This window comes from Amia ocellicauda, chromosome 17 (genome assembly GCF_036373705.1).
Source record: "Amia ocellicauda isolate fAmiCal2 chromosome 17, fAmiCal2.hap1, whole genome shotgun sequence".
Lineage (NCBI taxonomy): Eukaryota > Metazoa > Chordata > Actinopteri > Amiiformes > Amiidae > Amia > Amia ocellicauda.
The window spans coordinates 23977429-24038376 of NC_089866.1; the positions used below are offsets into that span (position 1 = coordinate 23977429).

General features: G+C 39.7%; 1 protein-coding gene and 1 long non-coding RNA gene across 2 annotated transcripts; both read right to left on the bottom strand.

The window, feature by feature from the left end:
• Positions 1 to 13849: 13849 nt before the first annotated feature.
• LOC136713132 (uncharacterized) lies at positions 13850 to 16931 on the bottom strand. The gene is made up of 3 exons (XR_010804909.1): positions 16866 to 16931; positions 16521 to 16561; positions 13850 to 13900 (listed from the first exon to the last, which is right to left on the bottom strand). It is a non-coding gene; the product is annotated as an uncharacterized LOC136713132 (long non-coding RNA).
• A 10209-nt stretch (positions 16932 to 27140) lies between these two features.
• Positions 27141 to 59870, bottom strand: mn1a (meningioma 1a). The gene is made up of 2 exons (XM_066690370.1): positions 55136 to 59870; positions 27141 to 29996 (listed from the first exon to the last, which is right to left on the bottom strand). The coding sequence occupies exons 1-2, from the start codon at positions 58653 to 58655 to the stop codon at positions 29812 to 29814; spliced, it is 3705 nt and encodes a 1234-aa protein (XP_066546467.1). The 5' UTR covers positions 58656 to 59870; the 3' UTR covers positions 27141 to 29811.
• Positions 59871 to 60948: the final 1078 nt, after the last annotated feature.

Sequence of the window (60948 nt, forward strand, 5' to 3'; positions counted from 1 at the left end):
ATTCTGCAAAAACTTTGTAGTATATAAGGCTGGACAACGGGAGGCTAAGTTCTGTATTTCTAGTACATACTGTATCAAAAATGTTAAATTTGACAAACCAATTATGTCTGTGGTATAAACTATGATAATGGTCTAATCAAGCAGTCAAATATCTCTGGAACGTAAAGTGAAACCCTAGACGTTGCTTGGATACGGGGGGAAAACACACACACAAACACATTAAGGTGAGGTAGGGAGCAAGGTTTAACAGAACACACACTTTACAAATAGAAAATGCTCCAATCAGTCAGGTAGTCATGAGGAAGCACAAAATAACTATGATTTAGGCCCACTGATATTCCAGGATAAAATGTAAAGAGAGAACGCAGCTAATGTACAATTCAATGGATTTTAAGTGCTTTGATGGCTGCCCAAAAATGGTCTGAAATTAATACCTGCATGTAACTTTCCAACACAAAGGTGGTGAAAAGAAACTTCCCCTTAGGGTTCAACAGGAAAAGCAAGTGTATGTGTCACGGCTGCATCACACATCCTTTCACAAGACAATCTCAACGGAAGAAAAACAGCAATAAACAAAAAATATTCTCATATTTCCAATTGCTTTTATGTAAACAAATTTGTCACTGTAACACAAGGTACTGACTGGCTCTCATGACTTGCAGCAGAATAACTTTTTGTAAGGCTTACAAATCACTGGGCTGTCACCCTACACAATATCCCTACTGAAATGTTTCTTTCAAGATTCACTTACATTATAACCGTACATATTACCTTTTCCTTATTTGTATTAACGCAAAAGAAACACCATTCATCCTAAATATTTAACCTGTTTGTATAGCAAAACTGCCAGTATCGGTTTGCTTTGATTGTGAAGAAGTATATTTGTTGAGAACATTGCACAAGATTTTCCTAAGTCATGTCTGAAAAGTGCTGGATTGAATACCTATTGAGTTTGGCACACAGTTGCTTGAACAGAGGAAGTTTGTGGAAAAAAAAACGTAACTTGTGTCACCAGCTTACACCGATACAACCCGGGCTGGTGTGTCTGTTCCAGTTGTTGATGGCAGTGGAGACTAACAAACTTAATTCAAAACATTATTACTCTGCAATGAAAATGCTAATGTAATAGAAGTCTATTTAAAAAAAATCACAAATTGCGGAACTCTGCTGTACTCATGCTGTTCTTTTAGTGACAGATCGTTCTACAAATTCCTCAATAGTAAATTCCCTGAAAATATTTTTTGAAAAAGACACCAACTACCCTTAAAAAAAAAAGGATTGAGTTGAGGGAGCCCCTACTCATTAGAAAACCCCATTCTGTTTCTATTTGCTGATTTACATTTGTACAGGGCTGCTATCAAAGTGGCCATTGTGTAGGGTGACCTATGAAATTTTCAAAGGCCATTGGAGGCCTCCCCTCTCTGACATTTCCAAAAAAACTGTCTTCTTAGGGTCTAAGGAGAGGGGAGGGCCGGCTGCATTAGTGAGACTCAGGCATTTGCACACCAATTGCCTTTCTTTTCCAAAACCAGGGGGACAGAAAGCCACCCCCTTTCTCAAAGAAAACGGAATAAAGAGCCCGTTTTGGTATGCGTGGTCTGAATGTCATACACAAGCCTTGCAACCTGGAAGCATATATACTGTGCATTAACATATAAATAGACCACTCTCTCACATTCCAGTTTTCATCCTCTTTGGTACAGAAGGTAAAATTAAATGCACCAGAGCTGTAAACGTCATTTAGCCTTTAAATTCTTATAATAAGGAAATTGTTCTTGGGGTGGGGGGAGGGGATTTTCATCACTCTTTGATAAAGAGAAGCGTTCAATTCAAAGCTTCATTTCTGGGAGTGCAGGGAGACGAGATTTGGCTGCATTTTAAAATGTTTCGTCCATACGTTTAAATAAGGTTGGTCCTGTCAGTTCTGATTGAAGTTGAAGGGAAGAGTAATGAAACAATCAGGCTTGAGACTTCGACTAATTTTAATATACTTCGGCTTTTAACTTTCTGTTGCACAATGTATTTGTGTGTCCAAATATATATTTTTATGTTAATATAACTGACATCAACAAAATAATAAAATATGCAAGAGTCCTACCTAAACCCATGATCACCCAAAATAGTCATGACAGTGCTTATAATCTAATAATGATTCAGGGAGCTTGATTCTTTTATGAGGTGAAAAAAAGTTTAAATCTCAGTCAATTAAAAAAAATCTTAACATTAATATAAACTTATTTTAATGTTGAATAGCTTCTATAACAATTATATATTTCCTGCTACACTAATCAAAAAAACATACATCAGTGGACTATGTAGTGTTACTTCTCCTTGATTGATGCGATTCTCAGAAGTACTTATAAGAGAACTGGTGCCAATAGGGAGTACAACAGGATACACTGGATAAAAAGGTCAGATACAGTAACAAACTTGATATACAATGATGGTTAAAATATATTTTCAGGTGGTTTTGAGGTGTGTCAAAAATGTGGAATGTGTAGGTGTCCCTACATTATGAGGACAAGAAGTATCACTAATCCAGCCAGAGCTTTCTCTGCATATTGAGTATTGTGTGATCAAGTTTGAAAAACTTTCTGAGAATGTAAACAATGATGGTAGGAAGAGGATCTGAGTTTTAGGGAGGGGGGGTGGGGTGCACGGAGGGGTGCACAGAAAATCTGAACAAAATGAAATTAGTCCCACAATGGTAATAAAAACATTACTTCCACCGGAATAAAAATAGGAACTCTGTGATTTCCAAATATGAAAACCATTGAGCTGTAGTTAAGCAAATTGGAAAAACAAGTGCAAAAATGTCAAGAGGCAGCCAAGGAAAATGTTCCTTCACCCTGACTGAGCTGGGACCTTTTTTAGACTGCTTTTCCTGTTAAACTTTCCCACTCTGAGACAGTGCGTCACGTTCAACAGTCTGTGTGGACTGGAACATTAACTCTTCAATGTTGGCTAGGTTAAAGTAGCAATATGATTTCACTTGTTTCAAAGTCAAGTTCACCTTACTTACTGTAATGATCTGACTACTCTTAGTTTCACCATAAAGGCCTTGTGAAGCAGATGGCCCAATTAGATAAGGATGAAGTAAAAGGAAATCCTATTTCATTATAACTACGTTAATTAGAATTTTACTTTATACTTTTTTTATTTTTACTTTATATATATAATTAAATCAATCTAGTGACAGTCAGGTAATGTTGTAGTTTGGATTGTAGTTTGCCACTAACAAGTTGGTCAAATTTCTCAATATCATCCATCCCCAAATAAAAATGTGGAACCAGTCACCAAGGGAACAAACCAAAGCTAGTGCTTGATGTCCAGTTTCCAGAGAACAGCTCACAGGAAGCAAACATCCAGTGTCATGATCCAATCTGGGTCTTTGACTGAATCTCTACCACAGACAAAAGACTAAAAGTACATCATATGTTTATTGTTTTGAAAGGAAACCAATCCCGTTTAAAAATAAAACATTCTGGTGAAAACAGAAACCTGGACAAGTGAGCAGACAGGAACTGGAGTTGACGTATTGATCCAGAGACAGATGTCTACTACACAACCTGCACTGGACCATCTAGTCACAAAGACGCTACAAGTTCTAGGTTTTTAGTTTAATAAATCACAAACCATTATATACAATAAAGCTTATAATTTCTAAGAATACATACATTGAAAGAATTTTAACTGTTTTATAGAAGCTGTCAAATCTCTGGCATTTCAGTTATTTTTATGATTTTCTTAACCACTTTATATAACCATTGAAAATTATTTTAAAACCAAGAAAGAAGGAACAACTCAGTTTCCTGTATTTTAAGGACAGTGTACCAAGAAATATAAATTACCTGGGAGCAAGTAAGATTAATATTGATCGAGATTGTATTTATATGGCAAGTGATATATTGTGGTTTATCAAATTATCACAGCCATTCTTTTTCCACAGTACATCAGAACAAAGCATAAATCGGGAAAGGAGGAATAATGAAACCTTGCAGTTTGCATGGATTTTAAGATGATCCGCACATTCAGCCAGCCGGCAATCACATGTTCCGTAAAAGTCTCGGGCAGCCATTATAAATCACAGCCAGTGAGCTGGCGTCAAACAGCCAATAACCCTTAATTAGAGCCCTCCAATGGCCTCAGTCACATCATTAGCTAATTGAGTTTGTTTATGTGTGTCAGGGGAGGGGGGCTGGCCCACAATTTGAATGAGAAGGGAGGAAGTCAGAGAGGGGGAAGAGCCCTGCATTTCACTGTACGTCAGAGAGCTTCTAGTATTCAAAAAATAAAATAAGAAATACATATCCTAAGAGCATTTCTGAATTTAACGGCTTTATCGCTGTATGATAATTTATTATGAAATATGCCATCCTGAGTGATATTTATAGTATTTTAGTTTTTATTTTAATGTTTAGTTTGCAAAGTGTAGTACCCTATGTGAATTTTTTTTAAGGTATCTCGCTTCATTGCGTCTCACTGGACACCTCCCTCCAGGACTGACAATACTAGTTTTACACTCCCCGATGATCAATCACGACAAGTAAAGCAGGACCGCCACCACACCAGCTAATGACGTCTTCGATACCTGACTGTATTTACCTGCTACAAGATGGTCAAACACAACATTCACTTGGAGGATTCAGTACCATTAATGATTTCAAAGGAAAGAAAGTAATGTAAATCGTAGCCCAAGTTTCAATGCAAATAACGTTTTTACCCCCCTCTCCGCCTCTCAGGGGAAAACAAAAGAGCTGCTATGGACATTAGAAAAAAAGCTTTTGGAAATTCCACCTCTTATATATAAAAAAAGAAAAGCAAACATATTAAATGACTCCTCTCTGAGATCTAACTGCTTTAATAGCTAATCATTTTTTAATTTCCATTTAACAAAGCTCCAGCGCACAGGCAACTTCTCACCTGGTTTGGGAGGACTTAGTTAAGCCGTCTGACAAGTATGCAAACACAGCCCAGCAGCTGATGAATGGAAATTCTCCTGGGCTGTGGAAAAAACGAAGCAGAAACTTTTTTTTCCTTTCCCCTCCTCGCTTGCCTACATCGGCCGTCAGGATTTTTCAGATGAGGTATTCAAAACAGTCTCGCTTGGAACCGAGGAGCTGCAGTCTTGACGCTTGTTCAAATCGTTTGGTGTGGTGGCCTGTGGTCGTGGCTGTTGAAAAGCCTGACCACCAGATGATGAATTATTTCGCTGGTGAATGCGAACTTGTGAATTCTAAACATTGTGCTGAGGAGAGCTGCTGCTGCCCTTTGATTTCAGCTGTAGAACTGCCATCCAGATGCCAGCACTTAATTATGTTTATAATTACAAGCAGAGTGCATATATATATATGGAGCACTTCATATCCTGGGCCAAAGCGCTCGACCCTTTGCGGTGTAGAAATACAAGAAGTCGAAAAGGGATGGAAAGAAGAAAAAAAAAAAAAGGTTCTTGACGGACAATGCTGTTCTTGAAAAACTATTTCTGACCTGGGCATATTTTCACCTGGGTTCAGTTAGGATTCCTGGCATATTTTCATAGACTAACCATTTGCTCGATGGCACAAACAAATCTGATTTTACCTCGGTCAGCCCCAAACCAGAGGAAAAAGCTATCCATCCTACACTGGAGCTAAACTAAGCTTAGATCTAGGGATCAAACTGTACCATTTCTGAGCCCGCAAACTTACAATGTAGCTAGCTGCTCTTGTTTTACGGGAGAAAAAAGTGGATCTTACAGGGCATGTAAACTAACATAAGTTGTGACCTAAAAACTTCAATCGCACATCCAGATCACTGGCACACTAAAACAACAGGATGACTTCAATCAGCACTGTTGGGAACAAATGCGGGAAACTGATTCACCTGGCAATAAACCCTAACACCCCAGTCACATGAAAAATGAACCCTCTCCCCTTTGGCCAGGTGAATCAACTTTCTCCTCACTGTGCCTTTTACAGCCGTTCAGTCAGGGTCACTCTCTACCCCTCACAAATAAACACCATATGAATAGTCAGACAACCAGTGTTGTGCAACACTCACCTGAAGCCAATGAAAGGATATTAAAACTGGCCCTGTAAAGATGCATTTCTTTTATTATTTTTTACATAGCCCAGTATCCAAAATTCAAGGAGAATTTCATAAAAAGCAAACCAAGCAGAAGACATATACAAGCCATTAAATATAGAACCCTGTAAAGATGACTCCTTATTACAGGAGCAGATTGACAATGAAAACCTTCCCCAAAAAATAAAAAAAACAGAGCTGACCAGCCTGAACTCAGAATAGAAGCTGCACCACTTCCCGTCTATATGAACAGAAATGCTGTAGATACATGACAGATTCAAGACAACCAAACAGAGGTACTGGAGACAGCAGAAGACTTCAGTTTTCGGCTCAAACTTGTATCTGCAGCTATGGGGGGGGATTAAGCATAAGTACTAGGGGGGGTGATGACTCCTGTTGACTTTTCATAGACACTGCTTTCTATTTTCTCTCCTTCGCAAGCATCAGAAAACTGTCACTTCTGCAAGAATGTACTCCACAGTCAGGCCGCTAATTGAGGCATTTCCCTTTAGCACCTCTGCTTTGACTAGGCCTCGTGTCAGGGAACTGATTGGAGCCTGAGCTCAAGCACACTAATGTAGCATGCCTAATCACCCCTGTCCTGGATGCCCACAAGCTGCCCCAGGTATGGTTCATTGGTGTTACAATAAGACATTAAAGCTGTGGTGCTTAATGCAGCGACACAAATCTGTTCTGAGTCATTACTGAGGGAAGCCTCACTGAGCTAAGTCTATGAGGAGAGTCAGTCTGCCCGATTACCGCCTTCCGCTGCACTTGACACTTCCGATGCCTATGGATCAGACCAGCTCATGAATAAATGTGTCACAGTGAGGACTCAGAGCTCCCATGATGCAACTCATTTAGCTGGGAGGAAAAGTGAGAACGCTGAGGGGTTTCGCCACTTGCTTTTTAGGAGACTGTGCCAGAGTACCTTTTGATTATGTGAGGGTTTCTCTCAACTACCCAGATCCTCAGGTATGTCAAAGAGGCTCATTGTGACCATTAGTATCTATGAATTTGTTTTCTAAGTTTTTGCCAAGCAGTGCTTTTTTATTTGGAAGTGCTTTACCAAACTTTCAATGTACCCTGACCCACTTTTAGGACTTTATATGTGATAAAGACATTTATTCCCCTCACACTATAAGCCTAGCCTGTCTTCCTGTTCCACTTGCACCTAACAAGATCTTCCACTAAATGTCCATTAGTGAATGCATTACAAATATGAGAAAGCTTAAAAACTTAATAAGGAAATCCATAACAAAAGATGCAATGAACAATGTATATGCATAGACATTACACTATTATATGCAGAATATGTTTGCAGTACAAAACTGTGCATTTCACATCATTACTATTATTATTAGAACTGATCACACAAGCAGGGCTAGAAGAACAAGCGTAATAGTATTACAATATTACACTGCGTTAAAGGAAATGTTTTTTGCATTAGCCTTCATACAACACTGATGAAGGCAGACATGAAAGCATTTGCTACTCAGATTATTTCTGTGGAATCTCTACCAAGGCACTTAAGATGACTGAAAACAGCATCAATTAAAGGCTACAACAAGTAAGAGCAGATAAAAATGATCTTGTTGCGTCTAAAGGAAATTGAGTCTGTCCCAAGTCATTCTGCCCTCAATGCTGAAATGTGTTTATAACAATGCAGGAGAGGTATCTGCTGAAAATCTCCATGTTTCATCATACTAAGGGACAGAGAAGACATCCATTTATGTCAATAGCATTATGTGGCTGTATTTTTTTTAAAGGCTGTGTTGTTAGACTTGACTTCATTACACATCATCAGAAGAAAAAAATACTTACTGCACTTAACACAGTTATTACATTTCAACGTTTAATTCTCTCACTGAAAGTACTGAATTTGGTTGACATTCCTAAACGAAAATAAAAAGTCCACAAATGGTGAGGAATTGAATATATACACTCACCTAAAGGATTATTAGGAACACCTGTTCAATTTCTCATTAATGCAATTATCTAACCAACCAATCACATGGCAGTTGCTTCAATGCATTTAGGGGTGTGGTCCTGGTCAAGACAATCTCCTGAACTCCAAACTGAATGTCTGAATGGGAAAGAAAGGTGATTTAAGCAATTTTGAGCGTGGCATGGTTGTTGGTGCCAGACGGGCCGGTCTGAGTATTTCACAATCTGCTCAGTTACTGGGACTTTCACGCACAACCATTTCTAGGGTTTACAAAGAATGGTGTGAAAAGGGAAAAACATCCAGTATGCGGCAGTCCTGTGGGCGACAATGCCTTGTTGATGCTAGAGGTCAGAGGAGAATGGGCCAACTGATTCAAGCTGATAGAAAAGCAACTTTGACTGAAATAACCACTCGTTACAACCGAGGTATGCAGCAAAGCATTTGTGAAGCCACAACACGTACAACCTTGAGGCGGATGGGCTACAACAGCAGAAGACCCCACCGGGTACCACTCATCTCCACTACAAATAGGAAAAAGAGGCTACAATTTGCACAAGCTCACCAAAATTGGACAGTTGAAGACTGGAGAAATGTTGCCTGGTCTGATGAGTCTCGATTTCTGTTGAGACATTCAGATGGTAGAGTCAGAATTTGGCGTAAACAGAATGAGAACATGGATCCATCATGCCTTGTTACCACTGTGCAGGCTGGTGGTGGTGGTGTACTGGTGTGGGGGATGTTTTCTTGGCACACTTTAGGCCCCTTAGTGCCAATTGGGCATCGTTTAAATGCCACGGCCTACCTGAGCATTGTTTCTGACCATGTCTATCCCTTTATGACCACCATGTACCCATCCTCTGATGGCTACTTCCAGCAGGATAATGCACCATGTCACAAAGGTCGAATCATTTCAAATTGGTTTCTTGAACATGACAATGAGTTCACTGTACTAAACTGGCCCCCACAGTCACCAGATCTCAACCCAATAGAGCATCTTTGGGATGTGGTGGAACGGGAGCTTCGTGCCCTGGATGTGCATCCCACAAATCTCCATCAACTGCAAGATGCTATCCTATCAATATGGGCCAACATTTCTAAAGAATGCTTTCAGCACCTTGTTGAATCAATGCCACGTAGAATTAAGGCAGTTCTGAAGGCGAAAGGGGGTCAAACACAGTATTAGTATGGTGTTCCTAATAATCCTTTAGGTGAGTGTATATATATATATATATATATATATATATATCCAGCCTTTTTATAATTGTGTATTCTCATGAAGAGCAGTATCCCAAATCACTGTACCCAGACACTCTACAGTAGGGAACTATCAAATACAGTTTACAATCAAGACACCGGTAAAAAGCTACATGGAACTAACAGCTATAGGTTCAGAACTCAATTGAAAGTAATGGACATCCAATTCTACAGCTCTTAGTTGTGCCAAGACTCGAGAAAACTTTATCCCATTATCCCCGCCTTGTCTCTTTACCACAGCTGTAGTACCAACTGGCGCAAGACATGGCACTCTTTTCCATGTGCTTTTGCTTAAGAACTTGGCTTCTTCATTTTTCTGTGCCAGTAACCGCATTTTGGTGTTTTATGTGCCTCCTTATGGTGCCTGCTGTTTGCATTTTGTACCATTTTAAAGAGCATTTAACAGGAAAATTAATGCTGAGAAAAGAGAGAAAAAAATAATAACTCCACTTGAGTTTGTTAGTAACACTGTACTCTTGAGTAAACTTAGAGCAGTCCCACAATAATTTAAGCATTACAGCTAATTGCTAATAGACCGCTAGGGACCTTTCGGCAACACAGCTATAGTAGAGTTAGTCAAAATAGATTTTTCCTGCGTCGCTGCAGGGGAACAAGATTATATTTTAAGCAGATTTATTTTTTTATATATTTATTTATTTTGAAACTTGTCTACAAAGACTGCATCAAGAAACCGTACACAGGTATGCCTGTCACTTAGAATTTGAGTGAAAGCCATCCTCAGATTTAATAATACTGAATTCCAAATCCCCATGGCAAATACTGTGCTTAGCAAAGTAAATCCTGGGGACTGTGTGCACCTAATGGCTTATCACTGCTGGCTTTTTTTTTTTTTTTTTCGAAGTACGCCTAAATATAGAATCTTAATAATCTTAATAAGAAAATATTACAGATACGCCAGCATGATTCTAATTGCAACAAAGCATGCACAAATTATGACATTTCATAAAGTGCACTATAATAACATAATAGTACAGGCAAAGCCATTTTTAGAGATTTTTGCTGCAGATTTTCTGATTTTCGGAATGTTCTGGTTCAAAATCTAGCAGTAATTTTTTTTTTTTTTTTTAAATGCCACACTAAATATGTAATTTAAGTTGGGTTTTCAGTGGAAAACAAATTTTGTGGTGGAACAGATCTTTGAATATTAATGTTCTGTTCATATGCAACAACTTAACAATACAGACATGTACCAAGTCTTTTTTTTATTTAGTTTTTCTCCATAAGCTGTACATTTTATAAAAACCTTCTCAATTAAATGAATGGAGTGGATAGTGGACATTACTCCACCTCGAAGAAGCACTACTAGGTCACATTCTCAGGCAGTTTCAAGATTAGATTTAGGAGACTGAGGGTCAGACACAAAAAGTTCTTCACTGAACTTGTCAACGTGGAAACTTCTCCAGGGCAGCACATTGGCAGAGAACTGCCAGACAGTAAACACCTCTGATACTTGTGCTGAACGTGGATATACACAGTGTTTTGGCTTTCCCAATCCACCTGTATAACATCATTCTTGACAAGTAAGCTACACCTTACAATAAAAGGGAGTTTGCTTTACAGGAGGGAAAAAATTAAAGTTACTGGAAAAAAAAAAAAGCATTGGGGGATGCCTGAACTGATGAGTTTATGTAATACATTTTAAACTGCTTCAGAAATTGTGCCGTTATCCACTGGGCAACTCCAAATGCAGCTCAAATCCAATGTACCTAGGGCCCATAAAAGTGTTTGTTGTTGGTATTACCAGCTAAATGGCTTAGTGGTTAGCAGACGTGCCGCTGGAATGGAAGGCTAAGGCTTTGATTCCCTGCCAGGGCGGCTTGAGCCAAGAAACACATTTGAAATAAGCAATCTGCTGTGGGCTGCACACTTGTAGGGAGGGTAGGAAAATCTTACTTGCTCCTGAAAAGAAGTGCAATGGTGACTGGGAAAAGCAGCCACAGGCACGTTCCATTGGCACTGCTGCTTGTAAAACTCCTTAAAGTTGTCTATGTCTCACAATCTGTCTTCCTCAGCAGAAACCTGACATTATACAGTCATGTCTGGAAGATCGTAATGGTGACATGTATAAGAAATGGTTATTTCAGACTTGTATTAATGCACCAGTGTGACCCTGATTATCGGAGCAGGATGCTATGAATGCTTCCAGTATCTCATTTTGTTGTTGTAAGCAGTGAAGGCTCTCGCATTTATTTATTTATTTTGGTTCCAAAAGTTTTGAAAATCAACCCAACGTCAGTTTTGAATGTTTTCCAAAGACTACTTCAACAAATGTCTGGTCTAAAAGATTTATTTAAACTTCTCTTTCCTTTTGAGAGTCACCCTTCAGCCATCTTTTCTTACAGTCAGGATCTCAAAACACTTAACAAGAAGGCCCATGCAGAACCCACTGTCCATCTCTGAAGGGCAAGCACCTTTCAAGGTGGGATTCTGGGTCCGGAAGCTAACAAGTAGTGGTAATCTGGAAACTATTTTTAATCTGACTATTTCCCTAGAGTTATTTAAGTGACACACTTATTTACTTATTTAACACTGACTTAAAATTGTAATGCGCTGTGTTCAAGAAAACCATTATACCAAAGAGCTTAACATGACTTTCAGAAACTTCCATGTTCCCTTTCAAAAAAGCCCCTACTGTAGCAAATTCTGAGTTGTTTCACACTTGACTTCCAGACAACCAGTAACCTGGTATAATATTTGGGGTTGACTTTGACAATACCTTCAGAGTTTTGACAATCTCTTAAATGCTAAATGTAAAAAGGCTAATTTCCTTTAAATTGGGCCATATATTGCCTATATTTAAGTCCCAGAAATTGTATGTTTTCAACATGGCAGCAACTCAATTAGACTGGAGTGATTAGTATAACTTTATTGTATGATTTTCCTTGAAATATTGTTCATTAATACTCCACGTTGCCTTGCAGAAAACAGCTGCAAATGTGTGCCATGGATCTCTGGACTGTACATGTACATGGGTATATACATTTATATGAAACTGCTCCAAATCTTCGAACTTTGGCCTTCACCTTGGCTAAATGGACATATTCATTAAGTATTTTCTTCATTTAAAGTTAGATTTTTTTTTTCTCCCAAAAACGGAAATACAAGCTACTTATATTACAAAATCTAAAATAAATATATACACTGTCTGTAGAAACTTACATTAGCACAGTGAAAGATTTACATTGCAATCCACAACTTGTTTTACTTTGCATGGGGGTAAACATTTTTGAACAGCGCTTCGAAGTTCAAAGATGAAAAAGCTTTTCTAAGCATCTTATATGTCAAATGAATTATACAATGATTATGTCTGCTTAAAATCCAACATCTAACAATTACATACTACAGCTTTCTGTGTTATATTGACTTTCTTCCGGTGGGATTTTTCCCACCCCCCATGAGTACACAAATGTAAGCAGAGCTAACAATGAAAACTGCGGCTATTGCAGCTTATAAAATGTTGCTATAACTTAGTTGTTTTTTCTACATTTTAAAAACTAAAAGTCAAGCCATTCATACAAATTTTATGAATTAAAGTAAAATGGGAGATAATGAAGCTCATAACTGGAGACAATTGGGAGGTTCAGAAACCATATTTCTCATCATTAGTTTTAATGGCAGTGTGTAAAGGGTACTGTCAATGTTAGGTTGTGTACAACACGTCTCTCAACCAATTATGTCGCTAAGGCTGCATTAGACACCTTCCCATAATACGTTCACAAATTATGAAATTGCCAACTAAGAGCAATGAGCAATTGGCAAACTTCCTAAAAAGCTACATGAGCATTGTTTTCTTGTTTAAGTACAGAGCATAGGTTATACATGTCATTAACAGTATATCGCTTCATGTTGCTAATAGCCAATGATAATTTTAATAATGCATAGAGACAGACATTCAAATGCAGGTCAGAATGGCGAATTCATCTCCCAAATTATGTGGAGGATGCACGTAGAATCCTACCATTATTTATTCATGTCTCCACCGCTGAGCACGAAAACAGACACTGCGCACATCAAATGCTGAAGTAACTTACTATAACGCTTTCATTGGTCTCGTTGATTTGTGTATATGGGCTCTTTAACAATGAACCAGACATTGCAGCGCTGCACGGAGCCGACTAACAATTCAATTTCCTAGTCAGACATCTGAGAATCTATATGGGATTTTGTTCCCATTGCAGGGTCACTAAACTGGTCACTCCAATTACAAACAAAAACAAACAAATCAGGAATGTGAAAGTTAGCATCTCCCACTACGATTGGCAGTTCAAGCTTACATTTGCAAAAGGCCTACGAACACCAGGCAGAGCTGCAGCGAAATAAATCAAGATAAACTGAGGTGTGCGTTTTGAAGCAATGAAGTGCAATTACACTAAGTTCATTACATTGCATTATTAAAAGAGCACTATACATTCTTATAGGTATCTTCTTACAAACCGCAAAAGAAAGCTTAAAATAAAACACATTTCACTCCTTCTCATATGATAATTGCAGGGAACAGCAAACCTATGTTCTAATCTTAGACATTTCTCCTTGTAATTACATATTGGAAATCAAATCCTTACCTGTAGCATCTGCTTCTCAGTTTTCATCCAAGTGAAATTCAGCATAAATCTACAAAACAAAATAGCGTAAGTGTTTGTAAAACATTTAGACATTCATGTGTTGGTATAAGCAAACTAGTTTCAGTAAACAGTCTGAAATGCCCTCTCTTATTAGCAAATTAATAGTTTATTTCATCCGATGCATTATGATTCTTTTTTTACACTTTAGTTCACTGTTTAAATCATGCTAATAAACCTTGTCTTGCTTGCCCTAATCTTATAGTTTTTACCATTATGTTGTATGGGGGGAAAATAATTGTATTTCTTTCAGTGCTCTAAAAGTTCTAATGAGTGCATTGATGAAATTCCCCTTCAAAGGGTGTTAACAGGTCGGAAGGTGAAAGTTAAAAAAAATGGCCATTCTCTTTAATTTATGGACAGAGCTCTACTATTTGGGAGCTGCCTTCCTCTTCCATTTTACCCCCAGAAAGCAAACGAGAAATTCCAGCTCCTTTGCTCCAGTAAAAGAAACAAAATGCTGCCTTATCTCAGAAACACCAGTCACAGGTCAATGGTTAACTTCCATGAGTAACAATACTTTTGTCTTTCTTATCAGAACGTCAGTGCTTTCTTTGTTCTGGTTTGGAAACTATGGGAATTTTTGGTGAATGGGGAAAAAAAAAAAAATCCATTACATCCTAAAATGATTCTGCACCTCCAAGTTTCTTTTTTTTTGGGGTGGGTTAGAAAAACAAATAGCCTATTTAAAAAAAAAAAAAAAAGTTTTTACTCCAAAAACAGTTTTGAGTCTAGTGCTATTATTATTGCAAAAAAGTGCATTTGTTTCTTTTTAGTGTCCACCTGGTATTTCACCAGTTTCACCCATTCTTTGACAGTTCTGCCACAAGTGTATAGTAGTCTCTTTATAACACCACAATAACTCCAGAACTATTTACTGACAGTCTCAATTCACATCCCAGACTTGGTGGTATAACCAGGAAGGACTAGTGTTTATGCTCCAGTATCATTACTCCTTTTGCAAAATAAGATTGTGAAGACCTTGCACAAATCTCCTTTGCCTCTATCTAACTGCTTTTCTACCCAGTTTGGCTGCTGACTCACATTTTGCTTCAGGACACCGTCATCATTCTGTTTCGACTTAAGAAAAGGCAAATGTATTTGAACCCTAATGTATATTGTATTAGCATTATGATTCTAGTCAACCTTAATAATTGTATAAGGTATTTGTATCCCTGGTTTTATTTATTTCCTCTATGTTAACAAACCATGTACGTAATATTTACAACAAAAACTCAAACAAGCCAGTGGGAAGTGTGAAGGTGGGGCAGAGTAGCAGGTCATAAAGTGAAATGATGCATTACGGTACATGGCCAGTTTAAAAATAACAATTTCCCCTTCTCTACTGTCAGCTCAGAGAAGTTGGAATTGTTGGAATCTTAAACCAGCAAGGTGTTTTGTTTCTGTCAAAGAATCACACCTAGAACTGGAAACACAACAAGACATAGTGAACAGCGGGGGGGGGGGGGGAACGAAATTCAGGTGTTAACAATGAACGCCTTAAAAAGTAAAAGCACAGACATTTTTTCTGAATACCCGTGTTTTGCTCAGGAGGTAAAAAGAGTTTATCTTGGATCCAATGGCATCTTTTCTTTTACAGGCCTGGGGGGGATGACATGTTGAGAACACTGGTCTACATTGTTCATTAAAAACTCCCTCCTCCCCACCCCCTCCTCCTCTCCTCTCCGCTTAAGATTGAGTTAACTTTTGCCTGCAGCTACACCACCTTGGAACCTGATTCTTGTCAAGTCTCAGGAGTTAAACCAGGGACAGCCTCCATAATTGTGTTATTTGGGAAGGTGGGAGGGACTCTTCCAATGAAATCAATTGAATGTTATTACAGAGCAAGAGGTCCTTCTCAGCTAATCAAATCACCAGGTTTATGATGGCTCTTGAGCGAGATGTTTTCTTGGCGAAATCTCTCTACACCTTTGTGTAGGAAGAACTAATGGCTGACAGAATATCTCCTGATGTTGGTTCGACTCTCCTCTTCTGTTGCTCTCCTACATCTTTTCCATTACTTTTCACTCCATAGCAAGCAGATATGGCTGCTATTTAAAGCAACCCCCTTTTCATAATGACATGCAGTTTATTTTCTGTCTGCATCAAATGCATACAATAGAAAACATAACATTTTCATGAGAGCTGTTAACTGAATTAAACTTAACTGATCACTACATGCAGATCCATACAGTATACAGTACTGTATCCATACAAGATTTAGGGAATCATACTGAATACAAGGAAATACAAACCAAGGTAACCACAGCTTGGATTGATGCATGTTAAAACAAACAGGGGCGACTGGAGAAACGTCTGTGAACGATGCCATCAAGACAAACACCAAGGTAGGCCATTTCAAATACACACTTTGATAGTGCTGCCTGCTTGTGACAACATTACACTCTTCACATGAGCAATGAACGAGACTGACGGACAAGATATCGCCTCAACAAGCGTTTCCACAAACAGCTTTCCAGCCAGATCACACAAATCGCGCTCTTGTAGATCTGCAGAATCCCCTCGATCCCATTGGTGGAGCCGCTCAGATCGGCGCAGAACTGCGGGAATCTGCGCCACACGAATGCGCACCTGACGCAGCTACACCTCACCTCGGCCAGCTTTGTAGACAGCGTCGTGCTGTTGAGTAGTGCTGTAATTACAAAATGAAAATTGGTCCTTGTTCTTTGAGGAAAAAATGTGTGCAGAAGAAACATAATTACATGATATGAGTTACATGCTATAATTTAAATCGTTACAGTGTGCGCGGGAGAACGGGGATTAAGTCCCCAACCATGGCCCGGATACACCTGAAGTGTTTTATATATATATATATATATATATATATATATATATATATACACACACAGAAGCATTTTAATTAATACATCCTAACTGTTAATAAAACATAATATAAACACATTTTATATATATTTAGTAGGAGTAAGTCATCCAACCTGCAATCCCGCTGCTGTGGTCACTGTTTGATGACGTGTGTGAGAGAGAGACCGTTTAAGTTTTGCTTGTTTATATAACTAGTAATAATCAATAACCTAATAATATGGCCATTGCAAGCCAAGAAATAAAATTTGAGATATTTCTCAGTTCGGGATATAAATTAAACCCAATTTCAAGATATCTCAAATTGAGGTCGTGTTTTATTTAAGATATAGTGACATAGACAGGAAGTTCATACAACACATACAGCATTTTCACAGGAAGTCATTATGAAATATTTTATGTGTTTGATTTAATATAAAAGAATATTGTTATTTTTAGTTCGTGGTAACAGTAATACTAGTTGTTAATATTTACTGACCATTCTTGTAATGTTGTATTTGTTGTTGTGTCTTTTCTCTGTATGTATGTTCTGCTTTCGTAATTCATTGTTGAACTTATTTATATTACTGGGAAATGTTTGTGTATCAAGTTAGGTATCATATCAATGTCTTGTTCAATGTGTTATCATTGTTGGGTGTTTGTTTCCAAAAGAAATATTATTATGACCTTAGGAAACTCATCATTCAGTGAAATATTTGCAGGGGAAGGGAATCAGTTTCAGTGCAGCCCTCTTATTGCACACACATTTCTACCCCTTCTCTTTTTATGATTGTACATGCATGAATGCATGTGTGTACAGATACCGCATATTCTTTCATTCTTGTCTTTGTTTTCCAAAGGAGAAACAAAAAATGAATCGCAATGCTTTGGAGATCAACTTTCTCTTCTGAAGTCGGATCAGATTGCCATCAAAGGTGGATGTTCTGTCTCTGTGCAAATTAGCAATCCCGAAGACTGGACAAGCTGGATTGCATTTTCCACGCATTAGCCAGTCAAAGCAAAATAGACACGTGAAAATAGCCATGTGCTCATAAGCCATTTGAGGGTGTAACAATATTTTTGTTTTTTATGGGGGGTTGTTTTTTTCTGTTCACTATAGATCCATCTGGTAGGATACTGGTGGCTTTGGGATAGGCTCCTGGGCCTCATGGCTGAGGTCATAAATCACAAAAGAGGATACTTCTTAACAGCTCAAATTAAGATAAAATGCCTTAATTATCACCTAAACAGCTACTAGTCCCTTCCCCAGGCTATATTTCACTCCTTAAGAAGACTGGGGTGTACGGGCTGTGGGTAATGTGTTTTATTGCTCTGTGACAGTGTGGTAGGCACACAAGAGACTGACTTTTGTTTGAGTTGTGCATGTGTTGTAAAAAAAAAAGGGGGGGGGGGGATTCACAAAAGAGAATGTGACTTCCATTGGGCTGTCAGTCAGAGGGGGAAGCCATTGCCGTCAGGCTGCAAATCAAAATTGAGTACTTCTCCTCCCTAACCCCCCTCCCTCCCTGAGCACCCCCTGATTACGCCAATTATCAGCCCTTAATGACTTTTCAATACCCTGCACCCTTCAAAGGAAATCAACAGGCAGAGAAGGGAGACGGGACCAGAAAGCCACCAGAGGCCTTCCCTCCCTCAGTTTGTGTCCCATTAAAGCCTCCCTAACCCCCTGCACCCCTCTCGCTCCCCAAGCTTAAAACCTTGGCATACACTGTTAAGCCGAGTGTTGACAAGATGGAAAAAGTTAGGTTTAGCGACTGCGGCAGGCAGGGGGGGATGGGGTTGTGTCCTTTGTGCCGGGCATTTGGCACTTGTTTCAGGCTGTAGTTTTGGCAGGCTGAATGTTCTTTTTACCCTCTTTCTAGAAGACTATTGATTATATATTTGGCCTGGCCAGCTGGGTTGCTTTCTTTTCCTGTTTTACAAAAGCACAGAGAGAGAGAGAGGGGGAGAGAGAGAAAGGGAGAAATATCCCCTGGGCTTAATCCCAGAACTTTGTGCTTGTGAATGTCAATAGGCCTTTGGGCTAGTCCCCTGCTGCCAGCCCTGACCTCAGCACCTGGGACACTGTCCCGCCAGTACAGGCTAGGCCTCAGGGGTCTTTTCACAGGGGCAAAAGGACCCCCTCCCCTCAACCCCCATACCCCCCTCCACACACACACACACTCCCACCCCATCCCCCTTCTAAAGAGAGTCACACAGACTGAATGGGAAACAAACAGACTCTTAAGGACCAGGGAGAAAAAGGCATTTCCTACAGGAAACAAAAGGTATCTGTGTGAATGGAGGGGCAAACAAAATATTCACTGGGACACCTGCTTTACAGTTGGGGGAAGGGAGGGAGGTGAAACTCACACATACCAGTTTATAATTTATTGTGTTAGTTTAGTAAATGTCTCTTCATGTTTTGCATTGTTTGGCACTGTTTTTCTGATTTAGTCCTTCGCCCCTCCATCCCCCTGCCTCCGTTAGTCATGCTTATAGTTCAGATTGTCCATTTTAAACAATACACACAGGAGTGAAGAGGACTGGGGGCAGAACTTTCAATCCTGCTGCCTACCTAGATCTTCTTACTCAGCAGAAGTACTCAGGAGAAGAGCTCTCGAATGTTAGAGATGCTGAGCTCCACCCAAGCAATCTCCACAGGGCATCACCTAAATTATTCAGATAGGTTGTGCTTGTGGCAAAATAAAAAATAAAAATTAAAAAATGTGACTTTTTCCCCTTCAAACTGCAGAAAAGCATTTCCGGTGCAGTAAAGATAAATACATTGAAGAGAGAAAGAAAGTGAGGTATTTTTCAGCAGTGAATAAAAGATAGAGGATGTTCAATTAATTGATTAATTATAGGGGTTGTGCTTCCTAGTTGTTGACTATATTGACACACATGCTGCAGAAAATAAAGGGCCAGGTTATAACTCACAGGACCCCTTTCACAAACACTGTCCTTGCTGGGATCATGCTTTTGAACCCTTTAAAATCCTACATATAAAATGACTACATATTACAATGAAGAATACACACAAGCCTCCATTATGGAGGAAAGCCACATTGACTCTAATCAGGATGATGCTCACCTTCCCATGCCTTTCTGCCTCCATTCTTGTACACTTCTGACCCTTCAGTTGCCAGTCAGTCAGTTGCCTCAATACGATACCACTGCACTGAAAAAGATAGCATCAAGGAGGAGGTGGGGGGGGCAAGGTTAAGCAAACAAATCATTAGATCTTTTGAAAAGGCTTTGACTCACCTCCTAAACAAATGAAGTTGCAACAGCACAATTTGGGCTCCTGGGAGAGAAAGAATCCTTATAGCTCACAACAGTAGAAATGTTACACTCCTTTTTTTGGCAGGAAGGACGTGACCACGTGGCTCCTTTCAGAAGCAGAATATGAAGTGTGAGGCAGCTTGCGTGACCACAAAGTGAAATTAGTCCCCAGGCGAGGATGATGCACAGTAGGTTTGCATTTCTTAACAGGGTCTGCAATGCTGTAGGTTTTATCTGGGCAAACCACAAGAAAAATGAACCGAGCATATCGACAGATCGAAGCCTGATTTGAATAGACTAATTCATCTAAGTGGTCTTGATGACCAGGTTTGACCGGAGAAGATCAAATCCCATAACAGCATGACTGACTTCCATATTGGTGAATTTATATCAGATCAATCTTAATTGATTTATATACATTTCTAGAAACGTTGACTGATTTATATACCTGTTAATAGTCTTGCCTGGAATAGTGACATTTGTACTATATATTTTGTTACTTTTTGTGGGCTTCTTAAGTAACATAAAAAGCAAAGACACCACAGCAAATGCAATAAAATATTGGACTATGTGTGTCATGTGCCAATGTACATTTGCAGATGAATTCTATGCAGCTGGAAAGTGACAGCTGTATTTTAGCAGCCTCTATTTGTGTTTGTTTGTTGGGGGTATATTCCCAGAAAGTTGCTGCAGGAAATGTTTTGTTTGCACAAAGGACATGAAAGTTCAAATTTCACATTTAAAGTATAATTTAAAATAAAAATGTATCATGAAAATTTGACTTGTTTTGGCGTTTGTGGTGATATTTTATTTTGCCTGGTAGGTTAATCCCACAATTAAAAAACATCTTCGGATGCCGCAGTTCCAAAACAGAAACATACAAAACAGATAATTAAACAATTTGTATTGTCGGGCCTGTATCCAGCATGTAAAGTGGTTGAATTTACGTATTTTTCGGGTATTGTTGGTATTGTTTTATTAAACAGTTCTTATATTGCTAAATTGTAATACAAAACGTTTGATGAACTGCTCTCGTATTAGGTAAACACAATCAACCACAAAGTCTTAAAAGTCAACAAAAGAGAATTTATAAGTAATTCTTAAAAAAACAAAACAGTAATTTCAGATACTTGTGTGTAACATCGAAACCTTCGCAATCTTACCCTCACATAAGTTATGTGACTGAAGGTCTTAAACACTGCTGTCTGGCAGTCTTTGTTTTGCCATTGCTGATGACAGATGTCTCGAAGCAGGCTCTTGACATGATTGCCATGGATCCGTGCCATCTGCTCGATGACTATCACACCTCTTGCTCATGCTAGTGCGTCCTCGCCCGGCCCCATACCTGATAAATGCTGGGAATCAATGTGTTTCTGTGGCCACGTCACCTTATGGAGTTTTGCATATGGGATTTAGAGTTGTGTATCTACGAGCAATTGCCAATTCAACAGTGCAGAAAAATCCCTTAGTGGTTTCTTTTAAAATGATGTTTTGAACACCAAAGTGTCTTCCACTAGTAAAACCCTGTGACAGAAAAGCAAAGGTACCTTTAGATTCAGCTAGCAGGCTTTCTACATGGTGTTGGGTTGAATTCATGGAAATTAAGGATCAGAAATTAAGGATTTGCTAGATGTCTCATACAAAGTTACAGATGTATTACTGTAGAAACAAAGGGAAGACAAAACATTAGCACATTCAAATTTGCGGTTGTTATTTTTGGTGAATTATAGCAAAGTAATGACTTATCTATGTATTAGTACAGTTTAACCACACAGGATTGATGGGTGGCATTTCATTTGAAGTGTCCCCAGAACCTTGCTACTTGTCTGTGATGGGCTGGTGCTATAAAGCTCAGAGAGGCACAGTCTTGGGCAGGTGCACAGCCAAGGTGTGTGTGTGTGCATGGGGGGGGTGGCACTATTTTTCTTTGTTTTTTCTCACCTTTAGCAGCTCACTCAGTAAATCACACCACTCCCATTAAGAGAGATTTTTTTCCTCTTTCAGGCTGTTATTGCAATTTGTCATTGAGAGGAGCCACAAGCATCTTAGCGCCTTCTATCCTTTTGTGGGTCCACAGTAACCTTGGGCCTCAGTCTATTTTTGGTTGATATGTCCCTCTGGAGAAGGAAGGGGGTTTTCAAAATAAGCAAGAAAAACAATAAAAGAAAATTGATCCTGATAAAAAAAACAGGAAATATTTTCAAGAGTGTGGTCCCTCGATTAAATCCCTGAGTTCTTGCACAGATTCAGCCCATGACTCCCCAGGGCAGAGAAACAGCATTTCTTCCTAAATGCATTTCATAACAACTCACAGAAAGTGAACACATATAGGCTACATAATATTGGAAGACAGATTACGGTTTGGGTTTTTAAACAAAATCACTTAAAGCAGAGCTTATTTGTATTGAATTAGCATTGTTTAAAGTGTAAATTGCTCAAACCTGCTAGCTTCACTTTTTAAATTACATACCTGTGATTACAAACCCATCAATAAGCATAAAACCTCGCTAGTTAGTTTATAACACTCTAGTTTATTTATTATTTTAGTTTATGCTGATGTATACCATGTAAATATCTAGTCAATTCAATAGGGTCTACTCTCAGAGATACAAATGAATTCATGCAGATGAATAAATGCTTTCATAAAAATCTCTAATCTGACAGTAATTAAGGAATTCTTTTTTGTTTAAAGCAGAGGTGAGCTTTCATTTAAATTGCTAATTATCATCAAAGTATTCCTGATTCGCTGCCATGGTGGATTGTATGAGATCCCCCTAATATATTGGAGATCCATTTGTAAGTACATGGTAGGTATACAATAACAAAGTTTGCCTGGCCAATAGCAGTATCAATAATCAAATTAAATGCAATAATTAAAATGTGAACATGCATCCTATTATGCAAAGCAGAACTGAAAACTGTAGAAAATGTTGCTGTTTGCTGCTGTTATCCAGTCCAAGCATTCAAAACACAACCAAAACAAAAGTTTCCTTTTCTTCCTCTCTCTTTCCTTCAGGAGGTGCATCACAGTAGGAGACAGGAGGAGGGGAGGTGGCTACTCTTCCATTTCCCACAGGAGAACTAACAAAACACCAGTGTGTGTGTGTGTGAGTGTGTTTTGTGAGGCGAGAGGGGGGCTAATGAAAAGACCAACCACAGAGGAACTTCCACTTTATCTGAGAATCATGAATTTACTGAATAATCTGCTAATGTACTCCCATCCAAATTCGTTGAGGTCAAAGCCTTTTCGAATTCTTTCTCTCAACACCCCCCCATCATCCCAATCCACTAACCACTATTGCAACCCCCCATTGCAAACGCACAATGCTGTTCAAACAATAGCTCTCTGCACAAAGAGCACATTTACACAGTAAAGTTTTCTTGAAAGCAAAAGGCACCGTTTGGAAGAATTCCAACTCTCTCCCCCCCCCATCCCTCTCTCCTTTTGCCCCCTACCCCCGAACCCCATACTCTGTTTTTTTTTCTGTATAGAAAGACACTGTGACATGGCTTGAAAATGGAGATTTAAGAATGAAATCCCCCACCTCCCTTTCTTAAAAAAAGAAAAAAAACTATATAGTTTATATATATATATATATATATATAAACTATTTCAGTTTAACAGTGGAATCCATTGTGTCTAAGGAAGAGCACGTTCAGAGGTCTTCCCTCCATGTGCAGACATATAGAAAGAGACCTTGTGCAGAGTGAACATTTATACACTATTTGTCCGAGGTGCCGCTCATTTCAGAGGGAGAAAATGTTTTTACTGTTGTTAAATAAACCAAAAGTTTGGAATTTTCCCGGAGATGCATATCGCCTTTAAACTAACATGTGGGATATATTTATAGGAGAACACTGTCTGAGGGGGCTGATATGAATGTACACGGCATGAGTGGAATTATTCCCAGACTATTTTAGATGCCTCGTCCTGAGTTCCTGAAGTTGCCTGCGGCTCTCAGAGTATTTTTCCCAATAACCCTAAAAAGATTTATAATTACAAAGAACATAGGGCAGATGTTGTCAGTTCCAAAAAGAAGTTAAAATTATATTACCCCATAAAGAAACTTGAATTCTCAACATTCGCTGTATAACATAGTTCTATATATCCCATAACCCTTTGCTTCCTGTCCTGAATTTAGTAGAAAATAATTCTTAGGTACATTCTGTGGTAAATATATATAAATTCTAGTGCGGATTTCCTCTGAAGTCAAATAAAAAGGACAGTTTTACCTTTAAGAGTTGTCTCCTTGCAAGGAGGACAAGGGTGAGTATTGTATTGTTGAATGCATTGTTACATCTGGGCCCATATCTCCAGAAGAGTCAGGGCACAAGGAGGAAAAGAGAATTTGAATTACTCTGTGGGAGATATCTCAGACCCACACCATATCTATTACAGATCAACCTATTAACTGCCCGCCAAAATCATGTATCAGTCCCAAAGAGTGCTCTGGCATTAGATTGCTGTACATGTCGTGTTAAGACGCCACTTTGGCTAACGCGTCTCCAAGGTGTGAATATAAGACAAGATTACATCATTAGAACTTATGCACACATTTGTAGTGCTTCCTGTGATGAGACATGGTATTCCTCTCTTATTAGAAAACACGATCGTCTGTGTCAATGAGTGCCAACAACCGCCGTTGCTAAGGAGTCCGTTCTGAAATAGTCCGGAGCAAAGTGCGAAAGGGTCATGCTGGTACAGGAATGCAGGGGGCATGAGTTAGGGCTACCGAATCACATGCATCCTCCACAATTACATTACCTCAGTCTAGAGAACTTCAAAAAGAAAGAAAACGAAAAAAATAGCATACCTTTTCAGAGAACATTTCAAAAGATCTTTTTTTTTTACCTTTTTGTTTTAAAACATGATCTGTCACTCCTGTATCAGGGTTTTAAAACTTTCAACTGGAATTGCTTTGAACACATTCGAGGATGAAGAAAACAAAATCAATCAAACAAAACTCCTGTCTCAGGCTACAGATGGGCACCTCAAAATGTCTGAAACGGCAGAGAGAAACTGTATCTTTCATGTTGGGGAAAAAATCTGAGAAACTGTTGGCTTTCACATTATCAGCACTCCTTTGCTGCACACTTTTCATGAACAATGAACTATAAAAAAGTAAAAAAAAAAATCAACTGGCTGTCTCTGATATGTGGAACAACATTGATAACAAGCCTGATCAGTTTCCTGTTTTAAACGATCGATTTTCACACCGGTAGCTGGTGTGGGGTGAGGTATTGATTACCAATAGATGTGTGTGCAGACTTCCAGTGCCAAGCAGCTGTATTCACAAGAGAGAGAGAGAGTCTGTTTCTGTAAGCCACCAGGAAGAATAAATTTAACTCTTTCAGCACAGGGACGACTCTTCGACAGACATGGGATAGCAAAAAAAATGTCAACTTCCAAAAGCCAGAGCAGCAAGATTTGTGATGCTAAGGGCACAACTTTACAGGAAACAATACATGAGTCTTACATCTATATGTTGCAAAATGCCAAGTCTCTTTCCAATTACTGAGGTTGTGTGCTATCTGTCCACTTTATCCTGTATGCCCTCTTGGCTTTCTCAAAACATAACAGATTGTGTTGTTTTTTACCACATGCATGCAGTTCTGGCAGCACAATATTCCAATGGGAGAAGGACGTTTGCAAACAGTCTTATGGGAAAAGGCACAGATCTAACTGCTTGCCTAGGAGACATGACAGAATGCCCTACTAGACAGAGTGTATCAGCAATGGCAACATACAGCTTTGCTTATTTGAGACAAATTAAATAGCATATTAGTCATTGCCAGCAGTACTAGACGTCTGCAGAATAACAGCACCATACAGATGTTACAGGCTGTCAGACATCTTGCATTCTCCTTGGTGGGACTGTGTGAGAAATTGCTGGATTGAACTGCTCAACTGTTTTATAAAACCACGGCTTTTGTTTAATCAGATTTCTCTTTTATTCCCTTCAATGTTGTCCTTTTCGGTTCCTCGATACCTATTGCTGCTATTGTTTCAACATTCACCCAACTGGATATACGATACAGGTCTCACTTCAGGGTCAGAGCAGAGCATATTGCGCTGATTAGCAAAAGACAGTCAGTTTAATACTTGCAGACCAAACTCTCAGATTAAATGTTAAATTGGATTGTATTAGTAACCTGATTGTGTCTTTTCTACTGTAATATAAAATTACACATATCTCAGGTTTTAAACCCTGTTGTCAATGTTGAACTTAAGGTTAAATACAATACTCACCTGTAAAGGAACTAAATGCAGCCTCATCCAATGCGTCTTTAAAGATGGCATCTTAAACAAGACCTGGAATTCACAGAGCCGAGCGTGTGGGGAACAATTATAATTTCTAGCCTGGATCTGCCTCCTGCAAACCTGCTAATCCTTGCACTGCGGATGTGTCCCAGGTGAGGCTTAGACAGACATCATCAAGTCCCTTGGTGATTCCTGTTTAAGTCTTTACAATAAAACTCCTTTAAGTCCAGCTTTCGTAGGTCGCATGTGGTAGGGTTTTATCAAACTGCCAGTCACAGGACTTCTTACTCCTTCCTGCTTGTACTTTACTTTAGATCTCTCTCTTCATGGACAAACAGTCCTCCCGTTAGCTTTATTCATTTAACTAGGACAGGGATTGTGCTCTTGGGATAGAGCAAGATGGCATTGCCCTGTAACAGACAGCCATTGTTTGGCTGACACAATGGCCAACCACAGGTGATGCACCACACAGGCCTCAGTGAGGGACACTGCGCAACACCTAAATAACACAGTTGTATATCTGAGATTCCTGAGAAAACGGGATAGTGACTGCGAAGATTACACTCTGGGCATGGAGTCCACATGCTGGCATTTTGGGATTCTCACAATGGAAGCTTGCCAGTGTCAGCTTGTAAGGCTTGCCATCTGCAGTGTATTGGTACAACACCAGTGACACCAGTGGAAAAGTGTGCTGTTCACTGATAAAAAATATAAAAAATAAAAACTGGAGACTGCTGCAAAGAAGGTTGCTTTGGTGTATAGAACTCTTGCGGTGGAATTTTTGGTGGATATAGTGAGGAAATGCTGAAACAAGGCCCAGGCATGCATTTCACACGACTACAACAAAAAGGAGATATACAATAGCCACCATTAACATCATATTTATTGTTATTTAGTTGCTCAATAAAACATATACAGTTATATACAATATGCATGAAAACAGAAGACTGCACTTTACATATTATTTAAAAAAAGAAAAGAAAAAAAACAACTCATTTTGTTTGTGAGTTATCGTCACAGTCTTCCATCCATTGTTTTTCCGATTCAAATTCAACAAAAAGATTTAAAGATTACAAGATTGCCTAACACACAGCAAAGTTTCTCTCTTATTTTACATGTGCAATACCAATACTTTTTTAATTTCCTTAAAAAGATTTTTTTTTTCTAGGCAGTATTGTATACCAGTGTTTGAGCAATTTTCTAAGACAAAATCCCCCCTCTTTTTATTTTTTTTCCTTTTAATTTTTTTTGTATTTTTTAAAATTTTATTTTTAAAGAACTACGCAAAGACACAATTATAGAGCATGATAATACTTGAGAAAACACCACGGAAATCTTCAACCATCGACTGGAACTTTTTTAATCAGCTAGAAGCCAGTATACTATTTGCACAGCGAATGGTGAGCAAAGCCATTTAACAGAGTTTAGAAGATCTGCGAATATGGTGTGAACTTTGGGTCAACCCAATCAAGTTACATTACTCGCTCACTGAGGGACTATTGTAGCACCGTAGCTGAAAAGCAGCAGTGGGAAATCTCTCCTGTTAACTCCCCTTTGTCATTGTACCTTCCCCGTTCCCCTTTTATGCATGGATCTACATTGCGGTTGAAACTCAACTTGAAGATGTGATTGCCTGTGACCAGAACTGTGAAGGCAGTTTCTACTTTGCAGGCACCTGGTTAGGCTAGGTGGCTTACTTGGGTAGATCTCAGTTCTCATGAATTTCACACTGATTTTGTCTTGCATTTGAAAAGAAGATCTAACCAAAAAGTGAAATTGAATGTCCTCTTTGTGCCTAACTTCACCAACAGGTTATTTCCAAACAATTCCCATTAATACTGAAAATAAACCCTGGCATAATTCAAGAATGTTGTTCAATGCCTTCTCTCAGTTTAATACGCTTTCAAAATAAGGAAGTTGGGGATATCAGAGTACGATGAAAACCATATTAATGGAAAAGGAATCGATTTAAATTATTACCTGTTGCTAAAGTCATTAAGTCTGATGCTGTTTTGTGTCCTGAGCTGTCTATGGTGGGGTCTCATTTGCAAACTTTCAGGGCTTTCAATTAAGAGATGCATTTATACAAACTCATGTCACAGTGTGTCTCATTGAAAAACAAGCCACTGAAATGCCCACTCACTCCTATAGCTAATGAAAAACACTGCCAGCTTATTTTTACTGCTACAGATATGTCTTATTTGACTGTAAAAATATAACGTTTTAAACAAACAAGTATATATATTAGGCAGCCTACAGGGGCTAAAGGCACAATTATTTTCTGAAAACCAATCCAAATCAGTACACCTTTAGTTTTGGCACAACTGTTTGTTTGTTTGTCTCCTCGGTTCGAGCTTTCGAAAGATGCTCATTAGAATCATAGCCTTCTGAAGTGCGTTCACACTCGATTGCAAATGAAAGCCTGCTTGTCAATGGAAGTTATTTTAAAGGCCAATCCAAACTGCCTTCAGTTTGTTTAGTTTAGAACAAGGGGTTTTCAATTATGAACTCAAAAGGACATCTCCACTTCCAGTTCACATTAATGAAGCAGACATAAAAAGGAGACTGAACAACAGTATTCGTTTAAATTGGAAATGTGGTTGGTGGGAGGATTTCAAAGCGCTGGGGGGCAACAAAGAGGGCCAGGTTATGTTGTCCCAGTAAAGCATAACGCGGTTCACTTTCAAAAACCAATTAAACCCCTTGCTTTAATAATTTGAGACTGTGGTATCTTAAAACCATATCTTGTTCAACTTTTAGTAGGAGTACAAAAATAACCTGGTGAAGTGAGATTGAGACCTTCATATCTAAGGGGTAGAGAGAGTGACAGAAGACAGATCCAGCAGCATGTTAATGAGAGACACGATCAAAGCCAGCAAAACCATCTCTCAAAGCAGTTGAGCATCGAGGTGACCCCATTGCCAAAGAGCCTGCTTCATTAAAGAGGGCTTTGCCACGTTTGTGGGTAGTCAAATTCAGTGTTGAATTTCCAGGTTTGAATAACTGACAATGTTTAGTTTTTAGCAGAAAATATGAGAATTTCTTCAAATTGATTGCCCAAATGTCCTTGTTAGACCAGGTCCACACTGGTATTTCTTGTGCTCACTCACAAGTTGACTCCTTTCAACCTACCAACTAATCTGGTCCCCCCAATTTGGGGTTCAAAGCATGTCGGAATTAGCCGTTATCAGGAAATAATAATAATAATAATAATAATAATAATAATAATAATATAACAACAATAATAAAAATAATAATAATAACAATGATAAAAAAATAAAATAACTGCACTGTAGAAAACTCAACACTGGTATCATACTGTGGTAGACGTTTTTTCGCTTTTTTTTTTTTTTGTTTTGTTTTTGTTTTCTTAAAAAAAAAAAAAATGTTGAGGTTTACAGGTCCGAATGCCACTCTGCAGGTACCAACCACATAGAAAAGGCCCACCTGACTGTAGTGGCCCCCCTATTATTATTTTGTAAAAAAAGAAAAAAAAAAAAAAAAAAAAAAAGAAAGAAAAAAAAAAGTCATTTTAGTCAGGTGAGGGCGGCCACAAAGGTGCCAAAGCGGTTGGAGATGTCGGAGTGCAGGGATCGCCAGGAGGGCACCGGAGTCCGACCCTTGGCCTCTCCGATGTCGTCTGTGCAGTGGACCGACAGGCACTGCAGATGGCTGCCGTTCTGCCCGGCGGTCGAGCTCTTATTCTGGGGGAGGTCTGGGGCTGCAAGACACGAGGGAACAAAGAAGACACGGTTAGTCTATCGTGGCGGCACAAAAACTGGGCAAAATCTGACAAAAGCCAACATAAAAGGGAGTATTATGTCAGAGCTAGTTCGCCATGCTTTGGGGTTATTAAAAAAATAATAATACCAAATCGATTTCTTTTACCTTTTATTTCAGAAAGGGTCCTTTCACAGGGAGCCCCGTCTCAAATAAATTAACATAGTCAAAATAGAGTTACACAAAATCATGTGGAATGTACAATCAAATAAAATATTATTATTATGATGATGATGATGATGATGATGAACAAAGCACATTTACTGGGCTTTAACACCCACCCAAAACCTATTACATGCAAAAGAAAAGCAATAATAACAACAAAGGCATTTTATTCCATTTTACAATATTTTTAAAATGGGTGCTAGGAGCATTTTGCAGCACAGGGTTTGGGTGAATTCTGCCCTCGCTGCTTTGTTACCCTGTCAAGCTGGCTGGCTGTGAAGTGCTTATGCAAACTTAATGACCCAGCTGGGCATTCAAGATAAAGCCTACTGCGAGATCATTACCACAGTAATTGGCTAACTCCCTGAGTCTGCCTGGGACTAAAGAGAGAGCCATTGATCACAGCTGGGGTTAAACAATGTTTCAGCCCCCAGAAGGTGCCAGTGCCTTTAATGACAGCAGCTTATTCGACCTCCCTTTAAAATGCAAATGCTGGGGAATCTTTAAATAAATAACATTTTTTTTTTTTTAAATTGCACCCCTAAAGTATCATTTTGAAAAGGGCATGGTCAAGTTGCTGGCACTGATCCACATGATCATGCACAGCTTCATCGCCTGCAAAGGGCTTTCCAAAAAACTAAACAAATACACAAACAAAGCGCAAACAACGACAGATACAAACCCCAGGCACATTGATAAAAATAGAATCCATTCTCAATAAGTGAAGAGTTAGCGCGGGCTGACCGGCAGCTACGCAACAGGCTGTCGTGTGTGTCAATGCCGTACTCAGAATGGCAGGGCCGTGGTGAAAATGACGGAGCTTCATTCAATTAAACAAAAGACGGATGGAAATGTTTAAAACCCTGACCATCCTTGTTTGTATTAAAAACCCACAAAACAACACAACAAAACTGGTTATAATCCACCTCCATTCCCACATGAACATTTTTTCACAGAGGCCAAAGCACCAACAATTCCAGAATCTGGGCCATCGGGCTCTGTGGACAAAGCTGGAGGCCAAATCACGGGGAAGCCCTAGGAGCTCTCAGACCTGGGCACAGAGGTCATCAGTCCTTGTCACCTCAATGCACAGCAGATGACAGATGTCATTGAACACTTGTCATCGCCTGATCTCCACGACCGGAAAGCTAACCCGATGTCAGAGATCACTTTCAGCATTGGAGCCGTAAAAGAAATTCCAAAAGGATTCCTCTCGGATTCTTTTGATATTCGAAACGCATTCCCCAAGCTTCTACAGAAATCTAAGGGGGGAAATTGGGAACCATTATTTCATCTAAAAGTGAAAGATTCACTAGTGTTTAAAATACACAAATAAATACACATCTCTCCCCCTACATACAGCAGTTTTGCGGATTCCCTTCCACACATGATTTATTATAAAAAATGTAAATAGGCTGTTACCGCCATTCTTTTTCAAACACTTATACAGCAACAAAAATTAGGAGTTTTTAAAGCCAGGCAGGAATATCCATTGTACTTCTTTTTCTGACCCTGTAGGGCAAAAACTGAAATCCTTAGGTGTCAAAATTCATATTATGGTCTGTGTCGGAAGTGCCAAGGAAATATGTGTTTAAGGTAACCAAAAAAAAAGGAAAAAAAATGCCAGCATAGTGCCAGAGGGTAATGGAGATTGATTTGATTAACATCCTGTGTCTTTTACTAAAATTGCTGTTACTAGGTGAAAATGAATATGTGCACCATCTTCTCTGAAACCAGTAAAAGATTGATGAGCATAAATTGCTAACCTAAACTTTATGTAAAAATACACTTTATCATGTCCTCTTGTACAGGATGTAAGTTGTATAGGCAGTGCCAAGGAAGCAAGACCTGGTTCCAGTTCTGTACTTCAAAGCCCTCTGTAAGTAATCATCTGCAAAGGGTTTATCAAGGGATGAATACAAAGTTCCTGTGATTAACTGTATGGACACACTGCAGATCACTGTGGAAATTTGCATTATATATCACACATCAGTGTTATTAGACTAGGACTGATCTCAATATTGCTTTTGTAATCCATTTCAGCTTTCTAATATTATACACACGGAGTCATGTCTATTTCTCCAGTAGTCTGTAATTCAAACGAGCACCAAATAATAAATAATAAATGGGTTTGTAAGTAAATCTAGAATTACAAGGATGCTTTCAGCACACACTGGGTAACTGTGAGAAATATTCCCCAAGTGTTTGTACAAAAAAAACAAAAACATAAATGAAGTCATTGAAATAATAAGAATACTACAAATCAATAAAGAAATATGAAACTCTTTGAAATAATCTTTTTAATCACATTACGCTGGTTATGAAATATAAGAAATGGTAAAATAAACACATGGCAATATACTATCTTTAAAATATATACTGTAGGTCCCTCTTTATGCCATTTCCCTAAAAATAAACCAACAAACTATACAGAACATATCTGTTGAATTCTCTCTCTCACAGAAACACACTGACTGAGACTTAAGGGGGCCGAACTAGCCTTGAGAGACTGGATTTGGCAGCCCTGCCCTCGGCCTGGCTCTCCGCTTCACAGATACAGGCTGCGCAGTGCGCCACCCTCTTCCTCTCAGAGTGGTACCGAGAGGTCGGGGGGGAAACACTGAAGGTGTCTGCTCCTACAGAGACAAATGCTGATACTAATGATAATAAACCTTGCTGAAAACAGTATTATCGTGTAAGCCCATTACTGGCTCCGATTAAAAAGTACCCGTAGTGTGCCAAGTGGCAGAGCCATTTTAATTGCTGCAGAGGATCAGGAATGATTTAACTGTTCTGCTGTAAAAATCAATTTCATCCACGCACATAAATATCAATATAATTTATATGAGCGCATGCGCATGTGTGTGTGTGTGTGTGAGTGTGTGTGTGAGTATACAGACTTATTTAATCCCTGTTTAGATACCAGAGAAATGAAAAACACGGATGCGGCTTAAGCCAAATTATTTGTTCGCCTATAATTTGATAAGCTGTTGTTTACATGGTGTTGTGTGTCATTTTTCGGTTTAATCGGAGTAAAATCAACACCTTCAGCTTGAAGGTTTCTCATCACCGCAGGCAGTCGTGACACTGAATCCAAAACCGGCACAAGTGAACTAAAAGGCCAGACACGTGCCCCACCGAATCTGAACCTGACAGGACTCTGTCAATGGGGGGCGCGCTCAGCTCAGAACATATAGGAATCAACTCTTTAACTCTAATTTACTTCATACTATAGCACAGTCCCCCCCCCTCCCCCAAAGTTGTGACACTTTGGCTTCAGAGCTGACTCCACCCAAGTAACTGTCACAGGGGAGACCCAAACAGTGAACAGAGAGCCACAGCGCCTGCCCCCCCACCCTTCAAAAAACCCAGATGTGTATATTTTAAACACAACAGAAAAATATATATGTATGTATTGTTTTTTTTTCTTGCTGGTTCAGACAGGGATTCTACGCTGGCGTTTTCCAAGGCAGTCTGTTTCTATTTCAAGGGAAATATCGGACATAATTCAGGGAGAGCTTGGGTGCCATTTGGTTTGTTTTGGTTTGTTTGCTGATCTTATCACAAAACTCTTGCTCTGGAACAGGGAATTAAGGAAGTTGAACATGGAAAATGGCAATAAATGGCGCTATAGGACTGGACGGGCTATAAGAGGGAATAACTAAACACTGATATAATGAAAGCAGCTACAGCCAATAGGATTAATACTACAACTACTACAACTACTACTACTACTACTACTACTACTAATAATAATAATGTGGCAATACTATGCTTTAATGGTGGATTGAAAAAAAATCATAATAATAATAGACTTTGGCTGCTTTTAATAACAGGCTGCTATAGGCAATCTGAGCGTCACCACCTGGTATTGCAGAATGAACAGTCTTCTTCCACATCCGCCGACCGAGACGCATTCGACTTCAGCTTTTTACGAGCTTGGTCTCTACCCCCCGCCTCCCCTTGACCCTTTCTTCCCTGCCAACTGCCACCTATTGTAAGAGAGCAGCAGTAATCCGGTGTTAACAATGCAGCCAGGAGCGGCAGTCGGCAGCGCTGGCCCCGAGGTTGTCTGTGCGGCCACTCGTACAATAAGCCGATCTGGTAAAGGTCAGCCTGTGGACTGCTTTCCCCTGCCGCAAGCCCTGAGCCGGCACGCCGAGATTGGGAGTGAAGGGAGGGAGAGAGGCGGCAGCGGTGTGGGGGTGGGTGGTGTAGCCAGGGGGTTCATCTCTTACACCTCTCCAGCTCCCTGACACCACGCCAGTCCCCCGCCTCCCCTCACCCTATGCCATACTACTGTGCGCTGCGTGGGCACAGCAGGCACTGACCCGCCCCTGATAACTAGCCAAGCGTTCACCAGCCCCAAAGACAGGGCTCAGCCGGGGCCTGACAACCAACAACAACAACAGCCTGGCCTCCCCTCTCCTCCGAATGTGAGCTAGACCAACTACTGACGCCCACCCCAAAACCCTCGGACTCACACACTCTCTCAAACCACTGGAACACCATATGTGCAGAGTAACTCTGCAAAAATAGAAGACCTTGCTTGGGAAATAGCTCCTTTTGAAATATATGTTTCTGCAATATAAAATACAAACAAAGGACCACCTGTCACAATTTAACCGTCTCATCTCCAGGCCAATTATTTTCCACAATTACAATCTCTCTTTTCGTTTTAGTTTTATCGCTTTGAAATCTGAAAACTAAACCGGTTTGTTTGTGTGTTTTCTTTCACATTTCAGTTAATTCTGTAAAAGCAAAGGGCAATTTCCTCAGATGTGTTTATTTTACAGTTCAGACTGTTTCTTTCCGTGCACTTTGTTTGAACTTCTTCATCACCACAAAAAAGCCTGATTTGTGCAGCTTCTCAGCTTCTGTTTCCATTTTAATGAGGGGAACCTGTACTGAGCACACAACACAAACACTTCGGGTAACTAGCGCTTTAAACTGAAAGGAAAACAACCTATATTCAAACTGCATAATTATAAAACTTTCACCAGGTTACTTAATTCATTGTTTACTAATTAAAACACAGACACATAAAACAAAACATACAATTCTTCATTCTTTTTAAGAATAAATCGTTTCTACAAAACCATTTTGCAGAACACAGAAAAAAAAACATATCCCTATCACACAATGCATTATAGGAACGGTGATGCCTGTGCAAATTTGTAATCAAATTCACAAATGCATGAGATCATCCTTCAAATGCAGCCCCTGATTTGACATCATAGATTAAAGTCTTGTGTAATGAATGACAAAATTGGTCTGCCCATTATTTATTAGTGTGAAGCATTTCGAAAACATGCACACAACAAAATGGCATGTTTTTGACATTGACAACAACCAGTTGCTCTATTGGTAGAGCACAAATGTAAATACTTAAAACCCTTATTAGATTTGCTCATGTATTAAACACAAATTTCCCCAATAACAGTACTGAGTGCATACTTTCCAGCCAATGTAAAAAGATGTCAAATCATCCTACAAGTTACATATCCTACATGCACAGGAAATACAAGCCAATGTGCAATTATATTATAAAAAACACATAAGAACAATATTTGACTTGTTTAGTCCAAATTACTGACCCACACTTTCCATGTGAGTTTTCACTTGTCTTTTTTTCAGTTCAGTGTTTTGTTGATATCTTTTTGCTTATTAAATATTATCTGACAGTATCTTTAGTTCGCACCAATTATTAATATATAAGCAGACTCTCTCTACCTTTTACTCTGTTTTGACACCTTAAAGACCCTATCAGCACGAGTCTGATGCGTACATCTGAAGTGTCACGTTTGGTGCACGATCGTTAATTATTTTACACTCAATCCGGGCCGGCAGTCAAGGACTCCCGATCAATCATCTGTATCGTCAAAAGCTTAATCAGAAAAAGACATGCACTGCGACAACTTATAACGCCAAAGAAGACGGATATCGAAACATCTACTAGCTGGGGTTTCTTTTTGTATTCTACAGCTCCTCTCGTGATGGCGGTTAATAGGATGCCAAACGGGAGATTTCGGGGCCGTGTAGATCTCTCATACATAACGAGGAGCCTCCCTCCAATTTGATTGAATTTGCAGGACAGGGAACAAAGTAACAGTCTCATCCTACCTTATCAGCTCTATATTAAAAGGTCTAAATGGGGTCTTTTGAAAGCTGATCCTATCCACAGTGAGATCTGCAAAGGAGAGGGGTGGGGGTGGCAGGGGACCTAACAAAGGGGTCAACTTTTTAGATTTAAAAGACTCTTTTCAGCCCTTCAGCATTTTCCCTTCCCTTTCCACAAGCTGCGAGTGAATGGCTACATTGAAAATTAAAACTTAAAATGTTTTGTCCAGCTGCGCGTAAGGGGGCTGCTTTCGGTGCCCCCGAAACTACAGGGCTTCTGAGTGAAAGGAGGCCCGGGTTCATTAGGTTCCTGTCACATAACCGAGCCCCGTCTCTCGTGACTCTTAAACAATGCTGCTCGGGTGCAATGTTTCGGCAGAACGGGATTCCCCTCAATATTTATTTTAACCTTCAAATATCTTGTATTCCTCTTTGGGCTCTCTGGTGTGATGTTGTATTTCCCCAGATATAGAAATATCCACTTCTTTCAAGTTTAAATAATAATAATAAAAAAATCTGTAGCAAATGTTTTTCTGCTTAAAATCAACACCACCCCAGCCAACTCAAATGCTTCACACCAAAGGAGCACATAATACATGAAGAAAAAAGAAAAAAAGGAAATTCTACACACATTGCAGCTCACAGCAAATATATTTCACTACTATCCATTTCCTTCTCTTTTTACTATGCTCCTGCTGCCCTTACATCATCTAAAGTAAACTATACATATAAAAAGAAACTTTAGTAAAATAAAAGTGTATGCAAGCATTCAATCGAACCATCTCGGCGATTTGATTTTCCTAAACCATTATAAAATGACATGAGCAGCTACAAAAAACAAAAAAACAAGTAGGAGGCTTTCCAGTTATACTTCTGTGAAGAAAAATCATGGGACCCAAAAAAATGAACCAACCTTCTTTCAAAGCACTATAATGTGAATGGTTTTAAAACAGATTAAATTGGCACCTGGAGGAGGGGGGTGGGGGGAGGTATTAATAAATTAAAAATGAATTATCTATTGTATTAAACTTACAATGACTGCCCTTAGGACAAGGCCAGGCATATGAGGAAGCAATACCGCTTATTAAAGGTGCATTCACAAAGCCGTGCACTTTGAAATGTTAATAAAATACCTCAGAAGGATTCAAATTAAAATCTCCGATGGGTAATATCAAGCACGTCAAAGACAGTTTAAGACTTCTCTTTTTTTCTCTTTGGATTTGATATATAAGAAATGACTAATCTGATTTACTGTGTTCCAGTCTTCTGCACAAGGAGGTGCATTTGTACATGTATGTGTCTGTATCTATACCTCATTTTGTTATTAGGATTAAAGTCATAGGATTAAAGATAATTATTTCTTACAATTAAAGAAACACACCTGCAAAAAACTTTTTAGATCCACCAAAAAATGTGTGTACACCGAACCACTGAATAAGCTCATATAAAAGCTCTTTCCCTGAGTATCTTCACACCGTAAAAGTGGCTTATTGAATCCACAAATACCAATCTCACTTTTATATCTCCCAGTCCCGAAAGTCATTGTGCGGATTCTAAAAGCCACGGATTTGAGATTCAATGGAGTAAGTATCTAATGTTCATGACTTTCTTTTATCCAACGTGCATTAAGACACTTCTATTCTGAATGGAGACTGAAACAACCTGAATAAGGTAGCCAAGTTTTATCACAAGGAGGAATATCGGGCGCAATTTAAAAACTGTGATTTCAGAGAATAATGAAAGACCTTCAGTCAGGGTTTTAACATGCAGTAAATCCCCCAAAGTTTTAATGTTCCATTTTAGCTTCAAAGAACCAATATACTTTTTATTATGTTTTTTTTTCTTTTTTCCTTTTCATACTGAAAGCAAATTTAATGTAGCCCTTCTTTCAGCACATTACTTGTAGAATTCAATCCCACTCATCCGGCGAAATTAAATAAAGCAACTCGTTTCTGTCAAGTTGATATCTGTTGCCGCCTAACTGGTGCTTTTTCATTCCCGTTACTACCTCAAGATACAAGCTAGTGTAGCAGCAAATTCCAGCCTCAGAAACAAATAACATACATGCAAGCAGGAAAAAAAAAGGCAGGCTGCTTTTATTAAAGTTTTGCTTTATTGCTAATTGTGTAGCGTTTGATTCACCCTTACGTAAGAATCAGAACTTCCATTTGTATGATACCAGAAGACATTAATGTTGGCTTATCATGATGTTGTGAAGGTTTCAGACTGGTAATAAATGTTTCAACCAACATGAATGTCTCGGTACTCTGATGTACAACAATGAATGCACAGCCAAGAAAGAGATGGATTCGGAAATGTTTGCTACAAGACTGCGCTTCATTTAATATTGTACATATTTTATGACTGGCAGTTGGGAGACTTATGTATACTGCAGTAAAAATGCAAAAGAAAACAACAGAAACAAAGGCAGAAAAGAGCTTGCATAAATTTTAATCTTTTTATGAAACCAATGTGCAAGACATTACTGGGGGTTGTTTACTTCTACCAATATTAATCTACGCCTGAATCATTCCTGAAAAGGATATTGAAGGTCTTATATAGAGTTCATTTGATTCTCTCCCTTTTCTTTTAGTTTTCACTATTGTCTGTGTGGAAAAAACATGTCCTCCTTAAACAAACTGTGAAATGATGACTATTATTATTACAAATGCAGTTTTATATTCTCAAAACCAAAGAGGAAAAAAAAATAAAAGAAAAAAAGTAATGTCAATTTTTTTCCCGTGCAGTCAAAAAATAATCATACAGAACACATTCTATAGATACATCAAGGAGGCCGGAGCACCATTAAAACCAACAGCAGTCTTCTGAGATGCATTCATAAAAGTCTTTAAGACAAGGGTTTGAAAGGGGGGTGAAGACTGGTTTCTGAAAACACAGTTGGACATTCTCATAGAATAAAGCCTCTCATTGAGACCGCTCCCAGACTCCCATTCTCAGCCAGGCAGACAGCAGCCAGGCTGACGGAGTATTCCCTCCCAGCTCCCCTCGCAGACTGAGAGGCACACAGACAAACAAACTGCGGAAAGATGGGGGGGGGGAATAAGCAAGTAAGAGTTTCAAATTCAGGACTGCAGCGTTAGGTCCCCTTCTTGCCTCTTCTGCCTTTACCCTTTCTCGACAAGAATGTATATAAATGTATGTACTGGTACAGTCATAAAAAATAAAAATAAAATATTATGTCATCTATGTACATAAACAAAACACTTTTCCCACTGTAGGATCTCACATGCATCACTAAATTGGGAACCTGCTTTCTAGTGCAGCACAAATATTATAAAAAGATGTTTATCTCCACTCTGAAATAGATGGTTCTGACAACATAGATTAGCTGAAAACAAAAACAAAATACAATTGGTAGGCGGATTTCAGGAGGAATACTCTCTTCCTGACAGAGCGCTCACTCAATTTGTGATGCTTCATTCATCCTGTACGAAATAACAACACAAATCTGCGCACGGGGGGAGTGAAATTCAAACCGAACAAAGCTAAACAAAACCAAACCAAAAATAAAATAAAAGCCAATTACAGCAGAACAAACTGTAGTGTTTTTTTTTTTTTCTCACTGGTATAGTTTTTAAACAGGGCATTTGACTCAAATTAAGTTTGGAAACATTACTTCCCCCCCCCCGAAGACCCATTTGGAGAACTGTGTGTTTATGTCTATGTTTTACTGGACAGCCCTTGCTCTTTGATGAAACATTGATGGAATTACTATCGGCTGCCGAAGCTCTCGCCCTCCGGCACTTCAAGGGTTAAGCCAGTGCAGTGGTCGTCGCAGTGTTGAGTGTCTGCCCGAGGCTTGTTGGGTTATGTGCCTGTGATTGCGACAACTGGTCTTTCTGCCTGAGCGCTCCTGAAAGAGGCCCTGCCCTTGTGTTTCCCAGGCTCATATGGACCCAGTCTGAGCTTTCCACCACAACACCCAGCTTTCCCTGGATTTCTTAGCAGATAAAGACACCTTAAATAGGCCTGCCTTTTTTCATGCTACTGAATAGATACTCTGAAATCTCTCCACAGCACGTTACAAACTCGGTGCAAACTGCTTTCGTCTGCATTCATGCTGTAATTTAATAAAAATGGTAATAACGAGGGGGGGAAAACAGTTTCTTGTGGATAGTAACACTGATTTGCTTGGTTTTTTTTTTGGTGCTGTTTTTTTTTTTATAAATTCTCCCAAGGTGTCCGGAAAGCAAATGCAAATTAAGAAATATTGCAATCTTTGTTCAATTACACAGGAATTTGTAATATGTAATGCATGCTGCACCAAATTCCTTTATACAAAATATATATGTTTAAATAAATATAATTTATTATTTGTGCCACTAAAAACAAACAGCAACCATGCAGGGTATGGATTTAGACAGTGGGATTTGGCAGACATTTGTATTCATTTTAGAGGGGGTCCCATCCTGAATGTATCTGGTAACATGGGTTAAATACCTTAATTCAGCTAGACAATATTATTATGAACAATATCATCATCTGACTGACATTCCTTTACCTTAAAGGCAGAAATCAATTTTTAGTGGACTTGAATTTGACGGAAAGATATTAAAACCCCCAATAATGCAGACTGGCGTGTATTTATATGTATGTGTTTCTTAAATAGACCAAGGAAGGAAATGACTTGACACTGTACAGCCACTATCAGAAGACCCACGCAGGGTAGCAGTGCTGCAGCATTGCTCAAAAAGCTTATCGGGGGTTCCTGGAAATCTTCCCTGCCTCACTTAAAAAGCAACAAACAACTTCCAAACTGCCAGCATCTCGGAGGCGGAGAACTTCGCTCACCTTCCCCTAACGAGATAAACAGACACCGTGCCTCGGTAACAGGAGAGGTCATCGGCGTAGGAAAAAGGTGAATCAAATTGTTGTGCTGCTGTGCACACTTGCCTTTAGCCTGGTAATTCAAGGTAACAGTACACGAAAAGGCTGAAATGTCTTTCGCCGGGTTAACGTTCAGCCGGTGCAATATAAAAAGCACAAACAAGAACCCATTTGTAGAGGTGAAAGGTTGACTCCATGTACATGCTGTATAGGCAAGTAGGGACCATAGGAGCAAGCCGATCTCACACTTGGACAAATAAATGTGAATATGACCAAGACTTTCACCTTTCAAAGGAGACAAATATGGACATTATTTGCATGCAGAAAAGACTGAAAAACAGTAATTGTTCAAGAGCCAACTGTCTCAGTACTGGACCCAGCTTTAACTAATACTGCTTCCTGCCACACACACACTCAACAAAAGGTACTGACCATGTAACTTTGTAAGTCTGAGCAGACGAAGTAAAGCATGTTTTACATTTTATACGTCTCTGCGTTTCCGAAAACATCACATTTCTTCTGTTCTTGGTTTTTCCTCATGCCAGTGTAATTGTTTCATGTGAAAAGATGGGCACCGCTCCTGCAGCAGACATGAAGTCAGAAGCGGCTTGTAGGAGACGTGGCTGTAAAAGCACGCAAAGCCCTGCTTCATGGGAAGTGGACTGTGAGGTATAAGTGCGAAACTGGTTTTCATTTGAGTTGTGGGCTTTTTGTGGGGACAGAACAAATCAATCAGTGAATCTGGTGAATTATACCAGAGAGCTCAAAACCAACTGTGTGGTAAAACAACAAAAACAAACAAAATGAGAGCTCTGTAGTTGAAATAAGGTCCTTTTAAATACATGTGAATTTTAAAATATACGTTATTTAACCTTAAACCTACTTTCAGTGAAAAGTGAATGGGAAACTCACATTAAAACCTCATGCCTTAAAATGCGTAAATTATATATTTATTTATTTATTTATTTATTATTGCATGACACTGATGACCTTTAATACACAATCGTATTCATATTTAGAGCATATTTTGCACAGCCTGAATGGTTATTCTTCCTTTAGGTATCTTTTTAAGAATGGCACAGATCCTAAAAACTCAAACCCAGCGCGATGTTAAACACAAGTATAAGCGCGTTTACACATTACAATGTTGTGAGTGATTTACTGCCTTTCCAATAAATCATCATAGCAAGCAGTCAGTGCTCCTGGGGATGATATAATTCTGATTCTCTCTCTCTCTCTCTCTCTCTCTCTCAACTCATTAACTCTTGGTACTTCTCGACTCACTGGGAATCTCAGCACATTCTCCACATGCAGATGGACTCCTTATAATGTTGGGGGAAGGGGAGGGAAGGTTTGGGCAAAGCACACAACCTAATAAATGACCTCCTTGTACATTTGTTTTTTTCTTTCTCTCTCACAACATTTTCTAAACCTAACTGACAAATAAGTAGGCAAAAAGAGAGAAAAAAAAAAAGACTCATAAGGTTTTACAACCACTCACTATTTTTCTTTCAAGAGCTAATTTATTGGTGGGCAAGAGGGGATATACATCATATATTTTTATTCTTCGATGCTCATTAGAAACAAGCAAGCTGCACTCAATCACTGCTTGAATTTGCTCTTTTGTTTTTTTATAGATTACATTAATTGTAAACAATCATATAGCCTCTTCTAGCTCCACAGAAAAAATTAAATAAAAATAAATGATTGTAACAGTCATAGGGATACAGAAAAAAGTAGGGAAATCGTTTATTTTTTATTCACTAATGTTGACTAATTTAAAATACTAATTTAATAATCATTTTGTGAACTTTCCGATCAGAAATTGAGACACTCCCCAGTACAGCTTCAGTGAGTTTCTGCTATTCCCTGTACATCACCGATCATATAACACCACCGCCAAGTGGCCTGTCACACCTGTAACAGTAGCTGTGTCGCATTTTCTGTTTCCCCTCTGTCCGACATGAAACAATTACATTACGATGACAACTGCAGTCTGTAGACTCTTAACTGCACGATCTTTAGATCAAAGTTAAAGGCCCAATTTCAAGTAAAACAATATCGCCAGTCACTGAAAAAATGTTGTTCCTGTCCAAAAATTGCCTTGTCCCTGTGAGAGCATTGCCGAGATACGAAATAAGGTCCTACTGCTTTAATATAACTTGTTATGAGTTTCTAATTTCCTAATAAGGACCAGGCTTTTAAATGGCACAAAATATATAATATTAATAATGCAGACAGGTTGTCAATTATTTAACATTGGGTTTCCACAACCTGCTGCACTTCACATCTTTCCTGGCCTTCTTTTCCAGCAACATTTGAGGGGGAAATCAATGCACGTTGAAACCTGTTTCATCTTTAAGCATTTTCACAACACTAGATCGGCAAGATTTTGTATTGCGTTTGGGATGGTGAAAGACCTCCAGTGAATACAAGTCCAACACCTTTGTTCATCATTTTAACATGAGTCACTGCATTGTTGGCTGTAACATTGTTCTGCAACTTAAGACGCACGGTGTTCACCACCCTGAACTGATTTGTTTTTTCTTTTTTTCCACTCCACAAAATCTTCACAAGAGCTATAATTTTAATCAGGACCTGACTGCTTAAACAAAAACCACAAAAGAGATGTCTATATATACTTTTGGGAAGCACCTTTTCAAATTCCTCAGATATTATCGTCAGGTATTTACAGGTACAGATAATTGAGTGCTGAGAACCGAAACACAAGGGAATAAACCAGCAAATTCGTTAATTGTTTTAGAAAATTACTCTTTCAGTCCGCTCGCAAAAATATTATTCATGAAAGGTGAAAAAACAACCGGGCAGCAAATCATTTCCCAGCCTTCCCTCAACAGAAAACGCGGATTTCAACCTGTCAGTCCTCAAATCCTAAACTGTCTTATTTGGAAATACAGATGTTTCAAACCGACAAAGTACATTAACAAACATAAGGGTAGAAAGCCTTCAAAATGGTGGAGATTATCCAATTAAAGGTGGTGACGTAACTTTGGAATTTGTCTTCTTTTTCTTCTAAAACACCACCACCACCACCACAATAAGCACCTAATATAGGCACGGACTCAAACTGGTGCTTATAAAATATGTCGGGTTTTACAGCTTATCAAAAGATGTTCATGTTTGAAAAAAAATTACTTAAAAAAAAAAAAAAATGGCCTTGGGGAAAACCTGTGCTTGCTACCTTTTGAAAAACAACCATCCCTGGTATGTCACTCTGTTCTCCGTTGTGAGAATGAAAGCTTTATCACTCTGTTAAACAGACGCTGAAGAAAGAGTCAAACCAAAATCTACATTATCAGGATTCGGGTGAATAATACAGTAGTTCCCAAGTACCTCAGTAATTAATTGATGTGACCTGTTTGTATATAGCAGTATCAGAATGAAACAAGGATGCCTCTATGAATATAAATCTTTTGGTTACTGGTGCATCCTGCTGATAAAACCTTCTGCCCTAATTGGAAAGAAAATATTTTAAAAATGCTTCCAAAGTATTAAACCTAACATACTAGTTACTCTCTTCAGCTCGGGTTTTGCTTTTGTTTTTATATCCAAGAAAACTGACTTTTTTAAAAACAGCATAGTGTGTTTGGGTGTTTCAACATGGCTTAGCAAATAAAAACACTTAACTCTCAGTAAGGGTGTTTATAAGATATTCTTCATGCTCTATCAAAGAAACACCAAACACTGAGGTAAAACACCTCTTGGATGATGTCGCCTGTACTGAAACAGTGCTTGCAATGCAAAAAAAAAGCGATTTCGTTTCGCTATTTCAATCCTAGCTTATGTGAAGCTGAATATTAAGGTTACACTAATAAAATACAGGGCGTTAAAATAAACTTGCCGTGCAGTTGCTTTGAATACTGTAACCCAGAAATGGGTGTCTTTAAATTACAAGTTATGTTTTTCACAACTGACAAATGGAAGCAGATCAGGTTTCCATGCCTGCACTGAGCACGCAAAACACACACACACAGCTCAGTGTGAGTTATCCAATACAGTCCCCTGAATTACACTGCAGGGAAACCTTCATTAAGTACGTAAAAAATATAACTTTTTCCCCCTGTCCTCTCTTACAACTGCTTGTATTGGCAACTCAGAACTTGAACATGTCATTCTACTTAAAGTTATTCCAACCTTATTTACATAATAACAATGATGATATTGATGATTTATATCATCATCATCATCATTATTATATTTATAGAATAATAATAAATGAAAATGACACTGTGGAGAATATTAAGCACTAGAACAGTTTCAATATCACTCAGAGTGTACAAAGCATTAAAAAAAACTAGAATCTGTCTAGACATTTCTTTTCAGAATTCCATCTTCATTAACAAAGCGTGTGAGGAGATTTTACACTTCTGAAGCCCTGTAGCTGCCTTCATTTTCCTCACCAATGTAGTCAGTATTCCGTTCCTTCACTTTTTTCCTTTTTTTTTTTCCGCAGACATCACTGTCAGCATTTCGGAAAAAGGAGGAGGGCTGGAATAGGCTGGGTGCAGTAATAGTGATTATAGCGCAGCAGTATTTCAAAACGGATAATGTGTTATTAAAGAAGTCAATGTGGAGCACCTTGTAATGATTTTACAGGAAAGCACAATGCCCCAGGCAGTTTCATTTCTTGAAATGTCAATCACGTTTCTTTTTAAAATCAAAATACTAACATGCTTACAAGTTGTCAGCAGAACAAATATCAATAAAACAAATGCGATTTTAATAGATCGGCAGGAAGTTAACCCTGTTTTTTTTTTGTTTTTGTTTTTTTACAAGGAACCAATACGGAGACCTAGTAACAAGCCACGGGCCTGTATGTCTTTTTAGGAATAGTCAATAAACCGGTTTTGTTCTATTACAATATTTCCTAATCAGTTGCTTCAAACATATTTCTCACAAGACTGCCAGGGCACAGCACTGAGACTGTATAGGTAACTCTGCAAGAAACTACAACTTCCATCACTGATCACCTTTCCTCTTCCTTTATCTCATTTGAAAGAGAGAGAGAGAGAGAGAGAGACAGAAATAGAGAGAAAGAGAGACAGGGAGAAGAGCAGCTTTCCTGAACTTTTGAATGTAGCACCATTAAAGCAGGAAAGTTGCAGTCGTCATAGAAAAGTAGCAATAGAGCACTTTAGATTTGCAGAAAATCTCAATGAGAAGCAATGACTTGAAAACAGCAGCCGGAGAAAAGGCTAATGCACATCGATCGGGCCAAGTCAAGACTCTATTGATAAAAGTTTGCATCCTTCTTGCTGTACAAAGGGTGTCTACACCTAGTACAGCCACAGCCAATGTATTTAATTAGTTTCTCCAGGTATAAAACTAGTTTTCCTGCATTTGTGTTAGGATACAACAGCTAGAAGATATTTGTTTTTTAATAAGTCAGGTTGTGTGACAGAGTTTAGGGTATTCTATATGGATTTCCTTAATCTAAACACTTTTTTAGAATAAATACTCAGAGAGACGTGCCAATGTAAAAGTCAGAGACTTTCAATGAGAAGAACAATGCATGATGGGTCAACATATCTCGTCAATACTACTGCTGTTCTTTAATAAAGCCGTGACTTACACGAAAATAGTGGATCCTGTAGAAATGAGTCAGTTTATGCAATTCTGGTCTAAAAAAGGGCTCGAGAGAAAGAACAAGCTTCCGGTAGTAAAGCACGGGTTGTAAAAATGTTATCACCTGTCTCCTTCAAGCTGAAACGACATTAACACCTTAAGTCAGTAAAGAATATTTACGGCACAATAAGCACCACAGGGCTGCTAACCTACCTGGGGGTGGGTTGTAACCTCTGTGTAAAGTATTCCTAAAAGCTCCTTGCAAAGGAAGTGAAAAATGCCATACCTTGGCTTCCACACATTCACCGTCACTCACTCTACACTGAAGGCAACTACCCAAAGGCTTGTGTATTTAGAAGGAACATTCGTCTTCCTTGGATTTCTCTGTAGGTACAGAAATAAAAACTCTTTACACATAGCAAATTTCATGTTTTATCAGCCGCAAGACTGTGGCACAGAACTGTCTGGCTGACACAATGACCTACGGATAAGTTGAATCTGTGTGTACAGAAAGTCCAGTAACTTGTGTTAGGTTATAAAACAACCCTTCCATCCTTTTGTGAAGACAACACTGATGGTAGGCCTACACCAAACTGTAGCACATCAGGGGATACACAAGAATCATGTGTGAAAGGTCTTGTAGACTCATTCAGAGCCATTTCAGGACTGGGTTCATATTCAGCTGATGTCACATGGGAGAAGATCCTTCAGAAAAAGACTGAGGTGTTGTCTGAGCTCCATGAAAAAGCCCTCGTGATAGGGCACTGGGCCATCTTAGAATCACTGTCATCCACCTTCACCTTTCAAGACCATTACAATTAACCTTCTCTAAACATGATCATCTTCAGACAATACTTTAGTTATTTCTACTTTCAAAGAATATTTCTTTCTAGATACTACATTTAAGCCAAACATTTCTTTTTCAACAGCACAATTATACAGCGATCGACATGTGGCGATTCTTAACAAATGCCTGTGGTTAAGCAGAGATGTTTCTTCTGAATGTATTATAACGTTCTCAGTTTCAAAAGCAACAAAAGGCAAATTCCTGCCGAACAGCCTAAAAATAATAATAGCATGTGTTTCGGTACCATTTTGGAAACTATGTAATGTTGCTTTTAACATCCAAAGGACAAAGAAGCTGGCAAATCCTTCGGACGTTAAAAGAGTTTTACTTAACGCTTCATCAACAAGTGGTTATGCAAGACTCCTAGCCTGCCAAATATTATCTTCATCTATTATAATCCCTCTCGAGGTAGCTGGGCAAGACTGAGTGTCAAAAAAGCTGAGTGTTGGGAAGGCAGTTTAGAAGATCACAACTCATTAAAGCACACTGCATAACACTCACTAAACAGGCTATAATATTCCCATTATACTGAGCACTGGGAGTATTCCACGCTAATCTGTCCTCATAAATAAGTCCACAAGCTTAGGCCATTTGTCTTGGATGTACATTTCAAATCAGTGGAGAATATCACATAACTTCTCTGGCAACCTCCCTGGCTTTCACAGAGACTGCAAAAACTTCCTTTAGGAGCCCTAAAGTAGTGGCCTTTCTATCCAGGAGGTTAAAAATATTATATAAATCTCACGTAGTAACTTATTATGCTGGCATTAGAAAAAAAATAATAAAAAGCAGCTGGAGACTCATGTTCATCTATTAATAAGCTTGTATTGCTAGCACTCATGGGTCGACGGTTCTTCATGGGGGAGGTTAGAGTCAGTTAAAGAGACATTAGCCAGTGGATGAAGAAAAGGGAGATTTTGGAGGCTACCTGTGTGATGGTGTAGAGAGAAAACAGTACTTTAAAATCCCACAGACCAGATCAATAATCAAAAATCATGATATGCAAATCACTATATTGAAATACGTTCTTTCGGCTTAAGGTTCCAGCCATGCCAAGTCAGAAATGAAAAGCCTTTTAATGACCCTGTGAAAACCTGGATTCAGCATACAGAAAATAATTCGCTTAAATAAAAACTCCAAATTGCATTTGAAGTCAACTGACCCAATACTACTTTTATATTTTTAATAAGCTGTAGAGTACTTTTAAGAAAGAAACAAGTTAAAGAAAGTAAGCAGCAGACGTGTGGATGGGATTGGTAGTTTATCAGTGGAATCGATTAATCCTCAGAGTTGTTGTTTTTTTTGCTCACCTTTCAAAGCATTTTGTTGTTTGTGAATAACCAACGTGCGTTTCCATAGCCATCGTCTGATGGTTTCGTTTGCAGACTAAATACATCTCCTCACTGCAGATAATCCCCTGGTGGCATTTTAGGAGTTGTGTTTGTGTTACATTACCTAACATGCATGTCACCAACTCGCTACATTTGAAAATGAAAGACATTGGCACATCTGTTTTAAACTCTCTCCTGGGTATGTGTAATCATACTTGCCACTGTGGTTTCCATCTATCTCCGTTTTCTTGTTGACGATACAAATAAGACCTGCAGTTATGCCAGGCATTTGTGTGGAGAATGCCCAATCTCATATTGTGTGTCTTACGAGCTCATTACGGAAGCCAAAAACTCTACTCACGCAGTAATTGACATAAAGCACCTGTTTGTTTTTGTTGTTTTTTGGGGGTGGTTCATTTTATTTACTAATGTATTATTGTTGTATGTTTAGGTGGTGTTTTGAGCCTGTTTTTGTAAGGGAAAATGCTTTTTCCTCAGTATATGTCAATTTGTCAGATATATCAAAACACAGTGGCAAGCAGAGTTACGCCCCCAAGATAGGGTTTAGACCAGACGTACCAACGTATCCATTTTTTTGTTGAATGCACACAGACAGACATCCTGGCCAATGGAAGAGGGCAATGTGCAATGGATAGCGGCCGTAACATAGCTGTTTACTTAGCCTTGGTAATTGCGTGACAATTATACTACAGGCTTGCTGGGGCTTGTGAGCTGCCAATTGTTCCTCTGGCACCACACCTTCCAGTGTTCTTTGACATGGGCAATTTTCATTGACAACCTCCAATTTGTCGAATCACCTTCCACAAAGTAGTTCTTCGGTTTGCCTTCACTTCCTGGGAATGGTTGTTGCCAATTTGACCAAAATACCCCCTAACTAAAGGCAGCCCTTGCAAAAACAGAAAAACCTCCAGCCGCTATCGGAGCCACTGCAGAATGAATAAGCCACAGCATTTCAACACTAATGTACATGACTAAGCTGGCAACTAAGGAAGGGGAGACACACTTTATCTTCTTTCAGGTGCTACTGAATGTTAATGATATAGTTACTCACAAAGTATAATAATAATAATAATAATAATAATAATAATAATAATAATAATAAGTCTAATTTTAAAATGATATACAATGACTTGAGATTAAACTGCTGAATAAACCTAATACTCAATCATCATCATAATGATAATAATTGTAGTTTTAATTATAATGCACATCTCATATTCTGACATTTATTTTTCTGATATTCCAGCACTATTTACTGGTTACACTGAGCTTTATTCAATGAATTTGCCTTAATTGCGTTTTAACAGAGAACACGGCCAGCTTTCGAGTCCGGCCACGGAAATATGTATTACTATTAATATTTCTGTTATTCTTTCTTTAAAATGAACAGTGGGCTTCCTCAACAACAGGTAGTAGTTGAATTGCTCATTGTTAATACTGCCAGTGATTGAAGTGTCGTTGCACTGAGGGTTACATTTCGTGAAAACGTCTAGACAAGAGCGAAAAGGTTAACTATCTATTTTACCTGTAGCTGTAGGAAAAACAATTATGAAAAGAAAACACGATGGAAATATATTATCTCCAGAGAAACACTGCCTTTTAAAATCCTAAACTGCTGCACAGTGCAGGAGAAATAAACTCACACCTGGGAGGTGTTCAGTTACTGAACCATTAACCCTTTCCTCGCAGAGCGACCTCTCTCTGTGCACATATCCGTAAGAGTCCTAAACGCAGCTGATCTGTAGACCTAGATATGCACATATACGTCAGTACATGATTGTGCACCCCAAAGCAAATTATTAATTCGAAATCTAAAACCCCTTCAGTTACCAACGCCGTCTTATGCAGTCTATACAGATAAAAACGTTGAATGCATGTAAAGAGATGGACTATTGTGCCTTATTAATGTACGCTGTGTTGTATAAGTTTATGCTCAATTATGATTTGACACGCATGACGAGCCCCACGCATAAACCAGTCCTGCCAGAGCCTGTCACAATGGACGCAGCTATGCAGGTGTTTGCATTCCTCAGGACACTCGTACCTTCTCCAAAAATGGCAGGAATTTACACTCTCCATCAAGCTGGTCCCGGCTTGTATTTGCAAAGCCAACGGGTTGACAACCATTATAAAAATAAAAAAAATACTATCCATTTAACCATAACTAATGTCCCCGGTTTGTTATTGACATTTAACCAACTGTTTGCTTTTGCCTTCCTTTGTTGCACCCTTCAAGATGTGATGTTATTTAGAAATCATTCGACTTATTTAGTTCTTATGCAATATTACAAAAAAAAAAAAAAAAACATCAGCATTGCCAGGTAAACATAGACAAGCCCCACATTTACGAATATAAATCATTGTAAAATGCAGCCAGCAATGTTCAGCTTACTGTGTTCGTGCTAATATTGTAGGCAGGTTTTTGGGGTGTCTCTCTAGGCAGACCCGGACTGCCGTTCAAACTCGGAAATATCTCTTAACACTCAGTGGTTGAAACTATATTACATTGCCTAAGTCTTTCTTTATTCTTAGATTTCAATGTTGACCCCCCACTCATAACATCCACAATAGCACCTGCACTCTGAGAAATCAGAGTCAGTGTAATTTGCTTTTTTTTGTATTCGGTATACATGCATCCTCTCTGTAATCTCCTCCGTAATAGGTCGTTTACCGGGAGGCCTGTCAATACACACCCAGCCAAAGACACTAGAGAGCAGTCGAAACCTTATTAAAAGCGCAATAAATTGGAAAGTTGATAACCGCAGGGGAAATGGGTTATATATATATATATATATATATATATATATATATATATAAAATCACAACATCTTAAACTCCTCTTATCGGCCTTATTATTGAACAAATGAGAGTTGATATATTAACACGCTCACATTCATATATTTAAGTCCTTTCTTTCATCCCTTGCTATCTGCAGCAGTAGGGGGACCGGGTTGACAGGGACTCGGATTTGCGCTAACTAGCTATCGATCGCGCCAGGACGCACAGGAATAAAAAAAGGGAGAAGGGGCAGGGAAAAAGGAGTGCAACAGAAGACGCACTAGAGTAGAAGACAAATGCAAAATAAGGGCTTCCAACAAGCCAATTTACGTCCTTGTCTGGCAGCGCTTCGTCGGGAATGCTGATGCGCATCCGCACGGTCTGCATCCGCCGGTGTAGCGCAGATTCCCGCAGTTCTGCACACATCTGCACAATCCCGCAGGTCCCATTGGTGGAGCCGCGCAGAACTGCGGAAATCTGCGCTGGAAGTGTGCGAGCAGCGCCTCCAACCCTGCGCCCCGGAGCGCAGCGCTAACCAGCACAAAGCAGCCGCGGTGTAGGCGCTACCGTGCGGGTGAAAAGCTCATCACTGGCCATCCCGACCCTGGCTATCAAACGATGCGTGTCTCCTTCTGTACACAAGCCTTTGTTAGTGCTGCCTCACTTTCCCATAGAGAAAAGACTACAGGAACATGTCAAAAAGTAGCTTTAGGTTATTGCATGCATTATATATATATATATAGTTGATATAAATACAATGCAAATAATAATAATAATAATAATAATAATAATAATAATAATACTATATGCTACACACACTAATATATATGTGCGCTTGTTTGTGTGTATTATGTTTTGCGACACGGGTTATTATTTTAAATTTAGATCAATATTCTTGGTCTCTGTTAGATATTATTACAATACAGTGTCATATACATGCGTGGAAATAATTCAAATATATGGATAGATTTATTCAATCATAATAGGCAATGTGGTGCACATTTAATTCATGTGTTAAATAAACAACGTCCAAAAGATTAACCGTCTATGCGCTTAATCTAAAATATCCATCGTGTGTGGTGTATAGTATTAGTATTTTTATTTTTTTTAGATTATAATTAAATATAATACAACTTAAACCCCTTTAGCATATTAATCCTACATTCATGTAAATTACAGCATTTATCTTTTAACCGGGTATATAGTGTATTTGTGTAGAAGCGACCGATCTAGATTCATATACACAAGCTCACCAATATGGAGAATTAAAAAGTTAGGTTTAGCAATGCGAGAAATTATGTAAATAACAATATGCCCTTTCACACAGACCACCAAATATTTTCTTCACATAGCATTAAATAATAAAAAGTTAGTTTTGTGGATTGATAGCAGGCCGCTACATTAAACATTAAATGGCTTTAAATTCATTATGTGCGAGTTAATTGTTAATTGCAGTCCATGAGCCTGAACTGGTAAATCAAATTAATACGAAGCCATCTTTAGACCTGTAGATGCCTACGAAATTAAATCCACTTTAATGATACCGATATTAAAACAAATGTGTTGAAAACCAATGTTTTATTCAATCACAGTTAACCCGTTTTTTATAATATTAATAAAACGTGTGTTTTTTTTTAATATTCTGTTGTGTACGTATTAATAAGGTTTTTTTACATATATTTTCCATAAGTAAACAGAAGCATTTCAATCTAAATGAATGAAAAGAAGAAAATTATCTTCCAATAAATAAGGAAAATTATTATTCAAGTAATTAGAATATACGTATGAATCGTTCTATTACTAATTATTAATATGTTGTGGGGGGAGATAATTTCCGTAAGTAACATTTTTTTTAAATAGTCTCTATTATGCTTATCAAAAATATGTTTTAATAGCCATATACAGTATATATAACTGATGCTTACATAAAAAATATGTTAAATAATAGAATAATAGAAGTTAAAGCTTGATGTATAAATCCCATTAGTGTCGGCACGGGTGCGTACGTGGGATATTGACTTTGGATCAGATTAGACCAGGGAACCCCCAACTGAGAAGAGTTTTATCAATTCCTTAATCGCAACAATTTGGTCATTAAAAGGTGAGATAATCCTCTTTTATGTAAACTCCCCCCACCCCCACTCAAAAAAGCAATGCACTTTATCCAATCAGATTATCCCTAGTAATAACCAAAGCAAACTGAGATACCAAGGAGAGACAAAAGCATCAGGATCCCACAGAGAAACTGATCTTCCAAGAGCTAGAAACGGCTTCAGATAGATTAACAACTTAGAGAAATATTTACTTTCTTTTCCTTTCATTCGTTTTTTTTTCTTCCTCCCCCAAATATTATATCCACATCCCCTTCTACAAACTAAGGACATTTTTCTTAGCACATTAGAACCCACTAATAGGACATCTTAAACCTAATTGAATTTTAAGAATGGCAAAGCATTTACTTCCCTTCCAGATGCTTTGTCTGAAAAACCCCCACACCTCCTCGGAAGAAAAGGCCCTGCTTACCTCCCCTGAACTGCGCTCATGGTTTTCACACCCGTCTCTGAAACAATCGTTTCCAGGTTTAACCTGCAGATAAACACCTTTTGAATTTAGAGATATAATAACTTCCTTGTGCCGTGGTTACTTGCCGAGTTCACAGGGAGATGTATAGTAGTAGCCTGGGCCACTCGGAGGTTGCCATGAAATCCTGACGATGGTTTTAATGATGTTTAACACCGCTGATCATATTTTGGAAAGCAAAAACCCAATACCAGCAGAAAACAAGCTAACACCATGTTATGGAATTTGACAAAGTAACTTAATCTTATTACCACCAAGAACATAATATCTTACCTGATGTTGTTTGTTTGTTTTAGATTTTTTTTTTTTATTTACTTATTGATTTTACCACTTTCCAACAAAAATAATGAATTGTGTTTTATCATTTAGAATTCCTTTAAATAGCTTGCGTAATTACGCACAGTTCGTGTATTATTTTAAAATGAAATAAGCATAAATTTCACTACGTTACTATGTAACTTCCCAAAACAACATTGAGATTTTCAAAAGTATAATTTCAATTAGATATTTAAATACATGTATTATATATACACATATATATTTTATATATAATATTATATGTTATATATAATGTGTTGTATATTAGTCTACAGTAGTGCAGAATAGATAACATGAAAAGCATTGAATAAAAATGCTTTTTTCTTTCTTTCTTCCTTTCTTTCTTTCTTCCTTTGCAAAGTCTGGTAGGGTGAAATTTAACATCACTGTCACCCATCCCTAATAAAAACACTTAACTGTTAAGGGAAACACAGCAGGCATGCAACCAATTCATCATGCTTTCATTAAGATTGCAAATTAGGTTACCTTCTTTGTTGTTATTCTGGGGCTTTGTTTTTTCCCAGGGTGCCATGGGCTTGTCGTCCTCCTGTCCCTCGATCAAGGACTTATCGTTGGGAATATACCAGGTGGCATGTTGCTCCGCCATCAGAGAATCAAGGTCAATAGTGCTCATGGCGTTTTTGCCACTGTCCGTGCCACAACTGGGCAGCTCATTGTCTGCGTTCTGACTGGGACAGTCAGCTTTCTTGTTTTTCATGGCCAGAGGCTGATCTTCTGATATGCTGAACTGTTGCCTCTGAAGCTGAATCTGTGCCTGGAGAATTTCTAAAGGGTGAATCTCATCCTGCGTGGATGTGCTTGACGGTGTGCGGACCTGCTCCATGCCAGGGGTACCAGGATGCCCAGCCCCACTGTTGTTTAGCCCGTAGCTGTCTGGGGTAGAGGTAGTGTTATTTAGAATGCTGAGACCCATTTGCTTTTGTCCATTCATCAGTCCGTGGTCTCCTCGTTGGATTTTTGGGGAGCTTGTGACCATAGGGCTCCGGTTAGGTTTGGACATGTTGTTGTCCGAGCTGGAGGACACCTCGTCTTCGTTGCCATAGTTGGTACTGACGTCGTCTGGAAAGTCCACATGCGGCGAGCTGCCGTCGGACTTGGTGACACTTTGGATCCCACTATCCAGAGAAGACATGAGATCTGGCTGGTCACTCAGAAGCAAATCGCTTCCCTTTCCCCAGGAAGGGGAGGTGAGGGGCTTTTCGTGGGGTGTGCCACCACCTCGCTCAGCAGTGCTGGCAGGTGGCCCCTGCTGGCCTGGACTTACAACAGGGTTGCCATTGTCAGAGGGGAAAAAAATTCCGGGGCTCACATGCCCACTGTCCCTTTTTCTCCTCCCCCTCCCTCTCCCACTCCCTGTTGTTGGTTTCCCCTCACTCCCCGGGGTAGGGTCCATATTGTAGTTTGGGGAGAGGGTCGTGGCTTCCCCCTGAACCGGCTGGCTTGTGCCACTTTGACCTGTAGGCTTACTGTTACTATTCCCAGCACCGGGCATCTGACTGTTCTGAGAAGCACTGCTCTGGAAATACTCCGGCCCAGCGTTGCCATTTCCACTCGTGCTGCTGCTATTTATGTCCTGCTCAGTTTGACTCAGTTTTCTCTTGCCCTCATTTTGGCTCTTTTTGTTAAATGTTACATTGAGGTTTGGGGCCCCCAGGCTGGCAATCATATTCTGGCAAGCCGTGGAAAGAGCTGCCAGGCAACTCTGACCAAACATGTTATCTTTTGAACTGGTTTTGCTGAAGGAACCAAGAGACAGGGCCCCCAACTTACTGACAGAGGGGCGCTGTCCTGGGGTAAATTCAGACTGGGGAGGGTAGTTTCCTGGTGATGCATTTACCCCTGGGGGGTTGTTGTGGGGGGGGCCCTGCCGGTTCGCTCCAAAAGGAAAACTGGGTTGTGCCCCCATAGGGGGTGCAGGGAAATCACCGGGTCTCCGGTCTGAGGGTGCGTTTGGAAGCCCAACGCCTGCCCCAGGAGACTGCATTTGTGAAAGACTGCCCATGTTATTTCCAAACTGTGAGTGCATGCCAGGCGAATGCAAAGCCTGTACATGGCCATCTCCTGGCATCCTCATTGGCTCCTGCATGCCCATTCCATTGACACCAGGCCGAAAAAGCATATTGGAGCCATTCTGCTGCAGACCCATGTCATGAGGGCTGGCCTCCCCAGGGACGCTGGAGCTTCCCATTCTCCGCTGGAGCATTTCTCCTGGCTGATGGGGCCCTGGAAACCAGGTATTCTCCTGAGGCATGTGGGGGTTCTGGGAATCAAAGCTGGCCATCCTTCCCCCGCCCTCCCTTTCAAAGTTTGGCTGAGGCATATTTCCCACTTGGCCCCCATGCACCATGCTGTTTTGACTGACATCCCCATGGTGACCCAACTGCTGGAGATTAGGCTGTCTCATTCTCTGCTGTTGATTTCTGGAAGCCATTTGTTTAATCATCATAGCTGCGTTTTGGCGTTGCTGCATGGATTGTTGATCTGGGCCTGCATGCTGGAGAGGGGGGCCTGGTGGGAATCCTTCTGGAACAGGGGGGGTGAACTCCCCAGGAAGACCAGGGTAGGCAGATGGAGAAAGGTGGTTCTCCATGCCTGGCGGGTTGTGCAAGTTGCTGTTCCAGGTAGCACAGTTCTCAGCGTTGTGGTTATTTGGGAAATCAAACCTGGGCCTCTTTGCCACATTCAAATAAGGCGAGTCAAAGTGTTGCAGTCTTTGATTTGGAGGCTGCTGAGGCGGCTGCTGCTGCATATTAAACATAGGGTCTCCGTACGGATGCATATTTCTGTTCTCCAGTCTGTGAATGGGATATTCAAACTGGTTGTGTTGGCCGGGCATCATCACTCCATTGTCCTGCATGCCGGGGTTGGCAGTGCTGGACTCAGACTGGGGCGGCCTAGGAATAGCTGGAGGGCAAGAGTTCTGTCTGGCAAGCAAGCCAGCCTGCTGCTGCTGCATCAAAGGGTGCCTGGCATTGACCCCCGGCTCCATGCCCACAGCCATCTTCCGTCCATTTCCAAACCTTTCAAAGAAAACGCCATGCTGCTGCGGCTGCTGCTGCTGCTGGTGGACTTTGGAAATCCCTGGCATGCCTGGTGCTCTTGGCATGGCGGGGTTGCCAGGGAAGCTGCTACCAGCTACCTGTCTGCCTGGCCCGTAATGGGGAAGCTGGGATTCGGATTCAGAGGGGGAAAATACAGGCACATCAAAGTGTCCCGAAGGGGTTTCGCTGGGGTAACTGTATTCCAAATTCTCCACGCCTCCCTGCGGGGGCATCCTCCTGGGCTCTCGGCTGTGGGCATCCGAGGAGGTGGAGGAAGGAAGCCCGTGGAAGGAAGCAGCCCGGTTAGGCGACTGATCCAACGGGAGGCAGGGCGCTGGGACTGCGTGGCTGCTGTTCTGGGAACTGTGGTGCTGGAACTCGGGCATGTTGTTCGAGCGCTGCTGCTGTTGCTGCTGCTGCTGCTGCTGCTGCTGGCCAAAGCCCTCCCCCGTTTGATTTTCGGCAAGGGGCTCGAAGCCTTCTGCAAAGTTCTGCTGGGGTCCAATGGCACTGTTGTTGTAACCCATAAGCCGGCCCCCGTGCAGACACGACGCACTGGGGTCCGGGCCGTTGAAATTCCCCGCAAAATGAGGATGGTGCTGATGGGCGTGGGGGTGGTGGCCATGAGGGTGGCCGTGGTGAGGTTGCTGGTTGTTAAAGAAGCCGTGCATTGGCTGTTGCTGCAGCCCCCCGGCGTGCATTTCAGCGTGGCCCCGCGGGTGGAAGCCGTACTGCTCCCCGTTCAGGTTCATGTTGAGTCCCAGCATCGGAGGCTCGTTCAGGGGACCCATGCCCTGCTCCACCGCTCCAGGCGGCCCCGCGGCGTGGAAAGCCGGGCTCTTGTAGTGGGAGCTCATGTTCAGTCTAGGCTGGTTTAAGTTTCTCTCTCCTTGGCCAGCGTTTCTGCTATTAATCTGAGTCTCAAACTGCTCCAGCCCAAACATACTTCCCCACGATCAATCCCGCATGACAGCCAGCTCGCCCTGCTACGGCTGGTGTGGCGCAATCTCCAGGTTTCTCAAAAATGCGCGTTAAGAGGGAAAATAATAATCAAAAATAGCAATCATTTAAAAAACAAAACCAAACCAAAAATAAAAAAAACGCAAATAACTGGAATTGAAAATAATCCCAATATCAAGTGCCCTAAAAAAAACGAAACCCTAATTGTGAAGGCTAATATAAAACTCACCCCCGAAGTTCACATTTTGCAGCGTGGAGATCTCTGCATTGCTCGTGTGGATTTAAACTCTTGTCTTCTGTTATCCTTTCAAACAAACAAAAAGTCTGACAAACGATGCAGAGTTGTTGTTTTTTTTAAAGCACAAAATATCCCACACTCGTTTCCGCGTAAAGTTCACAAGCAATAGGATTCCTTACGCGTTACTGTCCAGCGCCGCCACTTTGGAGCGCCAAGAAAACAAAAGCAAGTTATTTGAATGATTTCAAAAATAAATGTGCTGCAATTTCGTATTCCCTTGTCTTTCAGGACATCCCTTTCTTCCCCGCAAAAGTTAGAAAACAAAGATATCCATTCCCTGTGTGCCTACAGTGACAGGTACAACAAAACTTGCCAGCGAACACCTTTCATGCAATGTCCCCAGTCTGCTTTTCTTTCCTCCTTTTTCAGTCCCACTCCAGGTAATGTCAAATGTCCCAGTTGCGTGCGTGTTGAGTCTCAGTTAGAGCCTCCTGGATACTTTCGTCCATCCCTTTCTGGATTATCCACAATTCGCATGCATCTCATGCGCAAAAGCTGTCCTAAACACCAGGTTTTTGTTATAATTGACTTGATGCAACTAACTGGTATCAATCAGCGTCCTCCGATAGTGTCAATCTTTCTTTTTCTGCCGATGATCAACCATGCACAAGACAGGACGCAAGAAATCCGATGTCATGGAGCACACTGCTTGTGTTTTTTGTCCTTAGCCCCGGTGCGCTGATCCCATTATCCGCGCTCTACTGTGCGCAACTGCCAGGTCGGTACTTGCTCCTGATCATTGCGCACAGAGCCTCTTTCCTTCTTTCTCTCTCTCTCTTTCTTCTCCTCTGTTTCTCTCTCCTGACTCTGGTGTCTCTCCCCTCCAGTAGGAGGAATCCGGTGTGAGATCAGACTCTCTCTCTCTCTCGCTGGCACTGTGAGATCACCGTGCTGGAGCAGCAGCAACAAGTTTTGCATTTCTGCCATCAATCGCAGCCATCGCCTCCTCGCCAATCGCAGCCTCCCCTGCCCTCCCCAGCACCGAGGGAGGGACCAGCTCTTAAGGTGGTCTAAAGTCGCTCAAGCCCGGAGACAAAAACTTACTTTGCACGTTTTAGCTTAAAAGAAACTTTACCCAGTATTTCACAGCAAATCAGGTGTTGTATTTTTTTTCTTCTTCCATTGTATTTGTATAATGTGTACTGTTTTCATATTTTTACATGACGTCACATCCCTCCGTGTCTTTTTGTATTATTATTATTATTGCAAAGCCCTGTGTGCTGTTCTTATCAGAAGGACATAGAAGTTAAACATAACATAAAACCCAATTCCGTTTATGTCTAGGCAATTATTTTCCTTGCACGTTACTCATTCCGATTGAAGGTACTTTGAAACGGAGACGTTGGGAGTCTACTTTATTCCTTATTTACGTCAAGTAATACATACATACATATTTTATATATATATATATATATATATATATATATATATATATATATATATATATATATTAAAGTCTCCGATCAGCCGATGAATAGAAATGCAATGAGCAGGACAATGGCTTTGGTTAAACAAATGTGGGGAATAATCACTGTCTTAGCTTTTATATTGCTAATGCACTATAAACAGTATATTACCATTTTCTATTCAAATTAATTCTCTTATTTGCATAATTCTGTTTACCTTTTAAATTAATCCCGTACAGTGGCATTCATCTAATTGTATATTGCCTAGCTGGAGAGCTAACGTAGCCCCGGAGTACGGTTTGAACAATAAGTTATATTATATACATATATAGTGTGTGCACCTGGTTGGATAGGAAGTAGCCAGCAAACAATATTGAGTTGCTATCACGTTGTGAGAACATGGAGTGTTGAATCTACACCCGTAAATATTCATGACACGTTGTTTAAGGATCAATGCAATGCGTTATAATTACATCAAGTATGTAGTAGCCTTCAAACATTAAAAGTGTAAGCTCTGTCGCAGATAACACCCCGCACATGTCTGCAAAAGAAACGCCGGTCCGGCAGAGCATA

Excerpts from the sequence above, each read along its gene's own strand:
- mn1a (XM_066690370.1), bottom strand. The coding sequence starts at position 58,655 with ATGTTTGGGCTGGAGCAGTTTGAGACTCAGATTAATAGCAGAAACGCT. Across the intron at positions 29,997-55,135 it reads CCAGAATAACAACAAAGAAG|CCCCAGACCTCCCCCAGAAT; the intron begins GTAACCTAATTT and ends CGTGTCTTGCAG.